The sequence below is a fragment of the Xenopus tropicalis genome, chromosome 7, assembly GCF_000004195.4.
Source record: "Xenopus tropicalis strain Nigerian chromosome 7, UCB_Xtro_10.0, whole genome shotgun sequence".
NCBI classification, from domain to species: Eukaryota; Metazoa; Chordata; class Amphibia; order Anura; family Pipidae; genus Xenopus; species Xenopus tropicalis.
The window spans coordinates 124,209,055-124,270,002 of record NC_030683.2 but is presented as its reverse complement, the minus strand read 5'-3'; the positions used below and the strand labels follow the sequence as shown (position 1 = coordinate 124,270,002).

The 60,948-nt window shown below is 44.0% G+C and overlaps 2 protein-coding genes across 3 annotated transcripts; one reads left to right on the top strand and one right to left on the bottom strand.

Moving 5' to 3' along the window:
- Positions 1-10,845: 10,845 nt before the first annotated feature.
- On the bottom strand, positions 10,846-27,975 carry LOC100494026 (phospholipase A2 inhibitor and Ly6/PLAUR domain-containing protein). The gene is made up of 5 exons (XM_002942567.4): positions 27,836-27,975; positions 16,284-16,403; positions 14,393-14,542; positions 14,129-14,269; positions 10,846-11,176 (listed from the first exon to the last, which is right to left on the bottom strand). Exons 1-5 carry the CDS (start codon positions 27,885-27,887, stop codon positions 10,980-10,982), a joined length of 660 nt encoding a protein of 219 aa, XP_002942613.1. The 5' UTR covers positions 27,888-27,975; the 3' UTR covers positions 10,846-10,979.
- Positions 27,976-36,677: 8,702 nt separating this feature from the next.
- LOC100494201 (phospholipase A2 inhibitor subunit gamma B) lies at positions 36,678-53,939 on the top strand. Of its 2 annotated transcripts, none has more exons than XM_012967583.3 (5): positions 36,678-36,795; positions 48,594-48,716; positions 48,936-49,082; positions 51,434-51,574; positions 53,169-53,939. In XM_012967583.3, exons 1-5 carry the CDS (start codon positions 36,747-36,749, stop codon positions 53,360-53,362), a joined length of 654 nt encoding a protein of 217 aa, XP_012823037.1. In that variant the 5' UTR covers positions 36,678-36,746; the 3' UTR covers positions 53,363-53,939. The 2 variants fall into 2 exon arrangements, with proteins under 2 accessions (XP_012823037.1, XP_002942614.3); XM_002942568.4 differs by lacking the exon at positions 36,678-36,795 and adding an exon at positions 37,847-38,040.
- The last annotated feature ends 7,009 nt before the right edge of the window (positions 53,940-60,948 follow it).

The following is a 60,948-nucleotide window of genomic DNA, read 5'->3' as shown; positions in this document are numbered from 1 at the left end:
TGTATTACCTCTGTATAAACAACCCCAAGGGGCTACATGTGTCAGAGATCTGACCTGTCACAAACATTCCTACATCTTGTCACCCCTACAGGCCGAGGGCAATACACGGAATGAGACTTTATTGTGCCTATAATAGGCCTATTCAAGTGTCTAAATACAAATATTGGTTCAGGTGCCGGATGCGACTCAGGAAAAGGCTCTTCTCAGCCTAAAGTATTTCAGGAAATATTTCTCTGAAGAGCTAGAGAACCCCATTACTATGCTGGCCCTGCCTAGCAACAAATATAAATTCCCTGTCCCATCATGCCCTGCAGCTCTCCGGCCCCTTCACCTGCTGTTGATAAACCTATTTCTGTACAATAAAGACCAATGATCAAATAAAATACATTTATGTTATATATGTCAGTGGCGCATCCAGCAGCAGCCCGGCGGCGCGTATTCCTGTCAGTGGGACCATCAATTACAGTTGCACAATGAATGGGCTCATCCTCCAAAACCAGACGCCCTATTGTTCCTTCCCTGACTCTGTAATGTGCCGAGTCCTATTCATTGTCTGGGGGTGAAATGTGTTGAAAGGAGATTGTCAGGCAGGTGTTTGTTATAGCGGCACGGGGGCTACTGACTTAAAATAAACTTGTATATATAGTTTCTCATGATTATGACAAGGGGATATCTAAACCCCTGTACTGAGAACAATTCAGCAGGAACAGCCCCCTAAGTTTGCTCGTAGCCTGTACAGAGAGATACCATAAAACTATGGCAGCATAGGGATTCCCCTGTACTAAGCACAATTCAGCAGGAACAGCCCCCTAAGTTTGCTCATAACCTATACAGAGAGATACCATAAAACTATGGCACATAGGGATTCCCCTGTACTAAGCACAATTCAGCAGAAACAGCCCCCTAAGTTTGCTCGTAGCCTGTACAGAGAGATACCATAAAACTATGGCACGTAGGGATTCCCCTGTACTAAGCACAATTCAGCAGGAACAGCCCCCTAAGTTTGCTCATAGCCTGTACAGAGAGATACCATAAAACTATGGCACATAGGGATTCCCCTGTACTAAGCACAATTCAGCAGGAACAGCCCCCTAAGTTTGCTCATAGCCTGTACAGAGATATATAGATGCTTTCAATAGCAATTACATTTACACATATCAAAAACATTGAAAGTTTTAATTTAATTTATATTGAAAAGTTGCTTAGAATTATTTTTATTTTACTATTGAAAAGTAGCTTTTGGGTACAGTTCCCCTTTAATGGGAAAGCGGCACAATAACAGGGGAAGAGTCTCTTGTAAGTAAGACGGCAGCGAGGAATGTGTGGCCCATTTATATTCCATAGGGCTCAGATAGCGCTTTGTCTGGATGTAAAGTAGCCAAAGGGGGTTGGTGCGTTTAATCAGAGCCCCCCCTTGCAGATTCCCCCCCTTTCATGGAACTTGGTGACAATGTTTGTGATACTAACAGTTAGTGTCGGCCACTAGGTGGCGCTTCACAACAATATAAATGCAATTCATAAGCCATAGAAGTGCTATGTGGAATTGTGCAAACTGCTACTTTTTCACCCACAATGCAACATTTTTTTTCAGGTTCCAGTATAGTTGTAATCGCTCTGCCCTAAGGAAACCAACCCTGAGTGAAGCCGAGATGCTGGGACCCTGTGAGGCTCAGCAAGTAACAATCTAGCTCCGGTGACAGTACATTCCAAGCTACATAGTTACATAGGGTTGAAAAAAGACTAGAGTCCATCAAGTTCAACCCTTCCAAGTAAACCCAGCACCCACACCCTATACTTACCAATCTAGTGTGTGAGTCCCTGGGCTCCTTAGGCTCCACCGAGGGGAGAGTATTCTCCAGAGACACCCGCCTTAATGTAGGCTCAGGTAATATCACTGGAGCAGATCCATTTCAATGTTGAATCCATTCTCTTTGTGTGACTATACTCCCACTCTATTCATCCTCATTTTTCTTGCTATTAAAGGGGACACTAAACCCTGCTGCATTGCACTGTTCAACCAAACCTTACTCTGCTGTTCCTTGACTACAACTCCCAGAATAATGTAACATATAATGAAGGGTGAGGCATGCTGGGAGCTGTAGTCCAGCAACATCAGGGTTGTATTCTTAAAGCAATATTGCACAATAAAACTTTCCCCCATTAAAATGCAAGAAATCCCCCAATGAGAATCCCAGCTGATGTGAGTAAATCCGGCTCCCTGTTCTCTGTTCCTGCAATTGGAGTTGGGAGCAATAAGCACAGTTTCCCAGCACTGAACAAGTCTGTCCCTTTATCCCCATGTCTGATTCCTGTGCCATATAATGACGGGAAAAATGTACGGAGCCTGAGATTAATTTTTCATACAATCTGTTCTGCAGAATGATGAATTGCAGCTTCACAATCCATTCCCAGAGCTTTGTGCACCGTGACTTTTGGGGACACCAATGTGGGATGGCACGGCCCTTTTGGCTTTGGTGCACAAGCATGATACAGATAGTGGACAAAGTGAAGCTTTTTCTGTTTAGAAAAACAAAATCCCAAATGATTGTAAACAAGACAATGCTCCGTTCTTTCAGCAGATTCCAGTTCTACAACCATCACTAGGCGGGATAGTGACATCACTTGGGCAGGGCTAGGCCCAGCCAATCACCAGTTGCCAAGCGTCCTCCCTGGCAACCGGACAGGTGGCAACCCTACTCAGGGTTCCCAAAGAAGTTGCTAAATACGTTATAATCCAATATATTGATATAGAATATAATTCAATACATTACTCTACTGGAAAAGTTCAATACGTTTCCATTTACTGTCCTATTTATGCTCATTGGGAAAGTGGATTTCTGGTAAAATGTACCTTTCTAATTATTAAAGACCACTTTCTTGTATATGCCTTGCTCTCTTTGGTGCAATTATCATGATACAATAACAATATAGAGATTATATTCCAATTTTATTGAAATCCAAACCGTGTGTAATTATGAATAATGTACAGCTGCTATTTCATATAATGCTATTTCATAGTAGTTTCCCGGCTGTATAGAGGGGTAGGGGTAGTTAGTGCTAGTGGTGTTTAAAAGCCTATCTGAATCAATATTGATAGAAAATCATCTGCGTGTGTTTTATTTGATGCCCTAAATGCATTACAGGAAACACTGATTGCTTGGTACATTAGCTGGGAGCTGTAGTCTAGCAACATCAGGGTTGTATTCTTAAAGCAATATTGCCCAATAAAACTTTCCCCCAAATCCCCATTAAAATGCAAGAAATCCCCCAATGAGAATCCCAGCTGATGTGAGTAAATCCGGCTCCCTGTTCTCTGTTCCTGCAATTGGAGTTGGGAGCAATAAGCACAGTTTCCCAGCACTGAACAAGTCTGTCCCTTTATCCCCATGTCTGATTCCTGTGCCATATAATGACGGGAAAAATGCCATCATTATCTCTATATGTAAGGTACCAGCAAGGGGCCTGACACAGTGCTGGGAATCAGCATTCTCATTGGTCACTTCTCTTGCACTTACAGTCACATTGTTGCTCAGTAGAATTCTCATTGGGGAATTTCCTTGCATCTATAATTAGGTTTTTCGACAACTTCTATAGCAAAACTCGGGGGCGCAGTGGGACAGTGTTATGGTTGGGTTTATATCCCCTTTAAGTAATACAGGAGAAGTGAATGGTCATTTTTGTAGCTTCCCACCTTCTTCCTTATCCCTATTGTGTGGTTTCTAGTAAATAGTACATAGTATTTCTATAGGAATCCGATGTAGAATAGCCTAGAACTGGCCAGGTCGAGGACATGGCTGAAGCAGTGGCCAATTAATGTTCAAAGTACGGAGCCTGAGATTAATTTTTCATACAATCTGTTCTGCAGAATGATGAATTGCAGCTTCACAATCCATTCCCAGAGCTTTGTGCACCGTGACTTTTGGGGACACCAATGTGGGATGGCACGGCCCTTTTGGCTTTGGCGCACAAGCATGATGGATAAAATAGCAGAAACACAACACAAAGGGGCCCATTTATCAAAGTTCGATCGCTTCCGAGTACAAAATCATATTTTTTCTAAGTTTTCATACCTTGCGTAGTTTTACTAATTTGCTCAACTTTTTCGTACTGTGCGTCAAAAATTACAAAACAAAATCGTATTGTCGCAATGAGTAGGAAAGTTTCGGATTCATTCAAGCTTCGGTATGGTGACTTTCCTTGGGCCGGGTTGGAGCTGCAGAGTGCCATTGAGCCCTATGGGAGACTTTCCTTGGGCCGGGTTGGAGCTGCAGAGTGCCATTGAGCCCTATGGGAGACTTTCCTTGGGCCGGGTTGGAGCTGCAGAGTGCCATTGAGCCCTATGGGAGACTTTCCTTGGGCCGGGTTGGAGCTGCAGAGTGCCATTGAGCCCTATGGGAGACTTTCCTTGGGCCGGGTTGGAGCTGCAGAGTGCCATTGAGCCCTATGGGAGACTTTCCTTGGGCCAGGTTGGAGCTGCAGAGTGCCATTGAGCCCTATGGGAGACTTTCCTTGGGCCAGGTTGGAGCTGCAGAGTGCCATTGAGCCCTATGGGAGACTTTCCTTGGGCCGGGTTGGAGCTGCAGAGTGCCATTGAGCCCTATGGGAGGCTTTCCTTGGGCCGGGTTGGAGCTGCAGAGTGCCATTGAGCCCTATGGGAGGCTTTCCTCGGGCCAGGTTGGAGCTGCAGAGTGCCATTGAGCCCTATGGGAGGCTTTCCTCGGGCCAGGTTGGAGCTGCAGAGTGCCATTGAGCCCTATGGGAGACTTTCCTTGGGTCGGGTTGGAGCTGCAGAGTGCCATTGAGCCCTATGGGAGACTTTCCTTGGGCCCTACTGGGCAGGATAGTGACATCATTTGGGCAGGGCTAGGCCCAGCCAATCCCCAAGTCAATCTCAAAGAGTCCACCCTGGCAACCAGACAGGTGGCAACCCTACTCAGGGTCCCTAAAGAAGTTGCTAAACAAGTTCTAATCCAATATATTGATATAGAATATAATTCAATACATTACTCTATTGGAAAAGTTCAATACATTTCCATTTACTGTCCTATTTCTGCTCCTTGGGAAAGTGGATTTCTGGTAAAATGTACCTTTCTAATTATTAAAGACCACTTTCTTGTATATGCCTTGCTCCCTTTGGTGCAATTATCATGCCGCCCATAGATACAATAACAATATAGAGATTATATTCCAATGTTATTGAAATCCAAACCGTGTGTAATTATGAATAATGTACAGCTGCTATTTCATATAATGCTATTTCATAGTGGTTTCCCGGCTGTATAGAGGGGTAGTTAGTGCTAGTGGTATTGAAAAGCCTATTTTAATCAATATTGATAGAAAATCATATGTGTGTATTTTATTTGATGCCCTAAATGCATTACAGGAAACACTGATTGCTTGGTACATTAGCTCTATGTTTCGTACAATATTCGATGCGTGTATGGCAAGTCAGCGAGTCGACCGATATCGCAGGAGGCTGCTGATATCGGTCGACTCGCCGATCGGCTAGGTTAAAAGATTTTGATTGGACGCCATAGAAGGCACCTGAGCAAAATTTGTCTTCGGGGCTGAATCGGCAGAAGGAGGTAGAAATCCTATTGTTTGTACCTCCTTATCTGCCGTTTCAGCCATGATGGTTAGTGGCGGGTCTGACGATCGGTCGCACGAAAGATCGCAGATCGTCATGTGTGTGGCCACCTTAAGCCTTGGAACACATCTTCTATCTGCCGAGCGCAGGCCACGCCCTCCTCCGCATCCGGCATCCTTGGGACCCGCCCTACCTTGCCCCGCAGCATCCACGGCCAAACATATTGTATGGCTCTCACGAAATTACATTTTAAAATATGTGGTGTTTATGGCTCTCTCACCCAAAAAGGTTCCCGACCCCTGGGTTAGAACATTCCGGGTCGGATAAGGATAAAATCTGCGCATGTATCTGTGTATCTCTCTAAGGGGGCTGCCATGCTGTTTGTTGTTGTTTGAAATCACCGCCCTTGATTTTAGTTTGAAAATCCTAGCCAATCAGAATCCGTGCTGCACATACAAAACTATTTCTAATTAAATATTTGAATGCTGAAGTACAAGTGGCTTTTTATCTGTACGGGAGCGAAACAGTCGGGCATCTGGGTAATAAACAATCCATATAACCCATAGCTGACTTTTGATGTATTATTTTGAGAACTGCATTTTCCATGTCAGTGTCACTTTAAGAAGTGGAAGAAGTCGAATTTAGCGCTAGGTGTGTCCCTGTACAATACAAGCCTTTACATGTGGAACCACAGGATGCCAAGCAGACGCCCGTTAGGTTTGTTTTTTACTGAAGTCTCAGCGCGGCGTCAGCAGCAAAAAAAATATTTTGGGCAAAGGAGGTATTGGGAGTCATAATGAGCAACTATAAATCATATCTCAGCGATCATATATTCACTCACCTATACACACACTCACATTTATACACTATATATATATATACCAGTACAGGTATCAGACCCCTTATCCGGAAACTCATTATCCAGAAAGTTCCGAATTACGGAAAGGCCATCTGCCATAGGCTCCATTGTAATCAAATAATTCACATTTTTAAAAATGATTTCCTTTTTCTCTGTAATAATAAAACATTTTTCCCGGTGTCCCTGCACCCCTCAGTCCGACCCTGCCTGCACCCTCCAGTCCGACCCTGCCTGCACCCTCCAGTCCGACCCTGCCTGCACCCTCCAGTCCGACCCTGCCTGCACCCTCCAGTCCGACCCTGCCTGCACCCTCCAGTCCGACCCTGCCTGCACCCTCCAGTCCGACCCTGCCTGCACCCTCCAGTCCGACCCTGCCTGCACCCTCCAGTCCGACCCTGCCTGCACCCTCCAGTCCGAACCTGCCTGCACCCTCCAGTCCGACCCTGCATGCACCCCCAGTCTGACCCTGCCTGCACCCCTCAGTCCGACCCTGCATGCACCCCCAGTCTGACCCTGCCTGCACCCCTCAGTCCAACCCTGCCTGCACCCCCCAGTCCGACCCTGCATGCACCCCCAGTCCGACCCTGCCTGCACCCCCCAGTCCAACCCTGCCTGCACCCTCCAGTCCAACCCTGCCTGCACCCTCCAGTCCGACCCTGCATGCACCCTCTGTCCAACCCTGCCTGCACCCCCAGTCCGACCCTGCATGCACCCCCTGTCCAACCCTGCCTGCACCCCCCAGTCCGACCCTGCATGCACCCCCCAGTCCAACCCTGCCTGCACTCTCCAGTCCGACCCTGCCTGCACCCCCCAGTCCAACCCTGCCTGCACGCCTCAGTCCGACCCTGCCTGCACCCCCCAGTCCAACCCTGCCTGCACCCTCCAGTCCGACCCTGCATGCACCCCCTGTCCAACCCTGCCTGCACCCCCCCAGTCCGGCCCTACCTGCACCCCTCAGTCCGACCCTGCATGCACCCCCTGTCCGACCCTGCATGCACCCCCTGTCCGACCCTGCCTGCACCCCCCAGTCCGACCCTACCTGCACCCCTCAGTCCGACCCTGCATGCACCCCCTGTCCGACCCTGCCTGCACCCCCCAGTCCGACCCTGCCTGCACCCCTCAGTCCGACCCTGCCTGCACCCTCCAGTCCGACCCTGCATGCACCCCCAGTCCGACCCTGCCTGCACCCCTCAGTCCGACCCTGCCTGCACCCCCAGTCCGACCCTGCCTGCACCCCCAGTCCGAACCTGCCTGCACCCCTCAGTCCGACCCTGCCTGCACCCCCCAGTCCGACCCTGCCTGCACCCCCCAGTCTGACCCTGCCTGCACCCCCCAGTCCGACTCTGCCTGCACCCTCCAGTCCGACCCTGCCTGCACCCCCCAGTCCGACCCTGCCTGCACCCCCAGTCTGACCCTGCCTGCACCCCCCAGTCTGACCCTGCCTGCACCCCCAGTCCGACCCTGCCTGCACCCCCAGTCCGACCCTGCCTGCACCCCCAGTCCGACCCTGCCTGCACCCCCCCAGTCCGACCCTGCCTGCACCCCCAGTCGGACCCTGCATGGGTAACGTGATGCAACATTTGTTCAGACGGTCATTGGTCTGCAATTTGAGAGAAAATATCTACTATCGGGTAACAGACCTCGTGAAAATGTTGCGGCTTTTATTACATTCTAATTTGTTGTTCAACAAAAACCCGTAATACAGAATATTATTGTCGTAATGTTTATTGGAAACAGTATTTATACAGAAACCACAACATGAACCTGATATTGTGAGCAGCTTAATGCAAAGAATTGTGGATCATACTGCCAGATACAGTGACAGAAAGGCTTTGCTGGATGTTTAGCAGAACAACATATACAGAGCTGTAATGCCTGGAGGCTTATTTGAAAACACACATATTAACTGTCACACATTCATGTAAAAATGTAGTCTTTTCTATTATTTTTTATATTTATGAAAAGTTGCGTTTGGGGCAAACAATATTTTCTGCTGCCGGAGCAACTCCAGGACAATTATGGCTCAATATGGAGAGATACCGTAAAGGATAAGCAAACCATTTTTTTTTAACTTCAGAGCTATTTAAGTGCCAATATAATGAATTTTCTACCAACATCTCCACCTGCTGGTCAGTTCCTGTAACTGTACAGACAAAGAGATATCCCTTCAGAAGGAAAACAGAGAAGGGTTCTGGTGTTGCTCTGCTCAGAAAAGGCACCAGAAGCCTCAGATGCCCTTTCCCAACTCCTCCCTTAACAGAGCAACATCAGAACCCTTCTCTGTTTTCCTTCTGAAGGGATATCTCTTTGTCTGTACAGTTACATGAACTGACCAGCAGGTGGCACAGTCATTACAAAATTCATTATACTGGCAGTTAATAAAAAACTTAAATAGCTCTGAAACTGAAACAAATAAATAATGGAAATTGCAAAAGTACCATACACCCTGAGCAATTTTATTTTACATTTTGTAGGATTTTATATATCTTTTAAAATGATACAGGTGTGGCTTCTCTTATCTATTGTCCCAGTCTCTGGCTTAAGTGTAGGGGAATCTGATTTACAGAAACAAAACCTTGTCCAGAATTCTTTGCACCCAGTTTGCCTCAACTGTATTACCCTGTATAAAGATTAGCAGAGAAACGTTTTCCTTCTTAGCTTCAACTTCAATGTGTCTGGAGATATCAGAAACCATAGGTTGCTTTGTGTGGCCATCCACAGTAAACGACTTGTCCAACGTCATGGGAGGCCTACAGTATGGAATCTAGTTGACATGAAGAGAAGTTGCCCTGCAGCAAGGTCTTCTCTAGTGCTGTGCAACATTGCGGCTCTTTGGACAGGTAGTCAAGTTGGACCTGTCACAGAAAGGCATCTATGGACCTCATGAGTTGAGCAGACCTTGGATAGCTACATCCAATCGTGGGTTCCAGTGGGAGAACCCCCAGCTGGATAACCAGAAACAAAAGTCTTTGTGGAACCTAAAGCCTTTCAGACTGAACTACTAAATATGCAAGTGACTCTATGGCTTGCAAGTCTGACACGAGTGGTATACCCAAATACTAACTTGTTTATTCTTATTTAGCAAAACATATATAAAGGTTCATATATGGTACTTAAGGCCTAGGGAGATAAAGTCACATGCCCAAAGGAGTTGGCCCAGGAGTCAGCCCCAGGCTTCCTCAGATCAGATACCTGTATCATACACCAGTTATGATCCCCCGAGTCTCCCCTTCCTGCTTACTGTATGTGCAAAGCCCTTACTATTCATTCAAATCATATTAAATAAAATGTGATAGTGTACATTAAAGACTTTATTATTTCATAATCAGGGAAATGCAGCACATTTCTTGAGTGGAAGTCACTTGGACTACAATATACATATTATTTTGCCTAACATGAACCAATAAAACCTATTTGTAAGGAATACAGACAATGCCACACTATATATTTCTCTTGACTAACTGCCTGACCTTTAGGTGGCCAAGATGACCCCGTTGGCTCATTTTTACTTTTGACTAAAGAGATTAGCTGGGAGGAATTATTAATTAGTACCATAATTTTCAAAAAGGTGTATGTAATGCTACACAGGAACCTATCTACTGTATATACTTGAGTATAAGCCTAGTTTTTCAGCACCCAAAATGTTCTTAAAAAGTCACCCTCAGCTTATAATCGAGTCGGATGCCATGGGTCCCTCTAGACTAGCACCCTCTCTCCTTTGTGTGCAAATTAGGCCACCTGCAACCAGACCCTCCAGTGCCCTGGCCCGCTCCCAAATTCATCTTCATCTACCATCCTCACCTGCTCCATTCTGCACTAGGCATTGCACTTTATATTCTATATAAACTATATATAGTTTTGAAGGATTTTAACTCTTTGTGTTTTAGCTTGGTTGCTGATTGAGCTAAGGGGGTAGTACTCGTAAGTTATCATTGTTGATACCATATTGTTTTTGTTGACCCTCTTCTCCACTCACAGAGCTAATTTACTGTTTTTCTTTGACTTAAATATTTAAAAACATATACCCCACTGATGCCTCTTTTAGTGTAATTTTATTGGTATTTATTGTGATTATTGAAACTTAGCAGTAGCGGCTGCATTTCCCACCCTAGGCTTATACTCGAGTCAATATGTTTTTCCAGTTCTCTTAGGTAAAATTAGGTACCTCGGCTTATACTCGAGTATATACGGTACTTACTTTCAGTCATTTCATTATATAAAAAATGCAATATTAAACACATAAGAATAAGACGCTAGTACCTTTACCTATTACCTTAGGCCGCAGGGATAGTTAGATACAGAAATGGACCACTGAACATGAATCATTCCATATAAAACAAATCGGGTCTGGAAGGAAGTAGATAGGCACACAAATCAATTCAATTATGATGCAAGACCATTTTTTTTTTTTTGCAAAAATAGTGATTATTTTAGAAGCAAATGACACTTGAAAATATTTTTTTAAATATCTGAACATATATGCATGGATGGACACAAACACCTTTCTTCTGTAAGAGTGAGCCCGTCATGTGCTTATGAGATGTACTTCAGAAGGAGGAGACTAGGAAGGGCCAATAGGAGCTGGTTTAACTGGAGACTGATGGCTCCATCTCCGCTACAGGAAATGTCCACCTCCACTTTCACCAAATCGTTTCCCATCTCCTGTTCCCCAATCTCACAGAAATCTTTTGTTGCACAGCCACGTGCCGCCATCGACGTGGATATGAGACCTGTAGAGAAAGGGACGAATATCACTTAATAATTATTTAATACATAACATAGTTCAGCCTTTTATGCCTATATATAACCTGCCTAACTGCTAGTTGCCCCAGAGGAAGGCAAAAACCCCATCTGAAGCCTCTATGATTTGCCCCAGAGGGGAAAAAATTCCTTCCTGACTCCAAGATGGCAATCGGCCCAGTCTCTGAGGCAACTTGTACTAAGATCTCCCATAACCCTGTATTCCCTCACTTGCTAAACAGCCATCCACCCCCTTCTTGTTCAGGGAAAAACCTCCCTTCTTCTAAACGGAGTGGGTGCCCTCGTGCCCGTTGGAAGGACCTACTGGTAAATAAAACATTAGAAAGGTTATTATATGATCCCGTTATATATTTATACATAGTTATCATGTCACCTCTTAAGCGCCTCTTCTCCAGTGTAAACAAACCCAACTGGGCCAGCCTTTCCCCATAACTGAGACTTTCAATACCCTTTACCAGCTTAGTTGCCCTTCTCTGGACCCTGCCATACAATCATCAGTGTAGTGCAGGGTTTTCTGATCAGCTTAAATAGAGCCAGGAGTCAATATCAATCTTAGGCATGCTTGGGACCAAAGATACCTTTTGGAGGCCATAACCTCCAGCTGGACAGCCCTGGTTCATAGATAATTGATACTAAACAGGGGCACATTTACTTAAATTAGTTTTTTTTCTGGCCTTGAAAGTCGTATAAACTCAACATAGTATCAATTTGAATGAAATTCAATCATTGCTGTATTTATAGAATGTCAATATAATGCTCAAATTTTTCGAGTTGAAAGTATTGTTAAATCTTCGAGTTTAAATGGAGGTTCTTTTCCATGAATTCTTTTTTATTTTTCCCAAACAGGAAGTGCTCCAGCAGCCATTTTAGGAACATTAGCGCTCATTCTTGGAAAACAATGCATTTAAGTTTTACTTGAAACTGGGTGAAACAGAAAACAATGAGGGGATTAACTTCTCCTTGAAACTGGGTGAAATAGACAACAAAGGTGGGATTAACTTTTCCTTGAAACTGGGTGAAATAGGAAACAACGAGAGGATGAACTTCTCCTTGAAACTGGGTGAAATAGACAACAATGAGGGGATTAACTTCTCCTTGAAACTGGGTGAAATAGAAAACAATGAGGGAATTAACTTCTCCTTGAAACTGGGTGAAATAGACAACAACGAGAGGATTAACTTCTCCCTGAAACTGGGTGAAATAGACAGCGATGAGGGGATTAACTTCTCCTTGAAACTGGGTGAAATAGACAGCAATGAGGGGATTAACTTCTCCTTGAAACTGGGTAAAATAGACAGCAATGAGAGGATTAACTTCTCCTTGAAACTGGGTGAAATAGACAACAATGAGAGGATTATCTTCTCCTTGAAACTGGGTGAAATATACAACAATGATGGGGGATTAACTTCTCCTTGAAACTGGGTGAAATAGACAACAATGAGGGGATTAACTTCTCCCTGAAACTGGGTGAAATAGACAACAATGATAGGATTAACTTCTCCTTGAAACTGGGTGAAAAAGACAACAATGAGAGGATTAACTTCTCCTTGAAACTGGGTGAAATAGACAACAATGTAAGGATTAACTTCTCCTTGAAACTGGGTGAAATAGACAACAATGAGGGGATTAACTTCTCCTTGAAACTGGGTGAAATAGACAACAATGAGGGGATTAACTTCTCCTTGAAACTGGGTGAAATAGACAACAATGTGAGGATTAACTTCCCCTTGAAAATGTGCCAAGGACAGGCTGTAACTAACTATTCTATTCCTCTACTATTCTAAGCCTGCATAAGACCCAATGGTACTCGACAGATCAAACCTGCCTTATTTTTTTTTTACCAAAAAAAGTTAACTAAACATTAATAAATCACAAATGATGGGAGTTATTTTTGAAATAATATTCGGGAAACAATAAAAAAAGAACCGATTTCTGGCGAAAACCCATGCGTAAATCTCGAAATTATCAAGAAGTAAGAAAAATCCAACTTTATCTCAAGTAAATGTGCCCTTTAAACTATAATTCCTAAATTCAAATAATAGTTACAGCAGTTCAGTCCAACTATTTCTATGCCCTGAAGTATGTCAACTTTATATTCTACAACATGTTAAGGGATCAAATTGTTTGATTTGCAAACACAGTACAGGTATGGAACCCATTATCCAGAATGCTGGGGACCTGGGGTTTTCCGGATAAGGGATCTTTCTGTAATTTGCATCTCCATACGTTAAGTCTGCTAAAAATCATTTAACCATTAAATAAACCCAATAGGGCTGTTCTGCCCCCAATAAGGGGTAATTATATCTTAGTTGGGATCAAGTACAGGTACTGTTTTATTATTACAGAGAAAAGGGAATCATTTAACCATTAAATAAACCCAATAGGGCTGTTCTGCCCCAATAAGGGGTAATTATATCTTAGTTGGGATCAAGTACAGGTACTGTTTTATTATTACAGAGAAAAGGGAATCATTTAACCATTAAATAAACCCAATAGGGCTGTTCTGCCCCAATAAGGGGTAATTATATCTTAGTTGGGATCAAGTACAGGTACTGTTTTATTATTACAGAGAAAAGGGAATCATTTAACCATTAAATAAACCCAATAGGGCTGTTCTGCCCCCAATAAGGGGTAATTATATCTTAGTTGGGATCAACTACAGGTACTGTTTTATTATAACAGAGAAAAAGGAATCATTTTTAAAAAGTCAAATTATTTTCTTATAATAGAGTCAATGGGAGTTGGCCTTTCCGTAATTTGGAACTTTCTGGTTTCCAAATAACGGATCGCATACCTGTACAATGGGCAAAAGGGCAATTTTCAGACAGGTCTGGACTGATAGTAATTCCAGGGTTCCCTAGTGAGAATGTACACACTGGTAATGGTGTCACTGTATGCTTAATGCGGCCTTTGGACTGTACCTGACATGGAGGTAACGTATGTAATGCACCTCGTCTCATCTCCAACACATTCCAGGGGTTGACCCGACTGACAAGACTTCTTATTTGTATCAATGCAGCCTTCACACATGATGCCATTCTTCAAGGTTTTCTCTAGAGGCACTGAAAAAGAAAGAAAGCAATAGAGACAAAGGAGACAAAAAGAAAGAAATATTATTCCCGCCCATCACACTTGCTCCTCCCTCATTGGGGTGGGGCTTTTGTTCCAGCAGGGCGGATACTTACATTTGGGAATTCCTGGATTACAGTTGTCGGACTTACAACACACGTTGCTCATTTTGACTTTGCCATTGGGGATGCTCATAGTCCCGGCTTTGTCGCACTTCTCCTTCGATTCACATTGTCTAATAAACAGTTTAGAGACCTCCATCCCACCTATGACACAAAGATGAACGTTACTAACAGGTAATTAAGGAAACAAAACACCCTCCAGACTTCGTCATTTAGTCTATAAATGCCACCCAAAGCCCACTATGATCTTTCTATGCAGACCTTGTTTAAACCTCTGTCTGGTTGCTAGGGTAAAGAGGACCCTAGCAACCAAATGGAGAGCTGCTGAGCAAAAAGCTAAATAGCTGAAAAAAAACATAAAAAATGAAGACTAGTGATGGGCGAAATGTTTCGGCAGGCATGGATTTGCAGCGAATTTCCATGTTTCGCCCTGGAGGAGGAAAAAATTTGACACGGAAAAAGTCGCCGCACGTCCAAAAATTGTCGCCGGCGTCAAAAAAGAATAGCCGTGCGACGAAACAATAGCAAAAAGGAAGGGACTGGGGCTGTGGGATAGCAGGTATAGTAGGGAGAGATGGTGCCTATAGTAGCAGTGGGGAGATAATAGCCTCTGGGAAGGGACTGGGGCTGTGGGATAGCAGGTATAGTAGGGAGAGATGGTGCCTATAGTAGCAGTGGGGGGATAATAGCCTCTGGGAAGGGACTGGGGCTGTGGGATAGCAGGTATAGTAGGGAGAGATGGTGCCTATAGTAGCAGTGGGATAATAGCCTCTGGGAAGGGACTGGGGCTGTGGGATAGCAGGTACAGTAGGGAGAGATGGTGCCTATAGTAGCAGTGGGGGGATAATAGCCTCTGGGAAGGGACTGGGGCTGTAGGATAGCAGGTATAGTAGGGAGAGATGGTGCCTATAGTAGCAGTGGGATAATAGCCTCTGGGAAGGGACTGGGGCTGTGGGATAGCAGGTATAGTAGGGAGAGATGGTGCCTATAGTAGCAGTGGGGGGATAATAGCCTCTGGGAAGGGACTGGGGCTGTGGGATAGCAGGTACAGTAGGGAGAGATGGTGCCTATAGTAGCAGTGGGGGGATAATAGCCTCTGGGAAGGGACTGGGGCTGTGGGATAGCAGGTATAGTAGGGAGAGATGGTGCCTATAGTAGCAGTGGGGGGATAATAGCCTCTGGGAAGGGACTGGGGCTGTGGGATAGCAGGTATAGTAGGGAGAGATGGTGCCTATAGTAGCACTGGGGGGGGGGGGGGGGATAATAGCCTCTGGGTTGTGTTGTAGATCACTGAATTGTTTTCTGCTTCTACTTTCTAGATGTATGCTATGAATTCCAGTTATAATTTGGGATGTTGGTGCCACTACTTCTCGGGGCTCTTTCCACAATATCAGTCAGTTCCCACAAGGCCGGGTCCCACACATGAATTTTTGCAGTTTTGATAACAGAAACTAGCGAAATCCTGTGTAAGAGAAAAACGCACGGGCACTGGATCATTACACAGTACTCCGGAGCTTCACTTGCACTGAATTACACATAGCAGTATTACTTCATAAAACCACCTGTTGGCCCTCGAGGGAAGATAACTCACTTATCAACAGTGGGCAAATTTGCCCATGGACAGTAACCCATAGCAACCAATCAATGATTGGCTTTTTTTTTTAGCCAGCTGCATGTGGAACAATGAATGCAACAATTTGATTGGCTGTCATAGGTTACTGCCCGTGGGCAAATTTGCCCAGTGTTGATAAATGACCCCCATGTGTCAGTTTTGATACATATCAACACCTCGCTTTGGTCTTGGTGGAGAATGCGGCCTGAGTGCTGAGCTGATATATCGGCACATTTGGCTCATATCATCCGCGCCATGTTAGTCTGCACATACCCATCTCGGTCACGGTGTAGGACGACAGACAGACTTCATCACTAGAGGAACATTGCTGTGAAGTTCCGGAACAGGAAGGCCCTTCAGCCCCTATACAGTGGATGCAGGAAAGGGAGTAACCTGCATGGAGAAGAACAATTTGTAAGAAAAGAAAAAATATAAGACAAATAAAATAGTCGGGTTTTTACTGGCCACATGTCTTGCCTATTGATTTGATAAAGAAATATCTATGACCTAAAGTTGTCACTTTCCAAATTCCTGTTTTTTTCTGACCAGCTGTGGAAGGAGGAAAACAAATGAACTCTAGCTCGGTTGGGTAGCAGTGGGTTGTTTATACAGAGCTCATTATCTCAGTTTCAACGGCGGGACAGGGGAGGGGATAGTTAAGATGAAACAAAACTATGATCTGTATATAACAAGCAACATTTTTAACACATGTCCTATTGTACCCATATTGAACAAAGGTGCATATAGGCCTATACTGCCTCTTTATGCCAACCTCAGTTGGCTCCTTATACCAACAACAACAATAGCCCTACCCCTGTGATGATGCGGCCCGCCCCCATGACGTTACGTCCCGCCTCCCTGCGAGTTCCCGGGCAGGAGAGGTGCCAACCCTAGCAACAGATGCAGTTGAAGGACCCAAACCTTATAATAAATCTCTGTAACCTGGTCACCAGAAAAGTGTATAAAAACCCCACAATAAAATTTGAACTTCTCATCTTCTATTATGGCAGCCACTTTTTTATCAGCTAAAAGAGTTCAGGAACATACTTACTTTCTTGACAAAATACCCCCAAACAATATAGGTCTCTATAAAAACCAGCTCATATGTAAAACCCTGCTTCATCTACCCATGTATCAGTTTAGCGTTTTGCATATGTGTCTTATTGGTTAACAGGGAGACCACTCCCTTGGCACTCTGATATAGTGTTTAGCAGGGGGGGTGGGGCTTCCTCTTTGGCAGAATCTGCTGACCCAGGTGGAAGTTCCATTGAGCCTGGGATCAACAGGGCCCCAGTAAAGTGAGTACCCTAGAGGCTGCATCTACTCTAGAGAAGTTGGGGAACAGGGACCCCATTAATGAGGAATAGTAAGTGTCAGGATAATTAATAAGAGAACTTTTTAGGAAAGTGAGATAGTGAGATTAATTAGAAGGAGCAGTCTCGGCTCCAACCAGGAGAGATTAGCTGGAAGTAGCTTCCCTACAGGCACTGTTGCCTTAGAGCAGGACACGGTTAAGACGCAGGTATCAGTTCCCATCCCTGATCCATAGTTGGCTGTGAGGGATCCTTGGCTGCTAAGGGACACCCTGAGGATACAGATACTGGGCCAGGCTATTCTCCACAGGGAGGCCGTGCTGGTTGGTGGTCCTTACCTCCCCCACCCTCGGCTGAGGGGGGGCTATACGGGTGGACACCATATTTTTCTACCTTCTGTGCAATTGCCTGATATCTCCTCTGTGTGAGTATTGCTATAACCCCATGGATCATTGTCTTGGACAATAAACAAGTTATATTCTGGTTTACCACAAAAGAACCTTCTGGCGCCCATTTGTTATTCTGCACTGCACCAGCTACAGTGAGTTGTAGTTGCACTACACCCTAGCTCCATTTGGTCACTTCCACATAGCGAAGGCCCATCCTGAAGGATTGAGTCGCATGTGCCCCATGCTCTAAAACCTACACTAGCAGTGGATTGACTGGTTTACAGCCAAATACGGGTTACAAATATATTTTCATAAAAGTATGCTTTTTTAGTAGTGTAGCGAACTGGTAAATTATGCCTTTTCCCATTCTGTGGTCCCCTAGTTCTCTAGACAGCCATGAAGGGTCCTAAATGTAATAGGAAGTAAGTCAATGTTCCTGGGTCATAGCATGACCCTTTGTGCAGTTCCACAGTTTGGCCATAAGGTGGCACTGTGGTATATAAAAGGCTGAGCAGCCATGAGGCTTGAGGCCATTTTGTGAAGCTCTCTGCCTGAGGAAGCAGGCAGAGAGATACTGTGGAAATCTGGGGATAGGTAGGTCCAGACAGAATAGGCAGTTCCTGTTATAGGTCACACTAGGTGTGATAGACAGGCAGGGCTATTTAGTAAGCAGCATTTGCTCCAACCAGGAATTGTAGAGGGATTATTATCCCGGGTATAATACTACCCAGAGTAGGGTTAACAGTTTACAGACCTAGGGTTAGATAGTGATCACCCAGGTTCCACTGGAAACATATACCTGAAAGCTGGGAGTTAACCCATTGTGCCCTGCAGCTAAAGAGTTATTGTGACTATTCCTTGTAAGTACTGCCTATGCTGTGAGATGCTACTACCTACATATTCTATGCTGTAATTACTCCTAAGTGGCTGTGTAAATAAACAGTTCATGGTTTCAAGGTTAAGAACCACTGGCACCCATCTATTGAGAAATACAACACATATCTACCTGGCCTCCATATTAAGCGAGGGCTCACCCCTGAAGGATACAGTCTCATCCTGGGTAAAATACGGTGTAGCTTGTGGTAATAGAAGGGCTAATTTACTATAAGCTTACAGTAGTATGTGCCACGGTTAATCCTAAATAGAAAACTGCCATTTTAAGTACTAAGGGCCGCCCCCTGGGATCATAGGAGTCACAGTGCACACAAACAAGCCAAGGCACACATACATGCTAGGCCCCATCAGCCAATGAATGGGCAGAGTTCTGCCTCCCACACTTTTTCTATATATATTCCAGTTAGGCCACTTAACATAATATAAACTATCTGTTGGTTAAGGATTCATTCTGGGGGGATAGTTTTCCCTTAAGCTACTGCTGGGACCGATCTACAGATCGAACAGATTATCTAAAGAAGTAACAATTTTGGAGCCAAATATGTTGTAACAAAAGTCCGGGGAGCCATTCTCTGTATTTAGGCCTATAAGTGGGAGGGCTGCTCGCTTCCAACTGTCTCTGCCCCTGGGGGCCATTGCTTTTGTAGCGCTGGAAATAATAATCTGTTGCTCCTGCCAAGGAATTACATGTGATTCAGTATAAAAGAGAATTTAATCCCTCAGGTATCATGGGAGGGAGTTCTCTTTGCAGATGGTTATTGCCCTAATGTCCCACCTTGCCTTACTGTCCCAGTATTGCCCTAATGTCCCACCTTGCCTTACTGTCCCAGTATTGCCCTAATGTCCCACCTTGCCTTACTGTCCCAGTATTGCCCTAATGTCCCACCTTGCCTTACTGTCCCAGTATTGCCCTAATGTCCCACCTTGCCTTACTGTCCCAGTATTGCCCTAATGTCCCACCTTGCCTTACTGTCCCAGTATTGCCCTAATGTCCCACCTTGCCTTACTGTCCCAGTATTGCCCTAATGTCACCACCTTGCCTTACTGTCCCAGTATTGCCCTAATGTCCCACCTTGCCTTACTGTCCCAGTATTGCCCTAATGTCACCACCTTGCCTTTCTGTCCCAGTATTGCCCTAATGTCCCACCTTGCCTTACTGTCCCAGTATTGCCCTAATGTCCCACCTTGCCTTACTGTCCCAGTATTGCCCTAATGTCCCACCTTGCCTTACTGTCCCAGTATTGCTCTAATGTCCCACCTTGCCTTACTGTCCCAGTATTGCCCTAATGTCCCACCTTGCCTTACTGTCCCAGTATTGCCCTAATGTCCCACCTTGCCTTACTGTCCCAGTATTGCTCTAATGTCCCACCTTGCCTTACTGTCCCAGTATTGCCCTAATGTCCCACCTTGCCTTACTGTCCCAGTATTGCCCTAATGTCCCACCTTGCCTTACTGTCCCAGTATTGCCCTAATGTCCCACCTTGCCTTACTGTCCCAGTATTGCCCTAATGTCCCACCTTGCCTTACTGTCCCAGTATTGCCCTAATGTCCCACCTTGCCTTACTGTCCCAGTATTGCCCTAATGTCACCACCTTGCCTTACTGTCCCAGTATTGCCCTAATGTCCCACCTTGCCTTACTGTCCCAGTATTGCCCTAATGTCACCACCTTGCCTTACTGTCCCAGTATTGCCCTAATGTCCCACCTTGCCTTACTGTCCCAGTATTGCCCTAATGTCCCACCTTGCCTTACTGTCCCAGTATTGCCCTAATGTCCCACCTTGCCTTACTGTCCCAGTATTGCCCTAATGTCCCACCTTGCCTTACTGTCCCAGTATTGCCCTAATGTCCCACCTTGCCTTACTGTCCCAGTATTGCCCTAATGTCCCACCTTGCCTTACTGTCCCAGTATTGCCCTAATGTCCCACCTTGCCTTACTGTCCCAGTATTGCCCTAATGTCCCACCTTGCCTTACTGTCCCAGTATTGCCCTAATGTCCCACCTTGCCTTACTGTCCCAGTATTGCCCTAATGTCCCACCTTGCCTTTCTGTCCCAGTATTGCCCTAATGTCCCACCTTGCCTTACTGTCCCAGTATTGCCCTAATGTCCCACCTTGCCTTACTGTCCCAGTATTGCCCTAATTAGGGATGTAGCGAACCTCACAAAAAAAGTTCGCGAACCCGTTTGCGAACTTCTGCCAAAAAGTGCGAACTTTTGCGAACTTTGCGAACCCCATAGACTTCAATGAGAAGGCGAACTTTGAAACCTAGAAAAGCCATTTATGGCCAGAAAACTGATTTTAAAGTTGTTTAAAGGGTGCCACGACCTGGACAGTGGCATGCAGGAGGGGGATCAAGGGCAAAAATTTCTCTGAAAAATACGTTGTTGTAATCAGAAAATAAAAGCAGTCCTTACAAGGACTATTGGGTTACAGCAGATGAGATCAGAAGGACAGCTGTCCCCAGCAGCTACATACAGAGCAGTAGAAAGTAGATTACTAGTCAGCAAAGCTACCTAAACTGTCCCTCAAACCCCTGCACAGCTCTCTCCCTATGCTAACTCATCAAGCACACACAGGCAGAATGTAAAATGGCTGCTGGGCTTCGGTTTATATATGGAAGGGAGTGGTCTGGGGGTGGTCCAGGAGGGAGAGCTGCCTGATTGGCTGCCATGTATCTGCTGGCTCTGGGGTGAGAGGTCAAAATTTGGTTCCAGCTAAGGCGAACCCAAAATTGTGAACATCGCTAAAAGTTCGCGAACTTGCGAACTTGCAAACACCCGATTTTCGTGCGAATTAGTTCTCCGGCGAACAGTTCGCTACATCTCTAGCCCTAATGTCCCACCTTGCCTTACTGTCCCAGTATTGCCCTAATGTCCCACCTTGCCTTACTGTCCCAGTATTGCCCTAATGTCCCACCTTGCCTTTCTGTCCCAGTATTGCCCTAATGTCACCACCTTGCCTTTCTGTCCCAGTATTGCCCTAATGTCCCACCTTGCCTTACTGTCCCAGTATTGCCCTAATGTCACCACCTTGCCTTACTGTCCCAGTATTGCCCTAATGTCCCACCTTGCCTTACTGTCCCAGTATTGCCCTAATGTCACCACCTTGCCTTACTGTCCCAGTATTGCCCTAATGTCCCACCTTGCCTTACTGTCCCAGTATTGCCCTAATGTCACAACCTTTCCTTACTGTCCCAGTATTGCCCTAATGTCCCACCTTGCCTTACTGTCCCAGTATTGCCCTAATGTCCCACCTTGCCTTACTGTCCCAGTATTGCCCTAATGTCCCACCTTGCCTTTCTGTCCCAGTATTGCCCTAATGTCCCACCTTGCCTTACTGTCCCAGTATTGCCCTAATGTCCCACCTTGCCTTTCTGTCCCAGTATTGCCCTAATGTCCCACCTTGCCTTACTGTCCCAGTATTGCCCTAATGTCACCACCTTGCCTTACTGTCCCAGTATTGCCCTAATGTCCCACCTTGCCTTACTGTCCCAGTATTGCCCTAATGTCACCACCTTGCCTTTCTGTCCCAGTATTGCCCTAATGTCCCACCTTGCCTTACTGTCCCAGTATTGCCCTAATGTCCCACCTTGCCTTTCTGTCCCAGTATTGCCCTAATGTCACCACCTTGCCTTACTGTCCCAGTATTGCCCTAATGTCACCACCTTGCCTTTCTGTCCCAGTATTGCCCTAATGTCCCACCTTGCCTTACTGTCCCAGTATTGCCCTAATGTCCCACCTTGCCTTACTGTCCCAGTATTGCCCTAATGTCACCACCTTGCCTTACTGTCAAAGTATTGCCCTAATGTCACCACCTTGCCTTTCTGTCCCAGTATTGCCCTAATGTCCCACCTTGCCTTTCTGTCCCAGTATTGCCCTAATGTCCCACCTTGCCTTACTGTCCCAGTATTGCCCTAATGTCACCACCTTGCCTTACTGTCCCAGTATTGCCCTAATGTCCCACCTTGCCTTTCTGTCCCAGTATTGCCCTAATGTCACCACCTTGCCTTACTGTCCCAGTATTGCCCTAATGTCCCACCTTGCCTTTCTGTCCCAGTATTGCCCTAATGTCCCACCTTGCCTTTCTGTCCCAGTATTGCCCTAATGTCCCACCTTGCCTTACTGTCCCAGTATTGCCCTAATGTCCCACCTTGCCTTACTGTCCCAGTATTGCCCTAATGTCCCACCTTGCCTTTCTGTCCCAGTATTGCCCTAATGTCCCACCTTGCCTTTCTGTCCCAGTATTGCCCTAATGTCCCACCTTGCCTTACTGTCCCAGTATTGCCCTAATGTCACCACCTTGCCTTACTGTCCCAGTATTGCCCTAATGTCACCACCTTGCCTTACTGTCCCAGTATTGCCCTAATGTCCCACCTTGCCTTACTGTCCCAGTATTGCCCTAATGTCACCACCTTGCCTTACTGTCCCAGTATTGCTCTAATGTCACCACCTTGCCTTCGTGTCTTCATTGACTTTAGTCATCATACTGTCTTTCATCTTGCTCAACTGTTGCCATATTTCTATACCCTGTTCATCTTGCCCCACTTTGCCCCTACAATCAGCACCCTCCCCTAAGGTGACCAACTTTCCCTAGTGCTGCCATTTCTATTGCTTCCATTAGTTTTGATCTTCCCATACTCTCACCACCTTGCCCAGTTGACTCTTGTCAGTATCTTGCCCTCCCCTCTCTGCCTTACCTCACTGTTATTTCCTTGCCTTATGGTGCACAATTGGACTGGGCCAGTGGGGCACAATGAAGAAAAGAAAACTCTTAGCGGCACCCCCTGGCTCTCCAAACAGTGAAGGTTGGTGCGGAGATGCTGGAGGGATCGGCACCCTCCCAAAGAGCAGGCACCGGCGCTCCCAAGCAGTTATAAGCAGGGCAAGCCCTTGCAGGTTTATTGGGAACATGCAACGTTTCGGAGCCAAAAAACCCTTTATGCTTGGCAAAGCATGAAAGCTCCCCCTCTGTCTGTTCTCTCACCCCCAACACAAAGAGGATAAGTACAAAGGTAGGCGTGCATGCAGCGGGGGCCACTATCTCTGTCTTCTACTATTGTATCATTTTCGCCACCTATCACCATCTTGCCCTACTTTTGCCACCTCGCCTTCAAATAGCTCCCCTGCTATCATCATCTTCCCCTACTGTCTCCATCTTGTTCTGCTGTCTCCATCTTGTCCTACTGTCTCCATCTTGTCCTACTATCTCCATCTTGCCCTACTATCATCATCTTCCCCTACTGTCTCCATCTTGCCCTACTATCATCATCTTCCTCTACTGTCTCCATCTTGTCCTATTGTCTCTATCCTGTCCTACTGTCTCCATCTTGCCCTACTGTCTCCATCTTGTCCTACTATCTCCATCTTGCTCTACTATCATCATCTTCCCCTACTGTCTCCATCTTGCCCCACTGTCTTCATCTTGCCCTACTGTCTCCATCTTGCCCTACTGTCTCCATCTTGTCCTACTGTCTCTATCCTGTCTTACTGTCTCCATCTTGTCCTACTGTCTTATCCTGTCCTACTGTCTCCATCTTGTCCTACTGTTTCCATCTTGTCCTACTGTCTCCATCTTGCCCTACTATTATCATCTTCCCCTACTGTCTCCATCTTGCCCTACTGTCTCCATCTTGTCCTACTATCTCCATCTTGCTGTACTATCATCATCTTCCCCTACTGTCTCCATCTTGCCCTACTGTCTCCATCTTGCCCTACTGTCTCCATCTTGCCCTACTGTCTCCATCTTGTCCTACTGTCTTATCCTGTCCTACTGTCTCCATCTTGTCCTACTGTTTCCATCTTGTCCTACTGTCTCCATCTTGCCCTACTGTCTCCATCTTGCCCTACTGTCTCCATCTTGCCCTACTGTCTCCATCTTGTCCTACTGTTTCCATCTTGTCCTACTATCTCCATCTTGCCCTACTATTATCATCTTCCCCTACTGTCTCCATCTTGTCCTACTGTCTCCATCTTGTCCTACTGTCTCCATCTTGCCCTACTGTCTCCATCTTGCCCTACTATCTCCATAGTGCTCCACTTATCCATCTTTTCTAACTGTCCGTAGCTTGCCCCACTATACCTAGAATCTGACAAACTTCCTATCCACAATTGCGGGTGAACTAAAGATCCCTAACAGAATATATATCTAACTTCAGTTTCTTTATTATTTTGCGTGAGTGCGTGCCACGGGGCCAGCTCCTATTAGCAGTATAAAATATCGCCATGTGATCTCAGCAGCTTCTATACACACAGGGGTTGGACCGTGGGAAATCCTTCGGGTGTTAAAAGAAACCCTTAAAGGAGAACTAAACCCTAAAATAGAAAATCATTAGAAATGCTGTATTTTGTATACTGAACATAGATATAAACATTCTGAACTTACTGCACAAGCCCAGGGATTGAGAAGCCTAATTTAAATAATGATTTATGCTTTGAAAGTTGTCCACAGGGGGCCGCCATCTTGTTACTTTGTTAGACCATCTTCTATAAGATCTGGCTCCTGCACATGCTCAGTTAGCTCTGGGCTGCTGTCGGGAGGCTAAGCTTAGGGAACATAGTAAATTATCAAAACAACAGCACAAAGCCGGTGGCTGCATAAATATGCAAAATAATCCCCCAATGAGAATCCCAGCTGATGTGAGTAAATCCGGCTCCCTGTTCTCTGTTCCTGCAATTGGAGTTGGGAGCAATAAGCACAGTTTCCCAGCACTGAACAAGTCTGTCCCTTTATCCCCATATCTGATTCCTGTGCCATATAATGACAGGAAAAATAATATAATTATCTCTCTATGTAAGATAATATCAAAATGGCTGATATAGTGCTGGGAATCTTATCAGCATTCTCATTGGTCAATGCTTTTGTGTATATATTTTTTTCCTTCAACCTCCATAGAGAACTAGGCGGAACCTAAAAATCATCCCATTGGCACAGAGACACAGGTGCATCATGGGTATAGGTACATATAAACTAGTGCTGCCCTATTATACACATTGTATTACAAAATATAACTAAAAACAAGCTTTAGCTCAGTATTTAGACATAACTTGTTTATAACAGACTCCCAAATATTCCCATATCCCCATCCCCCAAAATATCAGCTCAGAAGATAATTGGGGCTTTTACTAATATAAACACATTTTGAATTCTATCATTCTATAAATGACTTTCTCTTATACTCACATTACACTGACCAAAGCAAAGGCCAGATGAGCAGACTGGGGGTTCCATACACAGCCTATTTATTATAGTGAGAGCCCAAACTCTGAGCTCAGTGTCAGTCACTTTGCATATGCAAATCAGCATGCCTGGGAAGGAACATAGTGTTTGTGCAGAGGTTCCCTGTACATATCATGTTGTTCTGCCTATACACCTACTGGCACAGTTTGGCCTCTCCCCGTGTGTAATGCACACAAACCCCCATGCAACTGCTTCATAAACACTTCGAGAGATGTGATTTGTCTGTTGTGTGTATAAAAGCAAAAAAAACAAAAAAAACAAACAAACCAGCAAGCCAGCAAGCCCCAGTACTAAAGCTAGTAATATTCTGTACCTTAGCCCTGGGGGAGAGTGTAAGGTGCATATACAGTCACTGTATTACATACAGAGAATCCTTTCCAATGGGGCAGTTTATTCCCAGAGGGGCTGTTTGTAACAGCAAAGTGACTGAAACTTTTGTCACAGCTTCTCCCTATGTTTCCAACCTTTGTAACTTATATTTGTTACACAGCTCAGTATTTGGAATCACTACAAGGGGGAAAGAAAAGTCACACAATAAGGATTCAGCTTAAGTCTCGCCCCAAGTTCAAAAGGCCTTTAGTTTTTAAGAGAGCAGCCAGACAGGACTGTGATTGGTTGGCTAGTATGCATGTTTAATAGTGACCAGACCAAGCAGGCAGGGGAAAGAAGAATATTGTGAGTCGATCCCTAAGCTCAGGTCACTGACATCAGCCAAGAGCAAACTGAGCATGTGCAGTAGTTGGGCAGGGCAAAAGATGGAGAGCTACTGTGGGCATCTTCAGGGGCATGAATCTTTATTTCTATAGAGCTTTGGGGATATTGGGCTGATACAAGGGCCCAAAATACATAGCTAAACATTTCTAGCCATATTCATTTTTAGGCTTTAGTTGTCCTTTAACCCAAATCTTCAATTAACTTCCCTGCTGAAACTATGTTATTATGTTACCCAAATGTTGGGAACCACCATTATTATTATTATTACAGTGAGAAAAGCCAACGTGAGAGACATCTGGGGCTTATAGTTGCTGCTGTATTTTGTAGCATTATAACTGGGGGCTGTTGGGAGTGAGTGAAACAATGCCTGTGGCGCCCCCTGGCTGTGTAACACCATTATTGTAGTTGTACAGGAACACTTCTTTTCCTGCAAGGGGGCTGTGGAATCAAACAATCCATAACTTGGCAGCTTAATGCACAGAATGGCTTAATGCCCTGTATATACTGATAATGGGTGAGTACAGAGGGGCTGTTGTAGTTGTCCATGTGAATTTTGTGGTCACAGCCTCATTGGACCCCTTCCTAACGGTTTAAAATTTATTGGTGAGCACAACTTTCCCCTTTGTTTTGCTATACGTTCGCCCACAGTCATGTCTTTGCCCCCTCACCCTGCTCCTCTAGCCTAAGCTAGCACCCTAATATTGCCATTTCCCCCTACCCCAACCCCACTCCACCATCCTGACCCCCTCCGTCTCCACTTCCACCCAGTCCCCTTTAAACCCAGATAGCCTTGTGTTGTCTCTGTACATACTTTGCCTTGTAGGAGTGTGAGTAAACAGCTCGCTGTGCCAAGTGGCTGGGCATCTGATATTTACAAGGCACGCCATAGTCCTGCTATTTATTCCTGCATTCCCTGTACTGGAAATAGCACGTAGCGAGGGTGACAGACCCCACGGCGCGGCACAATTCTGCATGTCGGAGCAGCACTAATTACTATATAACTGTAATAAATCCATTAGCATTCATAGTCTTTGCCATTTAAATATAGATATATATACAGTAGAGCAGGGGTAGTTAACCCTCTGCGTTCGATATACTGCAACTCCCAGCGTGCCCAACCTCCTGTTGTTGGACTACAATTCCCGGTATCTTCAGACTTCTGACATAGACACATATTAAGATCCCAACATTATATTTTGCTAAAGAAATAAAGTTTTTGTTTTTTTTTGAGCTGATGCTGAAGCTTTTTTATTAAAAGGAGTCAAAAAGGGGCACTTACCTTTTGCTATGAAAGCGGATAGGATGTAGGTGAGTGCCAGTGCCCAGCCCATGGCTTCCAGAAGTGTAGGGCAGGAGAAGTGCAATATGTTGTGTTGTCCCCGCGGCAGCCCGATATGTCAGGGGTGTGGGCTGCATGGAGTGTTCCAGGGGTGGGAGAATTCAAGTGGGGTGGGAGAATCAAAGGGGGAATTAAAGGGATACTCCCAGCACTCCAATCGCTATACAGAAGGTTTTATAGCACCGTGTCATTATCTGTCAGTGAGTGCTTCATATTTCATATCTACTGTATACATAGTAACTTAGCATATATATTTTGTTTCTTTTTTTTTCATTCGTATCATTTTTGTTCTTTTCCTTCAGCCCCTGATGCAAAATCACCCCCGTTTAAAAAAGTGCTTGTATTGTTGGGCTCAGTAGAATGCAGTAGAATGCAGTCCTGTATTTAGAGCTCCTATTGGTTGTCACATGGGGTACAGCAGCCAGGGGCACCTAAGGTAGAGGGGGGCCCCCCTGAGATGGAAAGGAGGGAGTCAGGGTGGGGCTGGTATAAAGCAGGTGGGGTTTGGATATATCATGGGCATAATTAAGGCACGGCTAGGGCAGATTAGGGGTATTATTGCATGTGCTCTGCACAGGGGAACCAGGGGACCACTAGGCTAATAACTGGGGCCAACTGGTGGGAGGGTTCTGCTAACTTAGTAGCATGGGGTCCCAAGATTATTAATGGCACCCCTGCTTGTGCTGAAAGGCCTGGGCCTAGGGTGCATTTGTTTTTTTCCGGATCGTTCTGGGACCGAGGATCAGCAATACCCAAGGGACAGGTGGTGGGGAGGAAAGAAGGGGTAAGGAGTGAAGAAGCAAATATGCATGCGTAGAAGCGCGGGGGGCAACGTAAGATGGCTGGCGTAGGGGTGTCTTAATTGTAGATCCGGGGCTGACTGAAAGGGTACCTATTGGAGGAAAGAACTACCCCCCACTGGAGGTGTACTAATTTGTGCCAAAAATGCTTGTAGTGAATTATATGCCACCGCACCACACGGGCATGCAACTAAGCCTTAGGCTCCCAGAACACAAGGAGATTAATACCATAGTTAAATCTTTGCTACCTTGGGCAACATATCTCCAAATGCTTTCCTTTTAGCAATAACGGAAATCGCCAGTGGGAAAACATATATGGCGCTTTATTTTTCCATCGTTCCATGACTGTTTCTAACCCTATTTAGGTTCCAACTCTTCCTTCTTCTGCCTTCCATTCTCCTGTGCCCTTCCCATCATCTGCTCTCTAACTAACAAATCCACATTCATCCCTGATCCTTTAGGGCAGTGGTCCCCAACCGCCGGTGCCGGGCCGTGGATAGCTTGGCAATGGGCCGCCGCAGGCCCCCCCGTAACCCAATGCAGCGCTCGCAGAGAGGCTGAAAGCCAACACGCTTATCAATAAAAGGCAAGAACGAACGTGCCGTTAGCAAGATAGCGTATGCGAACGCGACACGTGCGTTAAGGCGCAAAGAAACGCAAGGCCGAGCCTGCAATTCGCGCTGCGCGCAACACCCCCCCCCACCGGTCCGTGGAAGGTTTTTTTTATCTTGCAACCAGTCCTTGGAGAAATAAAGGGGAGAAGGTTACAACCCTACTCAGGACTTTGCTGATTTCTTCAAGAACAAAGTGGCTTTTCCTTCCGAAGCCCCTTTGCAAGTCTTAATACTTTTCATCCTAAAACAGCCTCCAAGGTCTCCCAACTTCTCTTCCCCACTCACTGCCTACTCCCCGCACCCTATGGCTTCTTCTCTGCTTAAACACTGTGCTGCAGAGCTTACACTCCGGCTCTTACTCGCATCTTTAATTCCTCTCTGGCTTCTGCAACTTTCCATTCCCTGTTCAGACAGGCCTGTGCCAAGCCTATTCTTTAAAAGGCCACACTAGACCTGACCTGTCTCTATAATTACCGCCCTGTCTCGCTCTTACCGATTGCTTCTAAAATGATAGAACGTATTGTCTTCTCCCGTATTACTAACTTTCTTTATGCCCATAATCTGTTGGACCCGCTGCAATCTGGTTTTCGGCCTGCGCACTCTACCGAGACGGCGTTGTGCAGAGTTACAAACGATCTTTAGGTTTCCAAAGCCAAAAGCCACTTCTCTATATTAACCCTTCTTGACCAATCAGCTGCCTTTAATACGGTGTGACATTTCTAGCCTACTTCTTTAGTTAGCCTTTAGTTCTTCTTTAAAGTTTATCCTCCTTTTCAAGACTAAGATATTTTATTTAACTGAGACAGAACCAATGGAAATGTCCTGCTATTGGCCAAGCTTTAGGGGGCACTTAGGGGCATATTTATTAGAGCGTGTAAGGCAATATCACCAGTGATGTTGCTCATAGCAACCAATCAGATCTTTGCTTTTGTTTTCTAACTTGTAGGTGATCAAAGCTAATTGCTGATTGGTTGCTATCTGCCCCTTTATCACTATAATGATCGGAAGAGCTAAGAGAGATTCTTAATACAAATGTTATTATTAGACATCATTGGGTTGAGGTTCAGCATAGACTGCAACAGCACTCTGGTGCCACCTACTGCTAACATGCAGGCACAACACAGATGTTTGGATAAGGGTAACTGCCCAGCGGGTGAAGATTAGCCTATAGGGTGTTCCATTAAAATAAAAATATTTTTGAGAAACTATTCCTTCTTTGCACCTGTTCTTTGCACTTGCCCCTATTGGTAAAGGATCCGGCTCTCGCGCATAGTGCAATATCCTTATTTTTAACTTGAAATGTCCTCCCTGGGTGCTGCACTACTGCATTATGTGTTTTTCCCACAATGCAACGTTTCCCCAGATTTCCAGTGTAAGTAGCGTATGTTGCTATTTAAAAAAGGTCATTCACCTTTAAGTTAACATTTAGTATGTTATATAATAGATAATTCTAAGCACCTTTTCAATTGGTCTTCCTTTTTTATAGTTGTTGTATTATTTGCCTTTTTCTTCTAACCCTTTTGAGCTTTTGAATTGGGGTCGCTGACCCCCCGACGTCTAAAAAGCAAATGCTCTGTAAGACTACAATTATATTGCTATTGTTTTTTTACTACTTCTCTTACTATTGAGTCCTCTCCTGTGAATATTTCAATCTCTGAAACCTGGTTGCTATGGTAATTTGGCCCCTAGATACCAAACTGGAGAGGTGCTGAACAAAAAGGAAAATTACTCAAAAACCATTATATAATTATGTGAGAGTTTACACCAGGGCTTTCCAGCCTGCCCCCCTCCAACTGTGGTTGAACTGCAACTCCCAGGAGCCTCACACAACCCAGACACCCCTAATATCCCTATCACTGTAATCTGTTCCTTCCAAAAGTAGGAATAAATCCCATTTTTATATGCTGAAATCCAGCTGCAAAACTGTTCTTCTCTTTCTGCATCATTTGTAATCCTGGCAGGGGAGGAGGGACTAAAACACTGATGTTACAAATTGTAACAACTTCCCCACAGCTTACAGACAGCATGCAGGAACTACATAACCCACAATGCATTGCACTGGGATGTTTCTTTCCTTATTGGCATCATGTGTGCAGCAGGGAATTGTGGGATTGGGAGGAGGCAGGCTGAAGGCAGGCTGAGGACTGCTGCCTGCCCCGACTTTCTCATTGGTTCCTGGACCATGTTTTGCTTGCTGCCTGCCCCGACTTTCTCATTGGTTCCTGGACCATGTTTTGCTTGCTGCCTGCCCCGACTTTCTCATTGGTTCCTGGACCATGTTTTGCTTGCTGCCTGCCCCGACTAATTGACTTTGTTTACTTTCTTCTCCATACATGTTTTTGCTGAGGTTGGTTTGGTTACATTTTCTTAACCTTAAATCTTTTAAGGTAAATCTTATTGTTTGAGCCTCAGTAAGTATGGCAGTAGTTACTCAGCCCCACGGCTAACTCAGTAGGTAATTCTAACAGGCGGATAATAACATCATCACTAGTGACTACCATGGGAAAGATGGGGAATATGGGCAGCTAACAGCACTGTGTGTGTACAAGTAGCACCGTATAAATACAAATATATATACATTCTACTTACAATAGGCTCCATTTACCCAGCAAGAGCAGCTGCAAGAACAATAGGGGTTTCTAATATCCTTATCATTTACAGTAGGGGGTACATTATCCCTTATAATACATGAGTGATACTCAGAGTTCCCTGTATAACTCAGCCTGCAGCCTTGTGCCTTTATATGGGGGGCACAGAACCCCTCAGTGACTGCTAATATCCTTATCATTTACAGTAGGGGGTACATTATCCCTTATAATACATGAGTGATACTCAGAGTTCCCTGTATAACTCAGCCTGCAGCCTTGTGCCTTTATATGGGCACAGAACCCCTCAGTGACTGCTAATATCCTTATCATTTACAGTAGGGGGTACATTACCCCTTATAATACATGAGTGATACTCAGAGTTCCCTGTATAACTCAGCCTGCAGCCTTGTGCCTTTATATGGGCACAGAACCCCTCAGTGACTGCTAATATCCTTATCATTTACAGTAGGGGTACATTATCCCTTATAATACATGAGTGATACTCAGAGTTTCCTGTATAACTCAGCCTGCAGCCTTGTGCCTTTATATGGGCACAGAACCCCTCAGTGACTGCTAATATCCTTATCATTTACAGTAGGGGGTACATTACCCCTTATAATACATGAGTGATACTCAGAGTTCCCTGTATAACTCAGCCTGCAGCCTTGTGCCTTTATATGGGCACAGAACCCCTCAGTGACTGCTAATATCCTTATCATTTACAGTAGGGGGTACATTACCCCTTATAATACATGAGTGATACTCAGAGTTCCCTGTATAACTCAGCCTGCAGCCTTGTGCCTTTATATGGGGGGCACAGAACCCCTCAGTGACTGCTAATATGCTTATCATTTACAGTAGGGGGTACATTATCCCTTATAATACATGAGTGATACTCAGAGTTCCCTGTATAACTCAGCCTGCAGCCTTGTGCCTTTATATGATTATAGTACTCCATGCTGATTTCTAGTATCCTTATACTGTACAGCAGGGGGTACTTAATTCCCTATATAAGGGATTTTTTTTATCATGGATATAGGTAGAAGTTCCCCTGGATATTGGGCCGAGAAGCTGAAAAACCATGCCCACCTATACTTAGTGCGCAGTGTGCGTAGCTCCCAGCCCCCTGTTCTATATATACCCCGGGGCAAAGTAATAATAGTAATTATATTACACTATTGGCAGGGTATTCAGGTCAGGAACATGAAACCTGTAACCCTCCAGCTATTGTTGAACTACAAACAGCAACAATAAAGGTGGGAAGGGAAAGGCACGCACCTATAGGGCCCCCCAACTGGTTCAATTTTAACCCTTATTGTACCAAATAAAACCCACTCCTACCTGCCCAGTTATAACTCTGGATTAAGGATACAGTTATGCGCACAATTAGTAATATGTGGGGCGAAAAAAAATTAACCCATGCCCGACCCTAACCTGCTCATCACGGAGGGGGCAGGTTGGGGCAGGCACATTTAGGTTCCCTCAGATCCCAGCGGCAGTGGGGCTTTTGAGGGCTCGGGGCTCCCTACATTGTGGGGTCTGGGGGGGTCTTATTTACACCACTGATTTATACCTACATTTGCCTTGGTGGTAAGTAATGAGGGAATTGTAAGCTCTGCGGGGCAGGGACCTCCATCCTCTTGTGTCTTTGACTCAACTTATTGCAACTGTACCTTGTATTTATTTGTATTTATTGTTATACTTTGTATTTATCTATTATCTTATTAACCCCCTGTTTGTATTAATGTATTCTACTGTACAGCGCTGTGTACATAAGTAGCACTTTATAAATAAAGATATACATACAATTCAGGAATGGATTAGTGGGGAAAGCCGCATTTCACCATCAGTGATTTTTTTCCGTAAAACTGCAGAAAAAGTTGTGCGCGGTGAGCGTGAGAAAGAAACGCCCATAGACTTTAATGCATTGGCAGTGAGAAAAACCGTGAGAAAAATGCTGGTTGACTTCGCAATGAATTTCCGCATTTCGCCATTGGTGAATTGTTTCGTGAAACTTCAGTGAAAATTCGCCATGGAAAAATTTGTTGCGCGTAAAAAATTGTGCGTCAAATTGGGCGCGGTTGTGTAAAACATGGGCGCGGTCGCATAAAAAAAAGTGCGGGCGACAAAAAAAAAAGTCTCAGGCGACAAAAATATTACGTGACAAACGCGTTTTGCAAATGTTTCGCCATTTTGAGAATTTTCCATGCCGTTTCGCGAATGTTATGGTGGGGCGAAACGGGACAGATTTGCTCATCACTAATAAAGATTTCCTCAGAGAATAGTTTCTCACCAGGCCTCTGGCACCAGTACCTCTCAGCTGGGCCCAGTGGTGTAACAATAGGGGAAACTGACCCCCCGGGTTGGGGGGGGGGCAGGGTTCAGAGGGGCCATTTAGTTGGTAAATCTCTGCTCCACACAGGCTCCAAGGTAAGTGGGTGGGGGGTGGGGGTGGGGATCTACAGACCATAGGGTGGGGGACGCGTTAGAGCTGAGGGACAATGTTTCAGGGTGAGGGGGGCGGGAGAGTTTGTTACCCTGCACCGGCCCCTCTGTAGAGTTTTTTGCAGGGGGGCCCAGTGCAGAGTAGTTACGCCACTGGCTGGGGCCCAAGTCATCTTGTGCGCAACTATAGGAAAGTGCAAGGAGCGCAGTTTGACACAAGTGTCCTTAATGAAAGTGGTTTTAGGTGTGACTGACTGCGGGGAAACCGCAGACACTAACGAGCCCTCAGTTCATACAAATAAAGTGTCTAACCCAAATACAATAAAGAAGTTCCCATAGGTGGCGCCATAATACCCCTCCTCAATGTGCAGAATAGAGTGGTGGCTCCGTGATACAGAAAGCTTCTCCATAGGTTCCCCTTCATATTGCCTTGTGTCCTGGGGCAGCCTCGGTTGTATGTGCTCTGTCTGCATCATCTGTAGGGGAGTTAGATTGTAAGCTCTACGGGTCAGGGACCTCCGTCCTTTTGTCTCTTGGTTGCTTTAATGCAACTGTTCTTTGTGTTTATTTGTATTTATTATGGTACTTTGTATTTACTTGTATCTAGTACAGATATAGGACCCGTTATCAGTAATGCTTGGGACCTGGATTTTTCCGCATAAGTGATCTTTCTGTAATTTGGATCACCATGCTGTAAAGGGTTGGTTCACCTTTAAATTAACTTTTATTATGATGTAGCTATCCTCTGATAATTTGCCATTTGTCTTCATTTAATATCATTTGTAGTTTTTGAATTATTTTGCTTTTTGTGCAGGCTGGAATTTCAGCAGCTATCTAGTTGCTAGGGCCCAATTTGACCTAGCAACCAGGCATTGGTTAGCACGAGAGACATATATGAGATATTCGAGAGAAATATAAATAGGAGGAGGGTCTAAATAGTAAGATAAGGAATAAAAAGTAACAATAACAATAAAACCGTAGTCTTACAGAACAATATAATATATATAATTAAACCCAAAATTATTGTTTCAGCTCCAGTAAGGATTAGTTATATCTTAGTTAGGATCAAGTACAGGTACTGTTTTATTATTACAGAGAAAAGGGAATCATTTAACCATTAAATAAACCCAATAGGGCTGTTCTGCCCCCAATAAGGGGTAATTATATCTTAGTTGGGATCAAGTACAGGTACTGTTTTATTATTACAGAGAAAAGGGAATCATTTAACCATGAAATAAACCCAATAGGGCTGTTCTGCCCCAATAAGGGGTAATTATATCTTAGTTGGGATCAAGTACAGGTACTGTTTTATTATTACAGAGAAAAGGGAATCATTTAACCATGAAATAAACCCAATAGGGCTGTTCTGCCCCAATAAGGGGTAATTATATCTTAGTTGGGATCAAGTACAGGTACTGTTTTATTATTACAGAGAAAAGGGAATCATTTAACCATTAAATAAACCCAATAGGGCTGTTCTGCCCCCAATAAGGGGTAATTATATCTTAGTTGGGATCAAGTACAGGTACTGTTTTATTATTACAGAGAAAAGGGAATCATTTAACCATGAAATAAACCCAATAGGGCTGTTCTGCCCCAATAAGGGGTAATTATATCTTAGTTGGGATCAAGTACAGGTACTGTTTTATTATTACAGAGAAAAGGGAATCATTTAACCATGAAATAAACCCAATAGGGCTGTTCTGCCCCAATAAGGGGTAATTATATCTTAGTTGGGATCAAGTACAGGTACTGTTTTATTATTACAGAGAAAAGGGAATCATTTAACCATTAAATAAACCCAATAGGGCTGTTCTGCCCCCAATAAGGGGTAATTATATCTTAGTTGGGATCAAGTACAGGTACTGTTTTATTATTACAGAGAAAAGGGAATCATTTAACCATTAAATAAACCCAATAGGGCTGTTCTGCCCCCGATAAGGGGTAATTATATCTTAGTTGGGATCAAGTACAGATACTGTTTTATTATCACAGAGAAAAGGGAATCATGTTTCAAAATTAGAATTATTTGCTTATAATGGAATTTATGGCAGATGGCCTTTCCGTAATTTTGAATTTTCTGGATAATGAATCCTATACCTGTAACAAGTTTACAGATAATGGATCCCATACCTATATTGCAATAGCCCCCTATTAATTTATTGCTCTGCTGCGCAGTGCTGCATACAAAAGTAGTTCTATATAAATACAAATATAGATACATTTCTTCTGATTTAAAGGCACAGTGCTATTTTACTATTTAAACATGCCCTCGCTATCCCTTTAACTTTCAACCCCCCCTCCCCAGTGTAAAAATAGCCTGTAACGCAGGCTGCACACACAGAGCCCTCAATCCCCGGCCTGACAGATCCCAGCAAGATCCCTGCCGCCCGTAACTGTCAGAATGAGAAGAACCCTGATATTCACTTTCCTCCTGACTCTCCCAACTTGCTGTAAGTCTCCCGCAGTTCCTGCAGCTTGTTACTCACAATGAATATTTGGCTATTATGTAATGTGTTTACTAAAAACCCCTGCCAGGGGCGGATAGGGAAGAAAGCCAGAAATAGGGGTTGGTAGCACTAGGTAGGTACCTAATATATAGGGGCAGAGACAGGGGAAAGTGTTGGAAGGGTTACTGTCTGCCCTGCTCTCATTTCCCTACAGAAACAGGGGTTGGTAGCACTAGGTAGGTACCTAATATATAGGGGCAGAGACAGGGGAAAGTGTTGGGAGGGTTACTGCCTGCCCTGCTCTCATTTCCCTACAGAAATAGGGGTTGGTAGCACTAGGTAGGTACCTAATATATAGGGGCAGAGACAGGGGAAAGTGTTGGAAGGGTTACTGCCTGCTCTGCTCTCATTTCCCTACAGAAATATGGGGTTGGTAGCACTAGGTAGGTACCTAATATATAGGGGCAGAGATAGGGGAAAGTGTTGGAAGGTTACTGCCTGCCCTGCTCTCATTTCCCTACAGAAATAGGGGTTGGTAGCACTAGGTAGGTACCTAATATATAGGGGCAGAGACAGGGGAAAGTGTTGGAAGGGTTACTGCCTGCTCTGCTCTCATTTCCCTACAGAAATAGGGGTTGGTAGCACTAGGTAGGTACCTAATATATAGGGACAGAGACAGGGGAAAGTGTTGGAAGGGTTACTGCCTGCCCTGCTCTCATTTCCCTACAGAAATAGGGGTTGGTAGCACTAGGTAGGTACCTAATATATAGGGGCAGAGACAGGGGAAAGTGTTGGAAGGGTTACTGCCTGCCCTGCTCTCATTTCCCTACAGAAATAGTGGTTGGTAGCACTAGGTAGGTACCTAATATATAGGGGCAGAGACAGGGGAAAGTGTTGGAAGGGTTACTGCCTGCCCTGCTCTCATTTCCCTAGAGAAATAGGGGTTGGTAGCACTAGGTAGGTACCTAAGAGACAGGGGAAAGTGTTGCTGGATGATAGAGTTGTGGGGTGAGTCCCTTTTCTGCCATCAGAGCTGACAAGTACAGTGAATCCCTATCTGCAATCCCAGCTGCATCTCTATAACCCCTCCCCCTGCCGGTGATGTCAGTGCCTATAGAGGCGGCGGTGCTGCTGCTGTGTCAGTGCTGAGCCTGCAGGACCCGGAGTGGTACCTCGCTCTCCATCCCTCCTCCCTGGCCATGGAATCCCTATTAACCTTCTCTTTCTTTCTCTCCTTTATTTCTACAGGTAAGTGGGTTTCTCTGCGCTTACGCTTTGCCTTCGAGCAGATAAGCGGCCGTGCTTGCAGATACCCCGGGGTCACCTTGTATTAATTTGCAGCATAAAAGGGAATTCTCAGAACTTTAGGGACGTAGGAAATAAGAGGCGACGGTGCAATTAGGGATCTGCCCTGCGGGAGGTGCATGTTAATGATCTGTCGGACTGCGGAGCACTGCAGCACAGGGACGGCACAGCTCCCTCCCCATAGAAATGTAGCTCTTATCTGCAGTGTGGGATATTATTCAGAGTTTTCCAGGTTTGTAGGTTCCCTACGTCCTCCCCCCTGTGTAGGTGTATAATGGTGCAATCCGCAGCATTATTATTATATGTACAAGATACACTGCACTAGGGTTATAGGCAAGAAACCAGCAGCGCTGCAGCACAGGGGAAACATAACTGGGTTGCACCCACACTGTGTTGTTTGCTTTGCTGACCCACGGGATGGGTGAAGACACACACAGCTACTAGTAGCAGCTACTAAAACAGACAATGCTGATCATTTACTGATAATTCTCAGTATTCTCTATGGCAGGGGATTTAGTAGCCGTGACAAGTAGCTGCTACTAAAGGTCCCTTAGACCGTTTCGACAGCGAATCGGCCCGTGTATGGGCACTACCGACGGGCCTGCCCGGCCAGATCTCGATCGGGCAGGTTAGAAAATCTAGTCGGATCGGGGACTCATCTTATCATAATAAGATCGAATTAGCCTAAATTCCCCTGATATCGCCCACCCGTAGGTGGGGGATAGCGGGAGAAGATCCGCTCACTTGGTGACATCGCCAAGCGAGCGGATCTGAAGGTGTATGGGCACCTTAAGTAGCTCCGTGTGGCTTCACCCTTATCAGTTCATCAGATTTGTTTGATTAATTTGTACAGTTGAGAAACGTAAATTCTTAAGAAGGATAAGTCAGTAATACACGTCGTCTCTTTTTATTTGTTGAAAAAAAAAAAAAGATTCTGTTTATTGGGCAAAAAATCCCCTTGGCCCAGGAATTTGGCTAAAGTTCCAGTAACAGTTTCTCATTAAGTCAGAGTTATAGACATTAAGTCAGACTGCAACATCTGTTTAATATGACATTGGTCCTGTCTGTATATAGGGAGGCTGAAACTAGAATATTATTAGACAGTTTAATAAATGGTTAAAATAATGGTAAAGTATGTTCTATGGGGCAATAGGGTATTATGTAAGAGGGGTAATTATATCTTAGTTGGGATCAAGTACAGGTACTGTTTTATTATTACAGAGAAAAGGGAATCATTTAACCATGAAATAAACCCAATAGGGCTGTTCTGCCCCCAATAAGGGGTAATTATATCTTAGTTGGGATCAAGTACAGGTACTGTTTTATTATTACAGAGAAAAGGGAATCATTTAACCATTAAATAAACCCAATAGGGCTGTTCTGCCCCAATAAGGGGTAATTATATCTTAGTTGGGATCAAGTACAGGTACTGTTTTATTATTACAGAGAAAAGGGAATCATTTAACCATTAAATAAACCCAATAGGGCTGTTCTGCCCCAATAAGGGGTAATTATATCTTAGTTGGGATCAAGTACAGGTACTGTTTTATTATTACAGAGAAAAGGGAATCATTTAACCATGAAATAAACCCAATAGGGCTGTTCTGCCCCAATAAGGGGTAATTATATCTTAGTTGGGATCAAGTACAGGTACTGTTTTATTATTACAGAGAAAAGGGAATCATTTAACCATTAAATAAACCCAATAGGGCTGTTCTGCCCCAATAAGGGGTAATTATATCTTAGTTGGGATCAAGTACAGGTACTGTTTTATTATTACAGAGAAAAGGGAATCATTTAACCATTAAATAAACCCAATAGGACTGTTCTGCCCCAATAAGGGGTAATTATATCTTAGTTGGGATCAAGTACAGGTACTGTTTTATTATTACAGAGAAAAGGGAATCATTTTTAAAAATTAGAATCATTTACTCATAATGGAGTCTATGGGAGATGGCCTTTCCATAATTCGGAACTTTCTGGATAATGGGTTTTCCGGATAATGGGTCCAATACCTGTATAATGGTATCGGGATAGTCTGTATGGCAACATTACTCACTGGTACAGAAAAATATTGCCAAGTGCTTCCAACTGCAGGGCAAGGGTTTGTGGATAGGGAGGTTTAAACTCATGATTCATTAAGAGTGAAGACACACAGAGCTACTTAGTAGCAGCTACTTTTCCACAGCTACTAAACTCCAGAAAATCCCCTGCCATAGACAATACTCAATTAACATGTAGAGGTAGTTATCAGGCAAGATACTTGGGGCAAAGTTTCACCCCTAGGAGCCTACAAAGGAATTAGATATAGGGATTACTGGTGGCACCCAGGAAATACAGGGTTAAGTCAGTTGCTGAAGTGAGAGGACTGCCAGTTAGAGCTGACTCTGCCCATTACCTGCTGCTGTCATGGAGGCTCCCATGTGTAGTAAATAGGCATAAAACAGATACACCCGGCACTACGCTGACCATGTAATTGCATTTTAAATACATTTAATTAGATAATGATTGATATAGTTAACAAATAAATTAACACAATCGGCCCATAATAGATCCCTTTAAATGTATGGGCAAATGTTACTGTAATATCTAATACTATTACATCTGGCTACGGTTCTTGTTTATTAAATGCCTTTACATTGTGGTTCAGAGCCACAGCCTTAAAAAATTAACCCTCTAACTGCACAGACTGTCTGGAACTGGGTGTGGTCTTGGCAGAACAGGGTGTGGTCTGAGCAGGGTGGGGTTTTGACTGAAGGCCAGTTAGGGGGGGATTTGGGGTGAGTGCTTATTTGTGCCCTGGGTACCCCTGGAACTATAGCGGGGTGACTGTTACCCCAATGTTTCTATATATCTGTAACCTTGTTATGGGCTAAGGGGGCCCAGCCTGAAGGCCAGTTAGGGGGGATTTGGGGTGAGTGCTTATTTGTGCCCTGGGTACCCCTGGAACTATAGCAGGGTGACTGTTACCCCAATGTTTCTATATATCTGTAACCTTGTTATGGGCTAAGGGGGCCCAGCCTGAAGGCCAGTTAGGGGGGGATTTGGGGTGAGTGCTTATTTGTGCCCTGGGTACCCCTGGAACTATAGCAGGGTGACTGTTACCCCAATGTTTCTATATATATATATATATATATATATATACAGTGGAGGAAATAATTATTTGACCCCTCACTGATTTTGTAAGTTTGTCCAATGACAAAGAAATGAAAAGTCTCAGAACAGTATCATTATAATGGTAGGTTTATTTCAACAGTGGCAGATAGCACATCAAAAGGAAAATCGAAAAAATAACTGATTTGCATTTCATTGAGTGAAATAAGTTTTTGAACCCTCTAACAAAAAAAGACTTAATACTTAGTGGAAAAACCCTTGTTTGCAAGCACAGAGGTCAAACGTTTCTTGTAATTGATGAGCAAGTTTGCGCACATTTTAGGAGGAATGTTGGTCCCACTCCTCTTTGCAGATCATCTCTAAATCCCTAAGGTTTCTGTCTCTGTGCAACTCTGAGCTTGAGCTCCCTCCATAGGTTTTCTATTGGATTAAGGTCCGGAGACTGACTAGGCCACTCCATGACCTTAATGTGCTTCTTCTTGAGCCACTCCTTTGTTGCCTTTGCTGTATGTTTTGGGTCATTGTCGAGCTGGAACACCCATCCACGACCCATTTTCAGTTTCCTGGCAGAGGGAAGGAGGTTGTCGTTCAGGATTTCACGATACATGGCTCCGTCCATTTTCCCGTTAATGCGAATAAGTTGTCCTGTGCCCTTAGCAGAAAAACACCCCCAAAGCAAAATGTTTCCACCCCCATGCTTGACGGTGGGGACGGTGTTTTGGGGGTCATAGGCAGCATTTTTCTTCCTCCAAACACAGCGAGTTGAGTTAATGCCAAAGAGCTCTATTTTGGTCTCATCAGACCACAGCACCTTCTCCCAGTCACTCACAGAATCATTCAGGTGTTCATTGGCAAACTTCAGGCCTGCACATGTGCCTTCTTGAGCAGGGGGACCTTGCGAGCCCTGCAGGATTTTAATCCATTGCGGTGTAATGTGTTTCCAATGGTTTTCTTGGTGACTGTGGTCCCTGCTAATTTGAGGTCATTAACTAACTCCTCCCGTGTAGTTCTAGGATGCTTTTTCACCTTTCTCAGAATCATTGACACCCCACGAGGTGAGATCTTGCGTGGAGCCCCAGAGCGAGGTCGATTGATGGTCATTTTGTGCTCCTTCCATTTTCGAACAATCGCACCAACAGTTGTCACCTTCTCTCCCAGCTTCTTGCTAATGGTTTTGTAGCCCATTCCAGCCTTGTGCAGGGCTACAATTTTGTCTCTGACATCCTTGGACAGATCTTTGGTCTTTCCCATGTTGGAGAGTTTGGAGTCTGCTTGATTGATTGACTCTGTGGACAGGTGTCTTTTATACAGGTGACTAGTTAAGACAGGTGTCCTTAATGAGGTTGACTAATTGAGTAGAAGTGTCTAACCACTCTGTGGGAGCCAGAACTCTTAATGGTTGGTAGGGGTTCAAAAACTTATTTCACTCAATGAAATGCAAATCAGTTGCTATCTTTTATTTAAAGTTATTTTTTCGATTTTCCTTTTGATGTGCTATCTGCCACTGTTAAAATAAACCTACCATTGAAATGATACTGTTCTGAGACTTTTCATTTCTTTGTCATTGGACAAACTTACAAAATCAGTGAGGGGTCAAATAATTATTTCCTCCACTGTATATATTATGTTTGATTTCCCAATCAGATTGAGGACTGCATTGGCCCATTGATATGGCTCTGGTTCTGATGGCTTGTATTCTTGTTGCTGTAATCTGACCGGGGGGCCCCAGGGGCCGTGTATGGGCAGCTTTAGGGATACACTTGAAGGAGCTACGTGAGCAGTATTTCCATCGGTTAATGCAGCAATACAAGCAATATCCATTCATCCAAGCTGAGTGCTGTCATTAAAAATTCTTAAGAACACACAGTCAGCAATTATATAATCATAAATGTATAATGTGAAAGGCATTATTGGCTTTTATTTAAGAAGCGCCTTATTGTCACAACTACAATTTCCATTTGAACAATAATGCAGAGAGGCTTGGCCTGTAGATCTGTGCTGCTCCAGCTGTTACTCATTATGGGCCCAGAGTCATAATATAATAACATTTTATTGATTAATAACAAACCCCAGCAGCCCAGCAGAACTATAAGCAGATACTCCCGCCTAAGGGAAAGCATTCCCAAATAACTGCTTTTCTTGATTATAGGTGCCAGTAAAGAGTTTTTGGTTCAGTTTCCCTTTAACTGAAGCAAAAGTTGCATTATTTATGCCTTATGTAATTCCCTGGCTGGCGATCAGAGTTGGCATTTATTACAGAGAAACAATGGGCTGTCATAATGGGATAATGGACAAGGGCAGCCATTGATGATTCCCTATTATTCTATTTTTCCCTGATGTAGTAATTGAATAAAAAGAATGAAAAGAACTGTTGTTTCTTCGATATTTGGGCTAAGTAAAGGTTATTTGCTAAATGGCAACACTATGAGATGCATGAGTATTATTTTGAGACAATTTGCAATTGGTCTTCATTTTTTGTTATTTGTAGTTTTTTAGTTATTTCTGTTTTTGTTCAGCAGCTCTCTAGTTTGGAGTTTCAGCAGCTATCTGGCTGCTAGAAACCAAGTTACCGTAGCAACCGGGAAGTGGTTTGATTAAGTGGTGGAGATTGGTATATAAATATGAAATAAGTTAAAACAAGTAACAATAAAACTGGAGCCTCACAGAGCAATAGTTTTCGGCTGCCGGGGTTTTTGAAAGCTGCAAAGAGTCAGTGGAAGAAGGCAAATAATTAAAAAAAACATAAAAAATTAAATAATGAAGACCAATTTAAAAGTTTCCCCCTTGGCAAATGTCAGTTTCCAACTTCTCCACTGAGCTTTGTATGTCCTATGAATGTTATTCTTTCCTCCTTATTTTCATTACATGTTATAAGTATCATATATATATATATATATATATATATATATATATATAATTTAAGTTACAAAAAAAAAAGAATTGGCCATTCTATAACATACTAAATGTTAACTCAAGGGTGAACTGCCTCTTTAAATGCCCCCAAGCTCCAGAGCTGTCTTCATGGAGTCACTTAGATTGTCAGCTCTAATGGACAGGGACTTCCTTCCTACTGTATATTTATACTTACTTGCTTGCTATTATTTATTAGGATGTTGCCTCCCTGTGTAGCTCTTTATAAATAAAGTTGTACAAACACATGTGAGAACTGCCCTAAATACGGAGGCAGTTACAGAAACCCCCTTGCATTCAATAGGCCCAGGGCCCAGGGCAAAGATCCAATTGGTGGCCCCCCCACAACTGCTCCAATAAATATATATATAATAAATAAACTGCTGACATTCCAAAATGGAGAACTGCCACACTAAAGTCATTTTAAAACCACAAAAAGGCCAAATAATTAAATCAATTAAAGATGTATCAGAATATCGCTGTCTGCATCATAATAAAGTTCATTTAAAGGGGAACTACACCTTAAAATGAGTTACTTTGAGTTAGCAGAAACACATGCAGTGTCTTCCTTTTGTCTCAGCTTTTAGTATTGCATTTGTGGCTCATTCATTGTCTGGGCTCAGTATAGAAATCCCAAAGGGCCAGGTCTAAAGGTCCCCATACATGGTAAGATCCGCTCGCTCGGCGAGATCGCCAAGCGAGCGGATCTTCCCCCGATATCCCCACCTACGGGTGGGCAATATCGGGGAGCTTGAAGTTAAAAAAAAAAATAATCCGATCGTTTTGCCCTGGGGCCTGTAGGCGGCAATGTATCAGTCGGTTCGGGGACCGCATCAACGAGCCAATGCGGCCCCCGATCCGACTGAATCTTTTAACCTGGCCGATCAATATCTGCCCAATTTCAGGCCAGATATCGGTCGGCCAGTCCGCTCATTTCTGCCCCTACACGAGCAGATAAGCTGCCGAGTCGGTCCAAGGGACCAATATCGGCAGCTATTATCGGCCGTGTATGGTGGCCTTTAGGGGGAAGACACACAGAGCTACTAGTAGCAGCTACTTGTCGTGGCTACTAAAACAGACAATGCTGATCATTTACTGATAACTGTCTCTACATGTGTTTTAGCAGATACAATTCTCAGTATTGTCTATGGCAGGGGATTTTCTGGTGTTTAGTAGCCTTGACAAGTAGCTGCTACTAAGTAGCTCTGTGTGTTTTCGCCCTTAAGGTGGCCATACACGGGCCGACTGTGACAATGACGGGCCTGCCCGACTGATATCTGGACTGAAATCGGGCAGATATCGATCGGGCAGGTTAAAAAATTCAGTTGAATCGGGGACCGCATTGGCTCGTTGATGCGGTCCCCAAACCGACTGCGCCTAATGCCGCCATTATAATTTGATTGTTTGGCCCCAGGGGCAAATGATCGAATTAGCCTACTTTTGCCCAATATCGCCCACTCATAGGTGGGGATATCGGGAGAAGATCCGCTCGCTTGGTGACCTTGCCAACATCTTAACGTGTATGGGCACCTTAAGGGTGAAGACACACAGAGCTACTAGTAGCGGCTACTTGTCGTGGCTACTAAAACAGACAATTCTGATCATTTACTGATAATTGTCTCCACATGTGTTTTAGCAGAAGCAATTCTCATTATTGTCTATGGCAGGGGGTTTTCTGGTGTTTAGAAGCTGGGAAAAAGTAGCTGCTACTAAGTAGCTCTGTGTGTTTTCAACCTTAGACATGGAACCTTCAATAAGCTTTAATTTAGAAACAGCTCTTTCTGCTGATGCCACTGGGAGAATGAGTAACAATACAGTAGTCAAACCCAGAGGGGAGAAGACAAAGCAGCTTTGTCAGTAATGAATAAGTGAGCCAAGTCCTTGACTGTGGAGAACTTGCATATTGCGCCCAACGTGAACTTCAACTTCACAAGCTCAGCAACTGTCTTGGGAAGCCCGGAGACATATCTTCCTAATAATACTGTTATTGTGTAGCAGCTGCACACAGTTAGATCATTAGATTACAATCATTAAATACAAGCCCCTCCCCTCACCCTTTGTTGTGATGGTTTTGTTAGCAGGAGTCCATTGTGCAGGGGGATTATCGTATTTCTGGCAATCTAATTATCTACCTCGCAAGGACCAAACATGGAAGGGGCTTCAGTTTTCATGTTTGTCCTGTTTAGCTTTCTGCTTTGCTTTGTATTTTAATGAATATTAATTAACATTATAAAGTTAAAACAAATAAAGGAAGAATTAGAAGAAGGAAAAAACATAAACTTCTTTACAGATGTCCGCTCCCTTGTGCAGATGACAGATATCTGTGTTCTTGAGGTTGAACAGCCGTTAAAGAGATAAACTGATCTCCTAATCAATCTGTGTCATTGCTGTCATATCTTCTATTGCGGAAATAAAAAAATGTATTTATAGTAATTATAGTGCATCTAAAATTCATACTAACATTATTGAAAACACTGACTTTTCGCTGTAATAATAAAACAGTACCTGTACTTGATCCCAACTAAGATATAATTACCCCTTATTGGGGCAGAACAGCCCTATTGGGTTTATTTCATGGTTAAATGATTCCCTTTTCTCTGTAATAATAAAACAGTACCTGTACTTGATCCCAACTAAGATATAATTACCCCTTATTGGGGGCAGAACAGCCCTATTGGGTTTATTTAATGGTTAAATGATTCCCTTTTCTCTGTAATAATAAAACAGTACCTGTACTTGATCCCAACTAAGATATAATTACCCCTTATTGGGGGCAGAACAGCCCTATTGGGTTTATTTAATGGTTAAATGATTCCCTTTTCTCTGTAATAATAAAACAGTACCTGTACTTGATCCCAACTAAGATATAATTACCCCTTATTGGGGGCAGAACAGCCCTATTGGGTTTATTTAATGGTTAAATGATTCCCTTTTCTCTGTAATAATAAAACAGTACCTGTACTTGATCCCAACTAAGATATAATTACCCCTTATTGGGGGCAGAACAGCCCTATTGGGTTTATTTAATGGTTAAATGATTCCCTTTTCTCTGTAATAATAAAACAGTACCTGTACTTGATCCCAACTAAGATATAATTACCCCTTATTGGGGGCAGAACAGCCCTATTGGGTTTATTTAATGGTTAAATGATTCCCTTTTCTCTGTAATAATAAAACAGTACCTGTACTTGATCCCAACTAAGATATAATTACCCCTTATTGGGGCAGAACAGCCCTATTGGGTTTATTTCATGGTTAAATGATTCCCTTTTCTCTGTAATAATAAAACAGTACCTGTACTTGATCCCAACTAAGATATAATTACCCCTTATTGGGGCAGAACAGCCCTATTGGGTTTATTTAATGGTTAAATGATTCCCTTTTCTCTGTAATAATAAAACAGTACCTGTACTTGATCCCAACTAAGATATAATTACCCCTTATTGGGGCAGAACAGCCATATTGGGTTTATTTAATGGTTAAATGATTCCCTTTTCTCTGTAATAATAAAACAGTACCTGTACTTGATCCCAACTAAGATATAATTACCCCTTATTGGGGCAGAACAGCCCTATTGGGTTTATTTAATGGTTAAATGATTCCCTTTTCTCTGTAATAATAAAACAGTACCTGTACTTGATCCCAACTAAGATATAATTACCCCTTATTGGGGCAGAACAGCCCTATTGGGTTTATTTAATGGTTAAATGATTCCCTTTTCTCTGTAATAATAAAACAGTACCTGTACTTGATCCCAATTAAGATATAATTACCCCTTATTGGGGCAGAACAGCCCTATTGAGACACATACAGAAAAAGAAATTGGAAACAACATAAACTCCTTTAGAGATGTCTGATCTCTCTTACAAAGTTATCTGTGTTATCTCCTCGAGGTTGAACAGCCGTTAAAGAGATAAACTGATCTCCTAATCAATCTGTGTCATTGCTGTTATATCTTCTACTAAGAAGAGGGGTAAATAAAAAAAAAGTATTAAATACAGTAATTATATATATAATTATATATAAAATTGTAGCCTCACCAAGCAATAGGTTGTTCAGTGCTGGGGTCAGTGACCCCCATTTGAAGGCTGGAAAGAGGCAGAAGACGTTGAAAGGAATGGGGAGACAGGCAGCCAAGTCACCAACTCAACATCTACTCATAAGCCCTCGGGCACTGCCCGCTGTATACTTGTACTTATTTTAATCAGATGGTGGTTCCCATGGCAATTTCCCTGCCCCAGGATTCAATGTTTAGGCAACTTGGGCCCAGGGTGGAGTCTATTGACTGGCAGAAGGTGCCAGGACCTCCTTCCCATGGTTTTGAGAAGGTCAGTCTAATGCAAGGAATGAGATGACTCTGTTCCATCCCAATGCCCCAAAGTACCCATATCTCTCTGCGATTGGCGGCACTTGCCTGGCTCCTATATTAAAAAATAAAATATATCTGTGTATTTCTTTTTTTTCTCTTTCAGGTTACTCTCTGTCCTGTGTGCACTGCAAAGTAGAAGGGGAGAACTTCTGTCAGGGGCCAGAAAGGAAATGTCCCACGTGGGGAGATTTTGTGTGCGCCTCCACTAGCACAATCACCATAATGGGTACTGTCTTGTTTGGGGGGGTCAACACTGTATATCCATTATACACTTTTGCAGTTTTATACGCTATTATCTTGCTCCTCATCTATAAGTGGGGTCTTTGTCATCCCTGCACCAGCCAATCATCCTTCTTTACTGTACCAGGACCAATCAGCATGCCTGATACAAAGTCAATGTATGGTATGTGCCCTATTACAGAGTTGTGTTGTGCTTTATCCACAGAGGGAGTAGCCAGTAAATCATTCAGCCGTTCATGTGAGAAGCGCGCTTCCTGTGGGATATCAGGGAGCATCGGGTACCAAAGGGGCAAAATTAAAACCGCCACAACGTGCTGTTTCTCTGATGCCTGCACTCCCTCTAATCCTGCGTGTAAGTAGCACCATCTGCTTCGTGCTCTTAGTAGTTTAGTAGTTGCCTCCTCCATTTTACTGTCTTAGGTTTAGGGTGAAACAAATTGCATTCACCCCGCCCCCAGAAGTTGTCTCCCAGGGGCCAGAACAGTTCAGAATCATGAGCCCCAATAGGGGCAATGATAGTTGGAATGTAGTGGGTTTAACAGATGAAGGGCTTGTCTTAGTGGGTCAAAAATGTTCCAACCCATGTCTGACCTTAACCTGCTGCCTTTCAACCCAACCAAGCCTAAAAGTTCTCAAACGACACCATAGATGTGTGGGATTGATACAAGAACATCACCATCTGGGAAAGCCTCTCGCCCAAACCCACTGTTTGTATTTCAAGTGCTAAAAAAATTGCATTTTATATCTTATGAGCAATCTTGGGGATGAAATCACCATTCCCAACCAAAGGCCACCCGCCCTTCTATTGAGTGGGTAAGGTGCCCTTGGATGACTCCTTGGATAAGAATAATAGACAGGGCTATTCAGTGGAGCAGGGACCATGGCCGGGGGTTAGGCCAGGGCAGAACAAGGATCATGTCTGGAGACAGGACGTTCTTGACCAAGATATACCTGGATCATGTTGACCATTCCCATCGTCAGTGTGACATTAATAATTCTTTGTAGAACTTTACTCCATCTCATTCTCCTTATCTCTGATGGGCAAGGTGCCCTTGGATGACTCCTTGGATAAGAATAATAGACAGGGCTATTCAGTGGAGCAGGGACCATGGCCAGGGGGTTAGGCCAGGGCAGAACAAGGGTTGTGTATGGAGACAGGACGTGCTTGACCAAGATATACCTGGATCATGTTAACCATTCCCATTGTCAGTGTGACATTAATAATTCTTTGTAGAACTTTCCTCCAAAAATTTGCTTCTCATTCTGCTCATCTCTGATAGGTAAGGTGCCCTTGGATGACTCCTTGGATAAGAATAATAGACAGGGCTATTCAGTGGAGCAGGGACCATGGCTGGGGGTTAGGCCAGGGCAGAACAAAGATCATGTCTGGAGACAGGACGTTCTTGACCAAGATATACCTGGATCATGTTGACCATTCCCATCGTCAGTGTGACATTAATAATTCTTTGTAGAACTTTCCTCCATCTCATTCTGCTTATCTCTGATGGGTAAGGTGCTATTGGATGACTCTTTAGATAAGAAAAATAGACAAGGCTATTCAGTGGAGCAGGGACCATGGCCGGGGGTTAGGCCAGGGCAGAACAAGGATCATGTCTGGAAACAGGACGTTCTTGACCAAGATATACCTGGATCATGTTGACCATTCCCATCATCAGTGTGACATTAATAATTCTTTGTAGAACTTTCCTCCAAAAATTTGCTTCTCATTCTGCTCATCTCTGATGGGTAAGGTGCCCTTGGATGACTCCTTGGATAAGAATAATAGACAGGGCTATTCAGTGGAGCAGGGACCATGGCCGGGGGTTAGGCCAGGGCAGAACAAGGATCGTGTCTGGAGACAGGACGTTCTTGGCCAAGATACACCTGGATCACGTTGACCATTCCCATCGTCAGTGTGACATTAATAATTCTTTGTAGAACTTTCCTCCAAAAATTTGCTTCTCATTCTGCTCATCTCTGATGTGTAAGGTGCCCTTGGATGGCTCCTTGGATAAGAATAATAGACCAGGCAGAGGGTTAGGCCAGAGCAGATCTTCAGCTCTACAGTTAGTTAGTATAGATATTGATGTATATAGTTTAAATAAGTGATTGTATAGATAGGCCGGCAGGAGACTGTGTTTATATTTGTACTGGGGATCATTTGGAAGGGTTGAACTTGATGGACTTTGGTCTTTCTACAACCCAATTTAACTATGTAGCTATGTAACTATCACTTTACAAGCTTGACTTCCATGATTCTATATGCATAAAGCACGTTTCCTATTCAACAGACTGGGAAGTGTCTGGTGGTGGTGGAGAAGGGCATGGAGGAGGTAATGGAGTGTGGATGGAGGCACGGTGCAGGCTGGATTTTTGGAGGTCAAGGCCAGTTTGCTATGTCAAATGCAACACGTACCTCTTTTTCTATCAGCTCCTCTAGTCTCCCCACTCCAAAGAACCTCACTTTCTTGTTGGGTTAAAACCTTATGGACTGGGAGGATAAGATAATATTTATGTCCCAGAATAGGATGAGGACATCTAGTGAATAAAACCTGTGCAGCTCTATAAACCATGTTCATGGCTTCTGCTCAACTATGTAGGCCCTAGATCTTCAGCATAGACCATTCTGTAGCAGCCTGTAGTTAGTTTAATCTGTCCGAGAACTGTCAAGTAAGTAACGAACAGCATTTTTGTAACCTAAAGTGCCCTTGGAGAACATGCAGAGGACCGGACTCACATGTCGAAGCTGCACTTCCCTGAATTCCAAGTGGTGCCACACAGAAGACACCGTAGATTGCACCGGAGAAGAGCGCAAGTGTATCCTTCAAACCACCACAACATCAGGTATTGACTGGTCGGCTCCCATATCTGGGATTGCATTGCATATTGCTGGGCAGGGGCAACTGGGTTACAGTCAGGGGGAGGTTTATACTCCAAAAGCCACGACCAATTAGGGGCGGTGAGGGAAATTAAACTGGAAACCCAGTATCATGGTCTCTCTATGCATAATGGACAGAGATGGCTGCCCAAAAACCATAATTAAACTTCAGAAACACATTAATTAGCGTGAAAATAACATTTTAAATGGTAAAATTAAGCACAAGGCACCAAAATCATGACAGTATCCATTCAATTGGAAATCTCCTCCAACGTATTGTAGTCTAGGCTGCGTTTTTATTAGGGATGCACTGAACCCACTTATTTGGGTTCGACCGAACCCCATGAACCCACCTCGACGAATTCTGCCGAATCCCGAACCAAATCCGAATTAGCATATGCTAATTTATGCTAATTAGGATTTGCATTTGATTCGCCCGGACAGTGGATTCGGCCAAAAACGAATCCTTCAAAAAAAAGGCTGGAATCTGGTACATCCCTAATTTTTATAAAGGCACCCAAGGACCTGCACCTAGGGCAGCAGCTTTAGATGGGGTGGGGGAGCCTTAGTTACCTATATAATAGATTATTTTAGAAAAAAATCTCTCTAACTGCCTACAAAGACTTGAGGGGAAATCCAGCAACTGTGGGGGGGGGGGGGGGAGAGATTTTGGGCACAGGAGACAAGGCGGATATGGCATCACATAACGGAAGTCACTTGTGCAGATGGGGGGCACTATTAGGTCTGGACCTAAATACATCGCTGATTGTAGTATATCTAGAAGAAGAAGTGATAGATGCTTATTTTGCAGCAATGCCATTTACCAAGGTTCAGGTTCCTATTTATTTTTTTGTTGTTGTTTGTTTTCAATGCATGCTCCACCTAGTGGCAGAATCTAGAATGCACTAGTTATTATTCATTTTCCTAAATGATGGGTTGGGTTAAATGTATCAATAGAAATATAACAGTATAAAGACAAATATTGAGTAAAAATTATATTTTTAATTAGGTTGGGGCAGGGGTAATGGCAGGGAGAGCTGGGAGAGTGGTGGTAAATACTTGAGCAGGTACCTGCCTACTAACCAGCTGGGATAGAGAGGGGCACCTGTTGGATTGGTTGTTGTAGAGGGCTGAAGCCCATATCCCTACAATTTGGACCTAAATACATCGCTGATTGTAGTATATCTAGAAGAAGAAGTGATAGATGCTTATTTTGCAGCAATGCCATTTACCAAGGTTCAGGTTCCTATTTATTTTTTTGTTGTTGTTTGTTTTCAATGCATGCTCCACCTAGTGGCAGAATCTAGAATGCACTAGTTATTATTCATTTTCCTAAATGATGAGTTGGGTAATGGTTGGTGACGGTAGGGAGAGCTGGGAGAGTGGTGGTAAATACTCGTGCAGGTATCTGCCTACTAACCAGCTGGGATAGAGAGGGGCACCTGTTGGATTGGTTGTTGTAGAGGGCTGAAGACCCATATCCATATAATGTAACGAGCAATACCCTACATAGATGGTATGTACGTTAGCTCCGATAATCCCATAACATTTTCCTTCCAGGGTCCAAGAGCGGCCTGAGAGCTGTGCGAGGCTGTGCCACCAATGACCTCTGTGCTATCGGCAGCCAGAGCCACGACTTCGGGGACATAAAGGAGTGGACGGAAGTCTATTGCACCAATGGCAGCATCGCTCTGCAGCAGAGCATCCTCCTCCTCCTGGCGCTCGCGGCTCTGCTCTGCATCAAACTCATGTAACCCTGCCCGTCGCGCCGCCTTTTCCAGTTCCAGGCGGAAAGGCGATACACAGACTTTCCCTTAGCAACCAATTACATGCATGGACTCTTGCATCGTCACGCACTGCATGGAACGCGCTTCCCACTTCCCCTTGGATTTGCCATTGCTGTGAATGAAAGAGTAGTGAATGGGTGCAAAGGGCGGATACTAGGGGTGCAACTTAATTGGACTCCCTCCAAAATGAACCAAACACTGCCGGGGACGGTGTCGGGGACACTGCCGGGACAAAAAAAGACGTCTTTATTAACCTGTTATTCGCTATGTTAATGTGATTGTGCCAGTAGTAGTGATGAGCGGATTTGTCCTGTTTCGCTTTGCCCAAAAAATTCGCCAAAAAAAACCCGTGGGAAAATGAGCAAAAGAGTGAAAATGCAAAATGCGTTGGTCGATGGGGGTTTTTCGCAGCCATTTTCTTGCTGTGACTTTTTTTCATGGCTACTTTATACCCGCAGGATACATTGGTGATTGTGGCGCATTTTTGCTGCTGTTTTATGAAAATATTTGCCAATGGTGAAATACAGAATTTTGCTGCAAATCTACCTACAGTATATATATATATACCTGGTGAAACATTTCACTCATCACTATGGGTCAGTTTAGTTCTATACACACACAGCCAACATGCAATCCCAATTCATCATATTAATTTTTAAAGGGCCACTCTAACATTTATTCTGCATAACCTAAGGGAAAGTTTTATGGTATCTCTCTGTACAGGCTATGAGCAAACTTAGGGGACTGTTCCTGCTGAATTGTGCTTAGTACAGGGGAATCCCAATGCTGCCATAGTTTTATGGTATCTCTCTGTACAGGCTATGAGCAAACTTAGGGGGCTGTTCCTGCTGAATTGTGCTTAGTACAGAGGAATCCCTATGTGCCATAGTTTTATGGTATCTCTCTGTACAGGCTATGAGCAAACTTAGGGGGCTGTTCCTGCTGAATTGTGCTTAGTACAGGGGAATCCCTATGTGCCATAGTTTTATGGTATCTCTCTGTACAGGCTATGAGCAAACTTAGGGGGCTGTTCCTGCTGAATTGTGCTTAGTACAGGGGAATCCCTATGTGCCATAGTTTTATGGTATCTCTCTGTACAGGCTATGAGCAAACTTAGGGGTCTGTTCCTGCTGAATTGTGCTTAGTACAGGGAATCCCTATGTGCCATAGTTTTATGGTATCTCTCTGTACAGGCTATGAGCAAACTTGAGGGGCTGTTCCTGCTGAATTGTGCTTAGTACAGGGGAATCCCTATGTGCCATAGTTTTATGGTATCTCTCTGTACAGGCTATGGGCAAACTTAGGGGGCTGTTCCTGCTGAATTGTGCTTAGTACAGGGGAATCCCTATGCTGCCATAGTTTTATGGTATCTCTCTGTACAGGCTATGAGCAAACTTAGGGGGCTGTTCCTGCTAAATTGTGCTTAGTACAGGGGAATCCCTATGCTGCCATAGTTTTATGGTATCTCTGATTTTTATTAGAAATTGGGTACATAAATGAAGAGGAAAATGAATATACATTTACACATTATCACTTTCCCAAACAACTACAAGTTATAGTGGCCCTTTAATTGATTAAAGTGTGGTTTATCTGCAGATTATAACAATATAACGTCACTAATACACGGCATTCACGTAAATAAATCGCTATGGCAGCTGATGCCCATGCATAAAGGCAAATACTGCCCACGAAAAACAATATGGCCGCTTTCGGCTCCGCTAACACACGATGTAACCATTTTATAAAGGGGCGTGTTTATTTATTGTCCATTCTTCTTATTGCACCTGCTTTTTCACTGCGCCTCATCTGATTGGCTGCCCATACCCAAGTACCAAAGGCAGCGTAAGAGCAAAGGAATTCAATGTGGGAGGATGTTACTGGGGTTCTGGGTACAGACTCCTATTATACAGTTACGTATATCGATATCATTGGCTGCTTTGCCCACAGCGGGTTTGCATTCATAGTGGACTAATTCTGACTCTCACTCTTACTATTATATCTCCTGTTTACATGATAAAAACCGCCGATATTCTCTAAATAAACTACCACTAAAAACAACTCCTCTGGGGATTTCTGATTTTAAGATCCTGGGTCAGAAGGTGTTTCTAAGCACTTTTGCAAATTACATTGATTATTTCTTATCAGTTTCAGAGCTATTTAAGTGATTACTAACTGGCAACATAATGCATTTTGTAACCACAGCGCCACCTGCTGGTCAGTTCCTGTAACTGTACAGACAGTTATACAGACTGACTGTTCAGAAGGAAAACAGAGAAGGGTTCTGATGTTGCTCTGCTCAGGGAGGAGATGGTGTACAAGTCAGTCTCTTAAAGAAACCACTACTCTTTTAAACAAAGAAAAATGTCCCTTTAGATAAGATTTATTTTGCCTAAAGGTCCCCATACACGTTTAGATCCGCTCGCTTGGCGAGGTCGCCAAGCGAGCGGATCGTCTCCCGATATCCCCACCTATGGGTGGCCGATATTGGGCAAATTTAGGCTAATTAAGGCCAATTATTACGACGGAAATGGGAGCAGTCGGTCTGGGGACTGTATCAACTAGCCGATATGGTCCCTGATCCGACTAAATCTTTTAACCTGCCTGATCGATATCTGCCTGATTTCAGGCCAGATATCGGTTGGGCAGGCCCGCCATTGCTGCCCCTACATGGGCCGATAAGGTGCCGAATCGGTCTAAGGGACCCATATTGGCAGCTAGAATTGACCCGTGTATGGGGACCTTAATTCTTTTCACCCCCCCCTATTGTTTGACTTGTTGACTTTTCTTTATTGAAACCCTTGTGGAATTGGCATTTGGGATAAGCAATACTGATATAATTTACTCAATGAGAGCAGGACCTTGAGCCTTCTGCTTCAGTGGATATCTCGCCCTGCGCTGGCCTGTATGTGAGCAAGGGACTATATTGAGTTTAGGGGCTTCTGCCCATAGATCCTATCCTTTACGCCAGTTATATTCTAGTTAGGCCTGTGCCCAATATCTCTGAGATCAGATCCATATCCAGGTTCCCTACACCGGGGAGCAACATATCATCTCTAGCTTTGCCCTCATTATCTCCACCCTCTGTCCCACACGGGTCAGCTCCATCTGATTTCCGTTCCTGTAAGGCTGATAGCAGGTTAAGGTGGCCATTGTAGCTGCAGATATGGGTCCCTAGGATTGATTCGGCAGCTTATCGGCCCGTGTATGGGGACTACCGGCGGGCCTGCCCAACCCATATCTGGCCCGAAAAATTCAGTCGGATTGGGGACCGCATTGGCTCATTGATGCGGTCCCTGAACCAACTGCACCTATTCTAGTCATTAGAATTCGATCATTTGCTGAAAAATTTGCTGAAAAAAAGTGCTGCTATACTTATTTTATTTATTTTTCAACCAAACAATAATGATTATTTGTTTAATTTTATAGTTGTAATGACACAGAAAACTTCACAAAACAGGACAAAATGAAAATGTAAGTTAAGTTGATACAACAATGCCAACGCCAGCCCCTAATATTAGGTAACTAAAAGCAGCCCAGGGCATGTTCAGTAAATCAGTAGGAGATGGGGGGCTACTGGGGCATCTTTGGGGGCACAGACCTTCCCTGCTTATGGGCTGTGGGTGCCTTGGGCTGGTACAGCAGATCATTATTTGTATACAGTGCATTTTCTATTCTCCAGGTAATGGGTGGGTCTAGTTCAGATGGATTCTAGCTCGCAGAACACATGGGAATCACAGAGAGAGAAGCCTTACAGTACATGAAGGATTTAGCTACTGGGTTAGTAGAAATAAATCTTTACTTTGTTTATTATGGAATTTTTCCCAGATTCCCCTGTTCACTAGGGGGGAGCAATTACAATCACTGTTCTCCATTTTATTTTACAGATAACTACAGGGTGTATTGGTGGGGTTATGGGGTGGTCTTATATTTAACCTTATAGATACGGCCTTACCTGAGGAGTCCATTATGTTGTAGAAGTGCCTGTAGAACTATAGTTAGAGACAATATTTAGTTGTACCTTATTCCTCCCGAAACTTCCAGCAGGGGGAGCTCTTACTCTTTATCTTACTCTTTATGTCTATTTATTGTGGCAATATTTTCCTCTCTAACAAGTAAATCCTACTGCTATTTTATCCATTGCTTTATGCAGCTGTGCAACTATAAACCTCTGATCATAACCCTCTTCATCAAATCGTTCTGCCATTTCCTACATTCTTTTATTTTGCATTTGATCAATCCTTCTGGCCTTATTTAAGATTTCTGGCATGAAAATATAGCAATAGTTTTTTTATTTTATTTTATATTTATTGGTCTCATTTCTACATGGCAGCGCTCAGGGCATTAACTTGTACAAACAAACAAAAATAATAATTTTCTACTCATAATATCACATATAATTTGTGGATTGTAATACTTTCATTAAAGGGGACCTGTCACCCAAAGAAATAATTCCAAATCCTTTGATATCATGTTAGCCAAGCAAAATAAACTTCACTTACACTATTAACATTTTTGTGGTATTAGAGGTTTTGAAATCACGAATACATTCATTTCCACAAGTGTCTAGTCATTTAGTAAAAGATCCGAACTGAAAAAGCACAAATTAATATAAAATCAGGAACAGGAAAACGACACGTTTTTCATGGTTTTTACTAGGGATGCACCCAGTCCAGGATTCAGTTTGGGATTTGGTGAAGATTCTGCCTTTTTCAGTAGGATTCGGGTTTGGCTGAATCACTTGACTTTTGGTTACACGAACATGGAAGTAAAAACAATTTTAAAGAGATACTAAACCCAACCATAAAGCTGTCCCACAGCGCCCCCTAGTTCTTTATAGAAGCCGAGGAAAGGCACTTGGAAACCAATTCCCCAATGAGAATTCTACTGAGCAACAATGTGACTGTAAGTGCAAGAGAAGTGACCAATGAGAATGCTGATTCCCAGCACTGTGTCAGGCCCCTTGCTGGTACCTTACATATAGAGATAATGATGGCATTTTTCCCGTCATTATATGGCACAGGAATCAGACATGGGGATAAAGGGACAGACTTGTTCAGTGCTGGGAAACTGTGCTTATTGCTCCCAACTCCAATTGCAGGAACAGAGAACAGGGAGCCGGATTTACTCACATCAGCTGGGATTCTCATTGGGGGATTGAATTGCATTTTAATGGGGGAAAGTTTTATTGTGCAATATTGCTTTAAGAATACAACCCTGATGTTGCTGGACTACAGCTCCCAGCATGCCTCACCCTTCATTATATGTTACATTATTCTGGGATTTGTAGTCCGGCAACAGCTGAGTAACGTTTGGTTGAGCCGCGCTGTGCAGCAGGGTTTAGTTCCCCTTTAATGCTCTGGGCAAATTAGGATTCGAATTCGGTTCGGTATTCAGCCAAATCATTCACAAAGGATTCAGGGTTCGACATCCCTAGTTTTTTACATTTTTGGACTTACAATTGAAAAGTTTAGTATTAGAATTTTATGTGGTTTATATGCTTTATAGCTCATAAAAAAATCAAATTTTAGCACAACTCTCCCCCCCACAAATGATAAAAAATAGAAATAAGAGCATTAGTAATTGCCCCATTATCAGGGTCGTACTGGGCTGCCCAGACCCGACCCTTGCTGGCGCTCCCCCCGGCCGACGGTGTTCCTCCCCTGACATGTTAAACTTACCTGCACTCAGGGAAGGACGTCGGGTGGGGGCCCCTACGGGGGGAGTTAGGGGTGCAGCAGGGGCCCCTAGGGGGTGCTGGGGACGTGGCTGGCAGGGGTACCTGTAGGGTCCCTGGAGCAGTAGCCACAGTGGGTCGTGCACCCCCCAGTCCAACCCTGCCCTTTATTATTATTACTTTTTTTATGAACAGACCCAATAATGTAACAAATGTAAGTAACCCCTGAAAGATAAGTGCACCAGGGCTTGATGAGGTTTGTAGAAAAAGCAAAATGGCTAAAAGATTTCAGCAAAGCGGTTACGATCAGCTGTTTGTAGCGGCACAAATGCATAAGGCAACGGATAACAAACAAATACCGGCATTTCCATATTGCAACTGATGCTTAGTCAGTAACTTGTGAAGTATCATTGTGTCTCATCATATCATGGCACAATAACTGGAGATAACAAAAAATGTGGGCACAATGGGAGCCCACAGAAAGGCCAACATTATTAATCTCACAGAGCCTTACGCGTTTCGTGTCTGTCATAGGCCTATGAATAAGAATCAGACATGAAACGCGTAAAGGTAAATATCCAAGGCTATTGTGATACTAATATCTACAGTTAGTACTAGTGGTTGTATATATAGTTTATGTATGTGAGTGTATAGATAGGTAGGTGTGGGTTGTGTGTGCTGGGTTTACTTGGATGGGTTGAACTTGATGGACTCTGGTCGTTTTTCAACCCTATGTAACTATGTAACTATGTAGGCAGCCAAACACGGGCCGATTGTAGCCGCCGATATGGGTCTCTTAGACAGATTCGGCAACTTATCGGCCCATGTAGGGGCAACAACGACGGGCATGCCCAACCAATATCTGGCCTGAAATTGGGCAGATATCGATTGGGCAGGTTAAAAAGTTTAGTCGGATCATGGACCACATCAACCAACCGACTGCGCCCATTACCCGCATTCTAATTCGATCGTTTGGCCCCAGGGCCGAATTAGCCTGAATTCACCCAATATCGCCCACCCGTAGGTGGGGATAACGGGAGAAGATCCGCTCGCTTGGCCACCTTAAGGCTCTGTGAGATTAATATTTAATAAAGATTTTTTTTCCAATTTTTAACCACATATTTTGTTGGCCCGTCTGTTGGTTCCCATTGTGCCCAACACCTCTTTTTTGTTATTTTACATGTGGTTTATCTGCTGCCCCCGAGCTGAGGGTCTGGGACCGGAGCACCTGGGCCTCCCCTCTATTTCTGTGAGTTCTCTCCCCCCCCCTCGCCCACACTTTCTCTGTTGTAATACCCTTTGGTTTATTAAAGTCTTAATTATATATTGCTCGCTTTGTAAACAAGTGCAAGTGTTTCCTCTGAGACATTTCTGTTGTTCGCTGGGGCTGCTGCCAGAGCTAACAGAGCAGTAACTGTAATGGCCAGAAAAACCCTACGCAAGCCGTCTTATGAAATATTTCTGTTTAAATATGTGGGAGTCGAGTGGCAGTTACTTGTTGTCTGTTTAACGAGTCAGGAAGCCATCGAGCGAGGAATGAAACAAGGAAATAAAACCCTTACTCCTTGCAGTGTAGTTTCATTTCCCAGGAATTAAACCATAGAGAGATATTTTTTGTTTCATTTCTCTGTAACGATGTCTCTTAATTGTACTGAAGAAACAGAAACTGTAGGTGGTTCTATGTGAGGCCTTGTATCCTCATCAGGGGGTAATTAGGTAAGTATGGTGGCACTATTGCACTCTCTGTACTAGCAAAGCACCCCATCCCAAACAGGGCCCGGAATGCCCCTCTTTGATCATAGTTACATAGTTACATAGGGTTGAAAAAAAGACCAAAGGCCATCAAGTTCAACCCTTCCAAATACCTACCAATCTATAC

What these genes read in the sequence shown, in the direction of transcription:
- LOC100494201 (XM_012967583.3), top strand. Translation starts at nt 36,747, where the DNA reads ATGAGAAGAACCCTGATATTCACTTTCCTCCTGACTCTCCCAACTTGC. An exon ending in TAGCACAATCACCATAATGG is followed by an intron (nt 48,717 to 48,935) that starts GTACTGTCTTGT and finishes CTTTATCCACAG; the next exon opens with AGGGAGTAGCCAGTAAATCA. An exon ending in TCAAACCACCACAACATCAG is followed by an intron (nt 51,575 to 53,168) that starts GTATTGACTGGT and finishes TTTTCCTTCCAG; the next exon opens with GGTCCAAGAGCGGCCTGAGA.
- LOC100494026 (XM_002942567.4), bottom strand. Translation starts at nt 27,887, where the DNA reads ATGGGCTGGGCACTGGCACTCACCTACATCCTATCCGCTTTCATAGCA. An exon ending in TAATCCAGGAATTCCCAAAT is followed by an intron (nt 14,270 to 14,392) that starts GTAAGTATCCGC and finishes TTTCTTTTTCAG; the next exon opens with TGCCTCTAGAGAAAACCTTG. An exon ending in ATACGTTACCTCCATGTCAG is followed by an intron (nt 11,177 to 14,128) that starts GTACAGTCCAAA and finishes CTTTCTCTACAG; the next exon opens with GTCTCATATCCACGTCGATG.